This window comes from Triticum urartu, chromosome 6A, assembly GCF_056163025.1.
Source record: "Triticum urartu cultivar PI428250 chromosome 6A, HENAU_Tu73, whole genome shotgun sequence".
In the NCBI taxonomy this organism is placed as follows: Eukaryota; Viridiplantae; Streptophyta; class Magnoliopsida; order Poales; family Poaceae; genus Triticum; species Triticum urartu.
In genome coordinates, this window is record NC_141878.1 from 218,135,408 (window position 1) to 218,207,496 (window position 72,089).

At 46.1% G+C, this 72,089-nt stretch overlaps 3 protein-coding genes across 4 annotated transcripts; 2 read left to right on the plus strand and 1 right to left on the minus strand.

Annotated features, from left to right (window-relative positions):
* The first annotated feature begins 26,582 nt into the window (after positions 1-26,582).
* LOC125513375 (uncharacterized) lies at positions 26,583-33,863 on the plus strand. The gene is made up of 2 exons (XM_048678481.2): positions 26,583-27,183; positions 32,643-33,863. Exons 1-2 carry the CDS (start codon positions 26,823-26,825, stop codon positions 32,654-32,656), a joined length of 375 nt encoding a protein of 124 aa, XP_048534438.1. The 5' UTR covers positions 26,583-26,822; the 3' UTR covers positions 32,657-33,863.
* Positions 33,864-38,482: 4,619 nt separating this feature from the next.
* Positions 38,483-43,095, minus strand: LOC125513376 (uncharacterized). Of its 2 annotated transcripts, XM_048678482.2 has the most exons (11): positions 42,854-43,095; positions 41,890-41,931; positions 41,647-41,791; positions 40,936-41,165; positions 40,784-40,841; positions 40,180-40,257; positions 39,987-40,075; positions 39,380-39,461; positions 39,115-39,294; positions 38,913-39,046; positions 38,483-38,840 (listed from the first exon to the last, which is right to left on the minus strand). In XM_048678482.2, exons 1-11 carry the CDS (start codon positions 43,051-43,053, stop codon positions 38,675-38,677), a joined length of 1,404 nt encoding a protein of 467 aa, XP_048534439.1. In that variant the 5' UTR covers positions 43,054-43,095; the 3' UTR covers positions 38,483-38,674. The 2 variants fall into 2 exon arrangements, with proteins under 2 accessions (XP_048534439.1, XP_048534440.1); XM_048678483.2 differs by having other exon boundaries at positions 38,483-39,046; positions 42,854-43,091.
* A 1,306-nt stretch (positions 43,096-44,401) lies between these two features.
* Positions 44,402-44,959, plus strand: LOC147964823 (uncharacterized). The gene has a single exon (XM_087530171.1). The coding sequence runs from the start codon at positions 44,402-44,404 to the stop codon at positions 44,957-44,959; it is 558 nt and encodes a 185-aa protein (XP_087386297.1).
* The last annotated feature ends 27,130 nt before the right edge of the window (positions 44,960-72,089 follow it).

Consider the following 72,089-nt stretch of genomic DNA (forward strand, 5'->3'; position numbering starts at 1 on the left):
TCCCAATCTTCAGAGTTGCATTTAATTCTTTCCAATAAATCCCATTTGAATTCAATAGTCTTCATCATAAAAGAACCAGTACAAGAAGTATCGAGCATGGAGCGATTATCGAGAGAAAGCCGAGCATAAAAAATTTGAATAATAATTTCTCTTGAGAGCTCATGATTGGGGCATGAATATAACATTGACTTAAGCCTCCCCCAAGCTTGAGCGATGCTTTCTCCTTCGCGATGCCAAAAATTGTATATATAATTACGATCACGATGAACAAGATGCACAGGATAAAACTTCTGATGAAATTCCAATTTCAATCGGTTGTAGTTCCATGATCCCATATCATCACATAGCCTAAACCATGTCAATGCCTCTCCCTTCAAAGATAAAGGGAAGACCTTCTTCTTGATAACATCCTCAGGCATACATGCAAGCTTAAATAATCCACAAACTTCATCCACATAGATTAGGTGCAAATCGGGATGTAATGTTCCATCACCTGTAAAAGGATTAGCTAGCAGTTTCTCTATCATACCTGAAGGAATTTCAAACTAAATATTTTCAGTAGGTTTAGTAGGTTGAGGAGCAACTCTTTGCTTTACTGGTCGGCGTGAAGATACCCCGAACAAGCCCCTCAAAGGATTATGTTCCATAGTAACAAGTGATAGTAAATTTCACCACACTATATAAATTTTTCCATACCAAATTCCACCTACCAAAGGCGCTTAACTCCCCGGCAACGGCGCCAGAAAAGAGTCTTGATGACCCACAAGTTTAGGGGATCTATCGTAGACTTTTCGATAAGAGTGTCGAACCCAATGAGGAGCAGAAGGAAATGATAAGCAGTTTTCAGCAAGGTACTCTCTGCAAGCACTGAAATTATCGGTAATAGATAGTTTTGTGATAAGGTAATTTGTAACAGGTAACAAGTAATAAAAGTAAACAAGGTGCAGCAAGATGGCCCAATCCTTGTTGTAGCAAAGGACAAGCCTATACAAACTCTTATATAAAGGAAAGAGCTCCCGAGGACACATGGGAATTATCGTCAAGCTAGTTTTCATCACGTTCATATGATTCGCGTTCAGTACTTTCATAATTTGATATGTTGGTGGACCGGTGCTTGGGTACTGACCTTACTTGGACAAGCATCCCACTTATGATTAACCCCTATTGCAAGCATCTGCAACTACAATATAAGTATTAAGGTAAACCTAACTATAGCATGAAACATATGGATCCAAATCGGCCCCTTACGAAGCAACTCATAAACTAGGGTTTAAGCTTATGTCACTCTAGCAACCCATCATCTACTTATTACTTCCCAATGCCTCCCTCTAGGCCCAAACAATGGTGAAGTGTCATGTAGTCGACGTTCACATGACACCACTAGAGGAATGACAACATACATCTCATCAAAATATCGAACAAATACCAAATTCACATGACTACTTATAGCAAGACTTCTCCCATGTCCTCAGGAACAAACGTAACTACTCACAAATCATATTCATGTTCATAATCAGAGGGGTATTAAAATGAATAATGGATCTGAACATATGATCTTCCACCAAATAAACCAACTAGCATCAACTACAAGGAGTAATCAACGGTACTAGCAACCCACAAGTACCAATCTGAGGCTTTGGGACAAAGATTGGATACAAGATATGAACTAGGGTTTGAGATGAGATGGTGATGGGGAAGATGTTGATGGAGATTGACCCCCTCCCGATGAGAGGATCATTGGTGATGACGATGGTGATGATTTCCCCCTCCCGGAGGGAGGTTTCCCCGGCAGAACAGCTCCGTCGGAGCCCTAGATTGGTTCCGCCAAGGTTCCGCCTCGTGGCGGCGGAGTGACGTCCCGAAAGCTTGCTTATGATTTTTTTCCTCGATGAAAGACTCCATATAGCCAAAGATGGGCATCAGAGGGCCACCAGGGGGCCCACGAGGCAGGGGGCGCACCCAGGGGGTAGGGCGCGCCCCCCACCCTCATGGACGGTGGGTGGCCCCCCTCTGGTACTTCTTTCGCCCAATATTTTATATATATTCTAAAACGTGCACCCGTGAAGTTTCAGGACTTTTGGAGTTGTTCAAAATAGGTCTCTAATATTTGCTCCTTTTCTAGCCCAAAATTCCAGCTGCCGGCATTCCCTCTCTTCATGTAAACCTAGTAAAATAAGAGAGAATAGGCATAAGTATTGTGATATAATGTGTAATAACAGCCCATAATGCAATAAATATTGATACAGAAGCATGATGCAAAATGGACGTATCAGCGGCATATGGCTTTGATTGGCAAAGAGATGGCAACCTACATAGCGTTGTACAAGGGCCTGTGCATCTGCTCGGGCCGTGGGCTAGAAGAAGTGTGACGCCCCCGATTTGACCATACACTAATCATACACGCAAATGTGTACGATCAAGATCAGGGACTCACGGGAAGATATCACAACACAACTCTAGACACAAATTAAAATAATGCAAGCTTTATATTACAATCCAGGGGCCACGAAGGCTCGAATACAAATGCTCGATCATAGATGAGTTAGCGGAAGCAACAATACCTGAGTACAGACATAAGTTAAACAAGTTTGCCTTAAGAAGGCTAGCACAAACTGGGATACAGATCGAAGAGGCGCAGGCCTGCTACCTGGGATCCTCCCAAACTACTCCTGGTCGTTGTCAGTGGCCTGCACGTAGTAGTAGGCACCTCCAGTGTAGTAGGAGTCATCATCGACGGTGGCGTTTGGCTCCTGGGCTCCCTCGTCTGGTCGCAGCAATCGGGTATAGGAAGGGGGGAAAGGGGGAGCAAAGCAACCGTGAGTACTCATCCAAAGTACTCGCAAGCAAGGAGCTACACTACATATGTATGCATTGGTATCAAATGGAAAAGGGGTATCATATGTGGACTGAACTGCAGAATGCCAGAATAAGAGGGGGATAGCTAGTCCTCTCGAATACTATGCTTCTGGTAACCTCCATCTTGCAGCAGAAGAAGAGAGTAGATGGTAAGTTCACCAAGTAACATCGCATAGCATAATCCTAACCGATGATCCTCCCCTCGTTGCCCTGTGAGAGAGCGATCACCGGTTGTATCGGGCACTTGGAAGGGTGTGTTTTATGAAGTATCCGGTTCTAGTTGTCATAAGGTCAAGGTACAACTCCAAGTCGTCCTGTTACCGAAAATCACGGCTATTCGAATAGATTAACTTCCCTGCAGGGGTGCACCACATTTCCCAACAAGCTCGATCCCCTTTGTCCGGACACACTTGTCTGGGTCATGCCCGGCCTCAGAAGATCAACACGTCGCAGCCCTACCTAGGCACAACAGAGAGGTCAGCACGCCGGTCTAAATCCTATGCGCGCAGGGGTTTGGGCCCATCGCCCATTGCACACCTGCACATTGTGTGGGCGGCCGGAGAGCAGACCTAGCAACCTCCATTACAAAGGAAGTTACGTTACGCGGTCCAACCCGACGCGCGCCGCTCATTCCCTGACATCACGAAGGCTTCGGCTGATACCATGACGTCGAGTGCCCATAACTATTCCCGCGTAGTTGGTTAGTGCGTATAGGCCAGTAGCCAGACTCACATCAAATACCCAGATCTCGTTAAGTGTGTTATTTTGGAGTAACCGCGAATGTCGACCAGGGCCAGGCCCACCTCTCACCTGGGTGGTCTCAACCTGCCTTGTCGCTCCACCACAAAGTAACAGTCGGGGGCCGTCGGGAACCCAGGCCCACCACTACCTGGATGGAACCACCTGCCCCTTCAGCCCCCCACATCGGAATCACTTGCGGGTACTCAACGAGCCGGCCCGACTTTAGTCACCACCTGTATAGCATGTATATATGTATGTATATACCCGTGACCACCTCCTGAGTGAACACGGCCCGATAGTATAGCATGGCAGACGGACAAGAATGTAGGGCCACTGATGAAGTACTAGCAACCTATACTAGGCATGTAGGATTATAGGTAAGGTATCAACAGTTGTAGCAACAGTGACAGGCTATGCATCAGGATAGGATTAACAAAAGGCAGTAACAAGCTACACTACTCTAATGCAAGCAGTATAGAGAAGAGTAGACAATATCTGGTGATCAAGGGGGGGCTTGCCTGGTTGCTCTGGCAAGAGAGAGGGGTCGTCAACACCGTAGTCGAACTGGGGGGTTGCCGGCAGTCTCGGGGTCTACCGAAAAGAAGTAACGGAGGGGGAATACAATAAATAATAGAGCAATCAAAGTAACACAAAACGTAATTTGGCAATGCGCGGTGCTAGAGGTGACCTAACACAGTACTAGGTGATACCGGCGAAGGGGGTAACATCCGGGGAAGTATTCCCGGTGTTTCGCGTTTTCGGACAAATAAACCGGAGGGGGAAAGTTGCGTGTTCGCTATGCTAGGGATGTGTGGCGGACGAACGGGCTGCGGATCTGGATTCATCTCGTCGTTCTGAGCAACTTTCATGTACAAAGTTTTTCCATCCGAGCTACGGTTTATTTTATATTAATTTTAAAAGATTTAAATCATTTTTAGGATTTATTTAATTATTTTAAATCAACTTTATCCAGAACAGTGCACGCTGACGTCAGCATGACGTCAGCAGTCAACGTTGACCGTTGACCTGGTCAACCTGACAGGTGGGTCCCACCTGTCAGCGACACATTTTAATTAACCTAACCAGGATTAATTAGAGGTGGGCCCACTAGTAAGTGACTACTTAATTAGTTAATTAGCTAATTAGGTTCATTAGGTAACTAATGTTTAATTTGTTTAATTAAACAGGATTAATTAAGTTAATTAATTAATTAATTGTTTTTATTATTATACATTTTTTATATATTTTTCTTCTTTTTTTAAAATCGTTCCAGGGCGTGGGGCCCCCTTGTCATAGGCCCTGGGGGGCATAGCGGTTTTGGGCGCGGTGTAGGCACGCGCCCGTCAGGGCGACCTCGGGTGAGCGGGCGACGGTTACGGGCGTGCGGGTGCGCGCCCGAGTCTACCCGGGAAGGGGACTCCGGCCAGGGTGGGGGCGCGACCGCGGCGGCGGGCGCCGGCTGTGACGGAATGGCGCGGGGCCGGCGAGGCGAAGGAGGCGCGCGGCGGCACGCACGAGTTGCAGCGGTGGAGGTAGTGGCGGGGTCGCACGGGCGAAGCGGGGCAAAAGCGCTGGCGGGATGGGCGCTGGTAGCACGCGGGCAGAGCGGCGCGTGCAGCGCGCGGCCAGGCCGAGCAGGAGGGGGGTGGCGGAGCTGAGGCAACAAGGCGGCAGCACAGGCCATGGCGGGGCAGGGAGGGGCAGAGCCGGAGCGGGGGTTCACGGGCGCACGGGCCGACGAGGTGACAACAGCGTCGACGAGTTGGAACAACGCGCGTGGGCGAGCAGCGGGGCCGCGAGCGGGGCGCCGGTCCAGGCTCGGCGCGGGGAGGAGGAGAGAAGTGGTCGGGGGCCTCACCGACGGTCGTGGGTCAAGGCAGTGGGCTCGGGGAGGAGGACGGCGAAGGGGCGACGTCCGGGTCACCGGCGAGGCGACGGGGTCGAGGGCGCGGCGCAGGAACGGCGGCCTCGGCACGAGACGAGGAGGAGGCTGAGGCACGCGGGGCGATGGCGGCGTCGGCGGAGACGTCAGGCAGCGGTGGTCAGCGACGGGGAGGGCGGCGGTAGCCGGGGAGTGACGGTGTTGGGGGCGGCGGCGGCCGGGGAGTGACGGCGTTGGGGGCGGCGGCGACCGGGCGTTGGCCCGATCTCGATCCCGTTCGGGATGGGGAAAAGGGGATTGTGGGGAGTGGGTGTGAGTGTGTGGAGTAGTGGGCTAGGGTTAATGTGGTGGGGGGGTATAGGCAGGGGTGGGGGTGGTCGGTTGGGCCTTTGCCCAGTTGGGCCGGCTAGCTGGGCCATCTGGCCCAGTGAGGGGGGTCCTTTTCCTCTCTTCGGTTTCTTTTACTTTTTATTTATTTTTCTAATTTTGTTTTCTTTTAGTTCCCATTTATCTTAGTTTTAGTAAAATACCAAAGCGGCACCTAAGTAGATGCTACAAATTATGCCACTTTCATAATAGTTTAATACTTATAACAATTTAGTTTTGAAATTGTTTATTATTTTAAAAGCGTTTAAATAATTGTACTTGCTACCGTTTTATTTATTTTATAGAATTTAAACATTTTATAAAAGTGTGGTTTCTTCACCAGTATTATCCATGATTTATTTGTCACATTGAGAACATTTTAGTTTTGACTTTTGAAAACTTTAATTATTTGACTTGAATTCAAATTCAAGTTTGAATCGATTTTGAACTAACGCGAGATTAACAATAGTAACCATGGTGACAGGCATCATTAACATGTGATTACTGTAGTCTAATTATCCGGGCGTCACAATTCTCCTCCACTACAAGAAATCTCGTCCCGAGATTTAAGAGGTAGTGAAAGGGGGAAAGGTTTTGGTTACGAATCTTCGTGAAGAAGTTGATCCCTGTCGCTGATGTCTTCATTTTCCTACTTCAGGTCATCTTGATGAAGTCGCATCCTTTCTTCGGGGTGTGTCTCGTACTTACGAATAGGTAAGGGGCAGTTTGACAATGATAGAATGCTATAAGGGTTAACCATTGGGGGTTATCCCATGAATGGACATAGGGGTATCTCTCGAGTTGGTCAAATGAAACACATCGAGAGCCAAGCAATAAGTTATAGTAAGAAGTATCAAGCGGAAAAGGCAATCGTTCGATGCCCAATTATAAGGTGAAAGGGTTTCAGGGCATAAGAATAAGTATGCGTCTGATACCAGAATTGATGATTTCTCCGACGGTGGCTCATGAATCCCATATGAGGCCACACACGAGGAATAACTTTGGGAACAGGGGGTACAGGAGAGTCGGGTTTCGATCCTGTGGAACTATGGGTTATGGGCCCACCAGGTGGGTTCAAAGTAGAAAGGGGGCTGACATCTTGCAGGGTCATGATAGCAAGGCATGTCAGAGGGTAGCCTGTCAATTATGTTGGTAACAACATCGATACCAAGTGTGAGGGATGAAAAGAACCATTTTCCTGCTCATTGAACGAGGCAGACCAATAGGCAAAGTTCTCGTCCATCGGTGGTTACCGGAATGCTATCGACAAATGCAACAGGGTCTTACTAACACGGTTGTACACCAAGGTGTTTACATAAGTAGAAGAATATTACTGCTTAGATCATATGGATCACAAGGAAGGTTAAACAATTCAATGGAAAGGAAAATGTGATCATCGGATCAAATAGAACAATGGAAAGGAAAATGTGTTTGACACATATACCAGGGGTATACCCTTCCCAAGGACAAGCAGAGCATGATATTCATGGCAGGATATAAAGTAGAAATCCCTTTAGGAAAGGGGAGAGAAATTTCATGACATTACCCATACAATGGTCTTTGGATAATTTATCAAGAAACATTTAGCATTGTGCTACAAATATTCTTATTAAAAACCGGAGTACCACAGACATGCTTCGAGATAGCATTGACATGATCTCCAAGCAAAGGACGGACTTTGGATACACGAAGGATTTTGCAGGAACAAGTTGTAGAATAAATCTTACAGTTTCCTCATGGAAGAAAGGATAGCCTTGCTGAAAAGGAAACTATAACAATAGGTGCTCCGGCTAGGTGTGCTAGGCATGACATCATCTTGTCAGGTCAAAGACCAATGTTATAACTCTTGGGAATATGTTCCAACCATCATATATGTCTGAGATTCAGATCTGATTGGTGTCAGGATACCTCAGACTCAGGATGCCTGAGAAGAAAAGGTGCAACACAAATTGATGAGATGATATAGTAAGATTCTCAGGAAATGAACTGTGGAAGCAAGTTCCGAAACAAAAAGTTCATCATTAATCAAAGGAGAGGATGAGGAGGCGGTTGATGGATTCAGCAACATTTCATCGAGATTTTCAAAAGATGGATTTCCACAATTAGGTGAGCAAGGATATAACATTTGTCAGATCAAATGATATAATGAGGTATGCTCGAGGAAAACATACACATTTAAACATTGGTTGAAAGGTGCGCCCGAAATATGGGCATAGGTAGCCTGATCAATTGTTAGAATGGTGATTCAATAACCGATAGGCTAAGAATGAACTGCCGATCATTAACGTCAAAACAATAGGGTTGCTAGAAGTGCAGAATCCAAACAGCACCATTCACTTATTGGTATTCCAGTTAGAAACAACAAGAGGACCAAGAAAAGAATGGTGATGGCGAGAAGCATCACTATACCAAGAATTCTTAAGAGGTGGAGCAATCCTCACAACATTCTTGATATAGAAGACAGTAATACTACAAGGTAGAACATAACCTAAGCTAGATAGCAAGGAAATCAAGGTACAACACAAAAAAATGAACAAGTTTGTGTTGGGGGGAAGGCAAGAATGTTGCCGATGATAACACAAATCATCGAGGGGCAAGGATGGTATTCCTCATCATGAATTTGATTGATATTCTAGAAGAGCTCGGAAGGCTGATGATGATCTGACACATTAGTCGAGAGATTTCATGAAGATGTAACCGACCGGTGATGACATCAAGTCCCAGGAATGATGAAGCGAAAAGTTATTGGAACCAAGGTACGACACAAACTTGAAATCAAGCTTGTTGTTCAAGGCGAAATGATATGATGAGGAAAGCCGACATAAGCTTAGCTCATCGTCGAAAATTGTGCTTCGGAAAGAAGGACCAGATAGCACAGTTAAAAAGTTGCACGATAATGATATAGCCGATAAGGCTAGGAATGACTTGAAGGACTAAACTCATAAGCCACGAAAATTACTTTAAGAGTTATCATACTGGAATGCGGAATTGGTTCACATATCGGTGTTCTTGAGCGACTAACAACTCAGAACCCATGAAAAATTGGAATCGGTGAGAAATAATAGCTGATGAAGAACTCATAAGATGCAACACAGTTCTTAGATATTCTCGAGATACCAGAGGGTAATACTCGACAGTAGATCAAAGTAGAGGTTGGACTGGTGTATTGATTAGCAAAAGACAAGTGCTTTAACTTGTCCGAGAAATGGTATTAAGGAGAAAATATGGTCGGAACCATGATTGCGAAGGACCAAACATAGATACAGGATGAACTTATAACAAGGGGATCATTATCATTTACAATGAGCTTCGATGATAAGTTCCACATCGGGTCCATGGGCATGAACACAGGGGCTCAAGGTCGACTCCCACTTCTTCAATGCATAACCTTTAATTTTACTTTCCGCTTTTGATGAGGCTATAGTGTAGAAATTTTATCTGACGAAACAACAGAAGAGTATGAATCACGAAAACTTTCGGCTTCATACAGTTTGGGGAAGGCATAGGTTCAACCCATCGAGGCATCTTAGGAGCATATACCACAATTTCAGGAATAAATATCACAAGCTCGATAGTAGAGCATGCTGGAGAAAGCAGAGGATACAATTTACCAAAGGCATTATGTATCCGAGGAAAGGCTCACAAGCTTATAGAATATGAAGGACATTGTCGGATAAAATCCAACAAAGGATCTGGTGGTCCACAAGGGATCTGATGTGAGCATCGGTACTCAACCAAAGGAAGAAGGAATGCAAGGAGATCAGTTTATAGAAACAACTGACTAACTCAAAGTTCAAATGCCAAGGAATTATCAATTCCAAGACAATAGATCAGAAGCAATGCTCTGATTAGGGATGGACAAGTTGAATAGCCTTAGGGGTACAATCGATGGCAAAATTTAATTGGTCGAGATCCAGCTCATGTTTAGAATGACGTCTGAGCCAGAAGGAAAAAACGGAGGATCTGATTAAGGAATGCGAGCATTCGCAGCATATTGATTCGATAGACTCAAACTGATAATGACTAAGGATGTCAATAAGATTACCGGACTTATGAGCTTAATCATAATGCAAGCAAGCAAGAATTTCAAGAGCAGTAGGCTGTTGAGGATTTTCGGGGATCGAATAGTATTTCGAAGACTTTTGTGAAATACATGAATCAACCGGGGATGAGAGGATACTCGATAAGTGCAAGAAATTATCCATAAGGGTATGTCTGCAGCACAGAGCTGCAAAGCAGTGGGCACAAAGGATTCTCGAATTATAGAAGAAATTTTCAGGGTATCAAGCAGTAACAGGGGCAACTAGGAACAAAGGTAAGAACGACAAGTGTAAGCAGTTATCCATAATGATTTATCGGTGGTCGGGAATAGCAAAAGTGGTGGGCACAGGGTCTCGAGAGAATAACGGAGAGTATCTTCGGAATCTTCTGGTGGAGCAGGCCATCATCTGGAATGAAGGGGCTCTTCGGGAGAAAGTATTTACGAGAACCTAGAGTTAGAGTTAGCAAAATCATTTAACCCAAATAGAAGAGATATCAGAATCCCAGAGTATAGACGAGGAGTAAAACATCCTAATACCACCCAAATGGCAACGTGGTCTCGTAAGGCACACAGCCATGTTAGTAAAAGTTTTTCAGTGACTAGACTCAACTTCAGCCAAGGAGTTTGGAAGGGGGATTCCTACAGGCAGTCGGCTCTGATACCAACTTGTTATGCCCCCGATTTGACCGTACACTAATCATACACGCAAATGTGTACGATCAAGATCAGGGACTCATGGGAAGATATCACAACACAACTCTAGACACAAATTAAAATAATGCAAGCTTTATATTACAAGCCAGGGGCCTCGAAGGCTCGAATACAAATGCTCGATCATAGACAAGTCAGCGGAAGCAACATTACCTGAGTACAGACATAAGTTAAACAAGTTTGCCTTAAGAAGGCTAGCACAAACTGGGATACAGATCGAAGAGGCGCAGGCCTCCTGTCTGGGATCCTCCCAAACTACTCCTGGTCATCGTCAGCGGCATGCACGTAGTAGTAGGCACCTCTAGTGTAGTAGGAGTCGTCGTCGACGGTGGCGTCTGGCTCCTAGGCTCCCTCGTCTAGTCGCAGCAATCGGGTATAGGAAGGGGGAAAAGGGGGAGCAAAGCAACCGTGAGTACTCATCCAAAGTACTCGCAAGCAAGGAGCTACACTACATATGTATGCATTGGTATCAAATGGAAAAGGGCTATCATATGTGGACTGAACTGCAGAATGCCAGAATAAGAGGGGGATAGCTAGTCCTATCGAAGACTACGCTTCTGGTAACCTCCATCTTGCAGCAGAAGAAGAGAGTAGATGGTAAGTTCACCAAGTAACATCGCATAGCATAATCCTAACCAATGATCCTCCCCTCGTCGCCCAGTGAGAGAGCGATCGCCGGTTGTATCTGGCACTTGGAATGGTGTGTTTTATTAAGTATCCAGTTCTAGTTGTCATAAGGTCAAGGTACAACTCCAAGTCGTCATGTTACCAAAGATCACGTCTATTCGAATAGGTTAACTTCCCTGCAGGGGTGCACCACATTTCCCAACACGCTCGATCCCCTTTGTCCGGACACACTTGTCTGGGTCATGCCCGGCCTCGGAAGATCAACACGTCGCAGCCCTACCTAGGCACAACAGAGAGGTTAGCATGCCGGTCTAGATCCTATGCGCGCAGGGGTCTGGGCCCATCGCCCATTGCACACCTCCACGTTGCGTGGGCGGCCGGAGAGCAGACCTAGCAACCGCCATTACAAAGGAAGTTACATTACGCGGTCCAACCCGGCGCGCGCCGCTCAGTCGCTGACGTCACGAAGGCTTCGGGTGATACCACGACGTCGAGTGCCCATAACTATTCCCGCGTAGTTGGTTAGTGTGTATAGGCCAGTAGCCAGACTCAGATCAAATACCCAGATCTCGTTAAGCGTGTTATTTTGGAGTAACCGCGAACACCGACCAGGGCCAGGCCCACCTCTCACCTGGGTGGTCTCAACCTGCCCTGTCGCTCCGCCACAAAGTAACAGTCGGGGGCCGTCGGGAATCCAGACCCACCACTACCTGGATGGAACCACCTGCCCCTTCAGCCCCCACATCGGAATCACTTGCGGGTACTCAACGAGCTGACCCAACTTTAGTCACCACCTGTATAGCATGTATATATGTATGTATATACCCGTGACCACCTCCCGAGTGATCACGGCCCGATAGTATAGCATGGCAGATGGACAAGAATGTAGGGCCACTGATGAAGTACTAGCAACCTATACTAGGCATGTAGGATTGCAGGTAAGGTATCAACAGTTGTAGCAACAATGACAGGCTATGCATCAGGATAGGATTAACGGAAAGCAGTAACATGCTACACTACTCTAATGCAAGCAGTATAGAGAAGAGTAGGCGATATCTGGTGATCGAGGGGGGGCTTGCCTGGTTGCTCTGGCAAGAGAGAGGGGTCGCCAACACCGTAGTCGAACTGGGGGGTCGCCGGCAGTCTCGGGGTCTACCAGAAAGAAGTAACGGAGGGGGAATACAATAAATAACAGAGCAATCAAAGTAACACAAAACGCAATGTGGCAATGCGCGGTGCTAGAGGTGATCTAACACAGTACTAGGTGATACCGGCGAAGGGGGGAAACATCCGGGAAAGTATTCCCGGTGTTTCGCATTTTCGGACAGATGAACCGGAGGGGGAAAGTTGCGTGTTCGCTATGCTAGGGATGTGTGGCGGACGAACGAGCTGCGTATCCAGATTCGTCTCGTCGTTCTGAGCAACTTCCATGTACAAAGTTTTTCCATCTGAGATACGATTATTTTATATTAATTTTAAAAGATTTAAATCATTTTTAGGATTTATTTAATTATTTTAAATCAACATTATCCAGAACAGTGCACGCTGACGTCAGCATGACATCAGCAGTCAACGTTGACCGTTGACCCGGTCAACCTGACAGGTGGGTCCCACCTGTCAGCGACACATTTTAATTAACCTAACAAGGATTAATTAGGGGTGGGCCCCACTAGTAAGTGACTACTTAATTAGCTAATTAGGTTAATTAGGTAACTAATGTTTAATTAGTTTAATTAAACAGGATTGATTAAGTTAATTAATTAATTAACTAAATATTTTTATTAGTATACATTTTTTATTTTTTTTCTTTTTTTTAAATCGTTCCAGGGCGTGGGGGCCCCTTGTCATACACCCTGGGGGCATAGCGGTTTTGGGCGCGGGTGTAGGCACGCGCCCGTCAGGGCGACCCTGGGTGAGCGGGCGATGGTTACGGGCGTGCGGGTGCGCGCCCGAGTCTACCCGGGAAGGGGATTCCGGCCAGGGTGGGGGGCGCGACCGCGGCGGTGGGCGCCGGCTGTGGCGGAACGGCGCGGGGCCGGCGGGGCGAAGGAGGCGCGCGACGGCACGCACGAGCTGCATCGGTGGAGGTGGTGGCGGGGTCGCGCTGGCGAAGCGGGGCAAAGGCGCTGGCGGGATGGGCGCTGGTAGCACGCGGGCAGAGCGGCGCGCGCAGCGCGCGGCCAGGCCGAGCAGGAGGGGCGGCGGAGCTGAGGCAACAAGGCGGTAGCACAGGCCATGGCGGGGCAGGGAGGGGCAGAGCCGAGCGGGGGTTCATGGGCGCGCGGGCCGACGAGGTGACAGCAGCGTCGACGAGTCGAAACAACGCGCGTGGGCGAGCAGCGGGGCCGCGAGCGGGGCGCCGGTCCAGGCTCGGCGCGGGGAGGAGGATAGAAGTGGCCGGGGGCCTCACCGACGGTCGTGGATCAAGGCAGCGGGCTCGGGGAGGAGGACGACAAAGGGGCGACGTCCGGGTCGCCGGCGAGGCGACGGGGTCAAGGGCACGGCGCAAGAACGGCGGGCTCGGCACGGGACAAGGAGGAGGCCGAGGCACACGGGGTGATGGCGGCGTCGGCGGAGACGTCAGGCGGCGGTGGTCGGTGACGGGGAGGGCGGCGGCGACCGGGGAGTGACGGTGTTGGGGGTGGCGGCGACCGGGGAGTGATAGCATTGGGGGCGGCAGCGACCGGGCGTTGGCCCGATCTCGATCCCGTTCGGGATGGGGAAAAGGGGATCGTGGGGAGTGGGGTGCGAGTGGTGGAGTAATGGGCTAGGGTTAACGTGGTGGGGGTATAGGCAGGGGTGGGGTGGTCGGTTGGGCCTTTGCCTAGTTGGGCCGGCCAGCTGGGCCATCTGGCCCAGTGAGGGGGGTCATTTTCCTCTGTTCGGTTTCTTTTACTTTTTATTTATTTTTCTAATTTTGTTTTCTTTTAGTTTCCATTTATCTTAGTTTTAGTAAAATACCAAAGTGGCACCTAAGTAGATGCTACAAATTATGCCACTGCCAAAATAGTTTAATACTTATAACAATTTAGTTTTGAAATTATTTATTATTTTAAAAGCGTTTAAATAATTTTACTTGCTACCGTTTTATTCATTTTATAGAATTTAAACATTTTATAAAAGTGTGGTTTCTTCACCAGCATTATCCATGATTTATTTGTCACATTGAGAACATTTTAGTTTTGACTTTTGAAAACTTTAATTATTTGACTTGAATTCAAATTCGAGTTTGAATCGGTTTTGAACTAACGCGAGATTAACAATACTAACCGTGGTGACATGGCATCATTAACATGTGATTACTGTATCCTAATTATCCGGGCGTCACAAGAAACCTGTACGGAAGGCTTTGCTTACAAGGGACCGAGCTGCGGCGTGATGGCCACCGAGGACAGCATGTATTTCGGCAAGAGTTGCCGCCCCTCTTCTTCGGAGATACATCGTTGAAGAACTCATGTAGTGCTTTTCTTGTAGAGTTATCCTTCGTGAACTTTTTAGGCCTTGGAGCGTCGAACTATGCGACAGGCCTCGTTCTGATCATTAGGTAGCTCCTGCCTATTAAAGTAGGCCAAGAAGGGTTCGGTCCATGGAGCAATAACTGCCATGATAACATGAGCGGAAGGCGTTGGCTTAGTGCCTGAGCCCCCGATGATATCTGAATCATGTTCGGTATCTGGGGGTGTGATCGGCGCCGGACTGGTATTTCAGCTCTCGTCTTGCCATACCACAGATGGCTTGAAAAGCCTTTCCAAAAAGGTGTTAGGCGGGACGGGCTCGCGTTTAGCGCCCATTCGAGCAAGGATGTTTGTTGCTTGATTACTATCTCGAGCCACATGATGAAACTCGAGCCCCTCAAATCCAGCTGATATTTTAGTACGGCGTTGTGGTAGGCCGCCATCTTTGGATCCTTTGCGTCGAATTCACCATTTATTTGAGATATCGCGAGGTTCGAATCCCCACGCACCTCAAGGTGTTGTATACCCATAGAAACGACCATCCGGAGTCCATGCAGGAGGGCTTCATATTCAGCCATGTTATTGGAGTCCATATACATGATTTGTAATACATAACGGATTGTGTCCCTGTAGGGGATGTTAGGATGATGCCAGCTCCCAATCCGGCTAAAATTTTGGAGACGTCGAAGTACATCACCCAGTTGGAGTATGTGTTGTACTCTTTGGGGAGTTCGGCTTCTGTCCATTCGGCGACAGAGTCGGCCAACACCTGAGATTTAATAGCTTGGCGTGGCTTGTATGTTATTTCAAATGGTAGGAGCTCGATAGCCCACTTGACAATGCGGCCAGTGGCGTCTCGGTTGTTTATGATGTCATTAAGTGGTACTTCATAGGCCACCATGATCGAGCATTCTTGAAAGTAGTGCCGCAGATTTTGAGATGCCATGAAGACCGCATACGCTATCTTTTGATAATGCGGGTATTAGGATTTGCATGGTGTAAGGACCGCCGATACATAGTATACTGGTTTTTGGAGTGGGAATTTGTGTCCCTCTTCCTCTCGTTCGACAACGAGCACAGCGCTCACTACCTGGTGAGTTGCTGATATGTATAATAGCATAGGTTCGCCGATGTTTGATGCGGCAAGGATTGGGTTATTTGCTCATAGAGTTTTTTATTTCTTCCAACCCGGTCGTTGCCGCATCCATCCACCGAAGTGATCGGTACGTCGGAGCAGGCGATAAAGTGGTAGTACCTTTTCTCCCAATCTGGAGATAAAGCGGCTCAAGGCTGCCACACACCTAGCTAGTTTTTTGGACCTGCTTTAGGTCTATTGGCGTTGCCAATTGCGACAAAGCTCGGATTTTGGCTGGATTTGCTTCGATTCCTCTATTGGAGACAATGAAACCGAGCAGCTTTCCGGCCAAGACACTGAAAACGCATTTTTCCGGATTGAGCCGTATGTCGTATGTTCGGAGGTTAGCGAATGTGAGGCGCAAGTCGTCCACCAATGATTCGACATGTTTAATTTTGATGACTACATCATCTACATATGCCTCCACTATCTTGCCAATTTGTTTTTCCAGTCATGTTTGAATCATGCCTTGGTAGGTGGCGCTGGCGTTTTTGAGTCCGGAAGGCATAGTGTTGAAGCAGAAAGGCCCATACGGGGTGATGAATGCCGTTGCGGCTTGATCGGATCACCTCATCTTAATTTTATGGTATCCGGAGTATGCGTCGAGGAAGCACGGTGAATCATGTCCTGCAGTTGCATCAATGATTTGGTCAATGCGGGGCAGTGGGAAGGGGTCCTTAGGGCAAGCCTTGTTCAGGTCTTTGAAATCAACACAAAGGCGCCAGGATTTATCCTTCTTTGGCACCATGACCAGGTTTGCTAGCCAGTCCGGGTGTTTGATCTCTTTGATGAATCCGGCTTCAAGTGATTTGGCTAGCTCTTCCCCCATTGCTTGTCGCTTGGGTTCAGAAAATCACCGCAGCATTTGCTTGACTGGTTTAAAGCCTTTTATTATATTGAGGCTGTGTTCGGCCAATCTGCGTGGGATTCCTAGCATATCCGAACGATGCCAGGAAAAGATGTCCCAACTTTCGAGCAACAACGCTCTTAAGGCGGCGGCGGTCGTTGGATCCAGTTGTGCTCCAATGACTGCAGTTTTATTAGGATCCGTTGGGTGTACTTGAAATTTGACTATTTCGTCTGCTGGTTTAAAGGAAGTGGATTTGGGCCTCTTGTCGAGGATTACATCATCCTTGTCCACTGTAGAGCGCAGAGTAGTCAGTTCTTCGGCTGCCAGGGCCTCGGATAGCGCCTCGAGGGCTAGGGATGCGGTTTTGTTTTTGGTGCGGAGTGCTATATCCGGATCACTGGTGATAGTGATAACTCCGTTGGGCCCTGGCATTTTGAGCTTCATGTACCTGTAATGGGGTATATCTTGAAAGCGGATGAATGCTTCTCGCCTAATAGGGCGTGATATCCGTTGTGGAAAGGTGCCACGTGGAAGAGCAACTCTTCGGACCTATAGTTTCCGGCATGCTGAATACGACGTCGAGTTTGATCCTCCCCGAGCTTATTGCTTCTCGACTAGGGATGATGCCTCGGAAAGTGGTGCCGCTTTGCTCAATGCGACTTTTGTCCATCTGCATTTTTTGGAGTGTATCTTTGTAGATGAGGTTTAATCCGCTGCCACCATCCATGAGTACTTTTGTGAGCCAAAAGCCATCTACTATTGGGTTTAAGACCAAAGCAGCTGGTGCTCGGACTGATCTGGCCCTTGGCTCATCATCGGCGGTGAAGGTTATCGCCATGTCATTCCAAGGATTTACTGCGGCTACCTGGTTGACTTCGTCAAGGTCGCGCAGCGCCCTCTTGTGCCAGTTGTTGGAAGAAAAGGTCTCGAAGACCGTAAACACATTGAGATCGGCATTTTCCGAAGAGTGCCTCTCTAGAGGAATGCTGGTGAGGCTCGCCTCACCGCTCTTAGCCACCTGCCGGAGTACCCAGCATGCCCGAAGGCTATGTGTTGGCTCAGTATTCAGCGTTGTATGTATCTGACAAGGTTTATCGAGCAGGTCGTCGAGGACAATTTTTTGTCCCGTAAAGGGCTTCACTTTTTGTCCATGGGATGATAATCAGGTGCCCCGTAGGCATGCATCCTTTTTGTCCGTCCGGTGGGCTGCTTGAAGGACGGATGTTCCCACCGAGCTGTTTGTGCCTTCTAGGTGCTTTCCATCACACTGTACTTCTGTACGATGTGTGCCAAATCTGCAAAGAGCAGTGTGCGGCGGCGGTTGAGGGCGTTAAGGATTCCCTCGTCCGTGCAATTGCGGCGAAATATTGAAACCGCGTCGTCGTCACAGAAGTCCTTGGTCTTGTTTTTGACAAGGAGGAACCTGGCCCAAAAGTGGTGGACTGTTTCCTCAGGTTGCTGCCGCACGTACATTAGGTCGCATATGTTTGGAGGACCTGAATTGTTTGGGGAATATTACATGTAGTGGGTCAGTGGGCTAAAATCCAAATCCTGACCCATTATTGCATCCGGAATTTGAAGAACTTGCGAAGTCACCGATCCAGGGTCCGGAGCATCCTGGCAGTCTTCAGGCTCAATGCCCGGTTCTATGTTCGGAGGACATGTGGTCTCTTCCCGAAGATGGGTATCCGGCTCGTAGGACTCCGAAATTCGAACATAGCTTGTTCTTAACTTAGGGGGGAAGTATCATCGGCGTGTTCCTCCACGACCGCTACCATATGAGTGATCGGCGGGGACCTAATTTCCCTCTAATCGGGTTTAAGCCCAATCCGATCGTAGTCTGTTGCTACTCCCAGGGCGGCGATGCGATCAAGTAGTTCGTTTAAAGATGAAACATCTGCTAGATCCATCTTTTCGGGGTGTTCGTGGCCGACGCAAAGATGATGTTTAGCGATCTTGAGGGCTGCCCTTGACTTAAAGGTCGTACAAGCGCCCATGGTGAAACCGCCGAGGTGGAGGAGCTGTCCCGGAGCTAGGGTTTCTCCAGAGGTAATGTTGTCTTTAATGACAAGGCGAGCCATCGATCCCACCGCCGACGGCACAGTGGAACTCTCAATGAAAGCACCAATGTCGGTGTCAAAACCAGCCGATCTCGGGTAGGGGGTCTCGAACTGTGCGTCTGAGGATCGAAGGTTACAGGAAACAAGGGAGGCACGATGTTTACCCAGGTTCGGGCCCTCTTAATGGAGGTAAAACCCTACGTCCTGCTTGATTGTATTTGATGAGTATAGGGGTTACAAGTGTTGATCTACCTCAAGATCGTAATAACTAAACCCTAGATGTCTGGCCTATATGATTTATGTTAGCCTCTACGGACTAAACCCTCCGGTTTATATAGACACTAGGGGGCTTAGGGTTGTACAAAGTCGGTTTACAAAGAAAGGAAACTACTCATCTGGGCGTTTAAGCTTGCCATCCACGCAAAGTATAGTCCCACCCGGACATGGGGGAAGGTCTTCTATCTTGTATCTTCATGGACCATCAGTCCGGCCCAAGCTACACAGCTCGGACACCCGAGGCCCCCATAATCCAGGACTCCCTCAGTTGTTGCATCTTGTAGTTAACACGCCTTTCCATTTTTATTTAACAATAACCAATGTACTTAGACCGGCACAATACCAGTTTGAATGACTATGTTTGCTTGTTGTTAAATGTTAGGCCTGTTGCAGTTAACACACCTTTCCACTTGTTTTGCTTTACTAGCATGCTTAAACCTGCACACTGAAGCTATCTTTTGGAGATTATTTTGTCTTCCATGGATATTTTTGGTTGATGTTTAGCCTGTTGTGCTTAACATGTTTCTCGATGTACCTACACAGGACAATTTTGGGAACGAGTGTTGTTTTCCATCAAGGTTAGTTTCATCCCATGGCTTATATTTGCTCACTGTTCAGGATATCGGTAGCTGGTACCATATAGGTCGGGGGCTGATAAGGGACTAATCGGTGAATCGGACTTTTAACTGAATATATTTGCAACCCATTTATCTTAGGTTAACTAGGGCCATATGTAATATATCTGAGGCTACATAGCAACATGCACTATACTCAATGTCTAAATATGCAATCCTAGGCTACATAGCAACAAGGAAGAGTGTTACATTAATGTTCTAATTATGTCTAGATATACGTAGAAGAGCAGCAGCAACGGCAACAACAACAACACAGCCCTGTTTGGACACTCAACTTAGATAGAGGTTAGAGTTAGTTTCTAGGTCATGACTAACCCTGAACTAACTCCATCCAAAGAGTTGTTTGGATGGCAGGGTTAGATTGACAATAAATGCACTAGGAGAACTAGCTCCAATTAGCACCTCTTGGGTTGCAGAGTTTTTTTGGGTGGGTTATAGATGCAACTAGCTCAAACAAGCCCTCATGTTTAGATATACTTTAGGGCTATTTGAGCCCGAACTAGGTCAAACTAACTGTAACCCATGGATACAACAGCAATTAATCAGCCGATAATTTGTAAGAATGCACTAAACTCCTTCTGGCCCATAATATAATATGTTAATTCATCTAATATGTGAGTATATTCGATGTTATAAGATACTCCCTCCGTTCCTAAATATTTGTCTTTTTAGAGATTTCAAATGGACTACCACATACGGATGTATATAGACATATTTTAGAGTGCAGATTCACTCATTTTGCTCCGTATGTAGTCACTTGTTGAAATTGCTAGAAAGACAAATATTTAGGAACGGAGGGAGTATTATAAAAGAGTGTTGTACTACATCATTGTGCAATTGCTGTTTAGCTTCTAATATTGACTTGGTGCTTTTAGGTACATATGTCATTGGTAAAGATCCGCGCTTCGACCCTTTCTGCATATGGGGCAATGAGATATCAATGAACCAGCATCAAATGAGGAAGCTAATAAAGATTGTTAGTAAAATGGGTCCAAAGATGGCAATTAAACTATTTGTTTACACTTTATCCAAGACAACAGCGAACTGCAGGATGGTAAGTAAGAACTCTGCAGCCTTCTTTTTACTGCCCATAATGCGTTGTGTTAGATGACAATGTCTAAATCTTTTGCTTTGCAGTGGTTGCCAAAGCAGTTTACTCAAGATTACCTCTCAAACTACATGATTGGTGGGCATGCAAAGGTTAAAGTATTTCTACCAGAACACGATGATTATCTAGATGTTTTCATGAAGACCGTGAAGGATGGGCGGTCGGCCATCACAAGGGGTTGGACTAGAGTCGTGCGTGCCTTCTGCATGGAGGAGGGCACAATATGGGCATTCTGCTTCACCTTGTTCAGCAACCAGAATGTATTTCGCCTCTTTCTTTATCGTCTTTAATAATACAAGTATACAACCGTGGATCATCATTCTTTATTTGGTTCTTATGTAATTCTTGAACATATGCACCTATGAATCGAATAATGCATTGGTTGTTTGAACCTGATGAATATGAATAAAGCTGTAGCATACATTCAAATTCAAATTCAAATCCGGTACAATTTAAAATAGCAGCAATTAAATTACGGTGAAATTACGCTCTCCAGGTTGTTACGGCACACACGATTGGTAAAATACAAACGTTTGCGATATAAACCATAATCCAAGATGGTTCACAGAGAGGAAACGTGTGCAAGCATGCACACAGTTATCGTTTGCAAACGGTGCAGGCAAACTAAACATTTGTGTTAGTTGCCTTATCGTACACAATTCGTAACCATGAAGTGTTTCTGATGAAGTATGCATCATAAACGTTGCACCACATAATAGCGTGTGGGATAGTTGTCGTGTACGACGATGTTATGATGGTCCGATGTTTCGTAATCCTGTCCGACACTCGTATGACGATTAGCTAATCTTCTTAATAATGAACCGTTTGTGATGGGTTGCGCATCATACACGTTCTATAATAGTGAACCATTTGTGATGGGCCGCGCATCGTAAATGTAGCACCACAGAATACCGACTGTGATGGCAATGCGAGCAAAAACAAGTAGGAGTACTGTAGGGTCCCTATCCCCGACAGTTTCTCGGTCGTGTGGGAAGGACCCCCCCCCCTATCGCCGTCACTCGCTAGGAAACGGTTCCAAATGCCGTCGCGGGAAGGGGTTAAAAACCGTTTGCATAGCACCGACGCGTACTAGTGATCTGTCATTGATGGCTGATTGCACCTGTGAATGGAACACATTAAAATCACTAGTAGCATGAGAAAAATAATTATGCCATTTACAATAATCTCTTCTACCCAATTCTTCCTGAGATGGAATCACATGCCCTCCTTTTATTTTGATTAACTTCCCTTGCAACAACATATCAAAAATCTTGTCACACTTACTAATATCAAAAGTATATTTGATTTCCTCTCTTTTATCTGCCCTGGGTTTCAGGGCAGCACATCGAAAGGTTTGACTTAGGTGCTCAAACCCACTCGGCCATACATATATCAACATCGTCTTCACTAGTCGAATCACTATCATGCTCTATGACATTAACCGTAGATTTTCCTTGTCTCTATTCTTATTATCTCTAAACCGGTTGTATGGTTTAACTTCTTTAGCACGGTTTTCCTACGCCCAAACCTTTTGTAAAACTTGTTTAATATCTAAAATTGTTGCCATTCTAATTTATCTCTAATATGAGCAAGCAAACTAGAAAAAGCAAGATCAACTAAATCTTTATCGGCAATGGTCAAACTAAAGCACCAGTTTTTGACATCTCTAATTCTTTTAATATAATCATAAACAAATTCATTTTTCTTTTGCTTAATCATTATCAAATCTTAAACTCTAAGTTCAGTTTCACTACCATCAAAGTACTCAAGAAATTTCTACTTCAATTTGGCCCATGTTGCAATAGAATTAGGAGCAAGTGACGTAAACCAAGTAAATGCAGTACCATAAAAGACAAATGAAATAATTTCACTCTATAAATATGTGATGTGCCAACTTCACTGCATTGTGCTAAAAATTGTCCTACATGCTCAAAGGTAGACCCAGCATCTTCCTTAGTAAACTTAACAAAATCTGGAATTCTAAAACCATGAGGGTAAGGCGCTATGTCAAAGTGTATTCGGGTAGGGGTTTTGATATGCATGTGCTCTATCATAGGTTCCAAGCCAAATTCTCTAAGTATATTAGCAAGTTAACCCTTAAAAATTTCAGTAGGTTGCGGAGAACTAGCTTGTGGCATAGATGCACCATAGATACGTGGCGGTAACTCTAACAAAGAAGTTTGAGCATGGTACATTTGTTGTGGAGAACCATTAAAACATGCATCTGGCACCGGCATGTAAGGAACCATTAAAAATTGATTCGCAGAGCAGCATTGAACTTTCTTGGAGGTTAGCCGACTATTTTTCAGTGCAGAATAGCAAAGGTGAGCCAAACTCTATGGTTGCTAGGGCTGGGTAGAAAGCTACGATCTAGGTGCTGGAAAGAAAAGAATGTAGGAGAAAAAGTAACAGAAGGTTGTAAAAGGATCGGTTGGTTCCTTTTTCTAATGGGCCAAGTACCCCATATACATAAAGGCATGCATGGTCTTTGGCTGAATCAGAGTAGGGCTCCTTTTGCATGTATAGAAGGCAGCCCGTGTTTTGCTTCTTCTGCGAGCAGGTCAATATATAATATTTTCTAATCTCTAATTAGTTCGGCCAACACCCAAAACACATGGGACTGTAGCCCAACCCTATACTAGTACGTACTAGCTTATATTTGGGTTTGCTCCAGACAAACAACTACCTCATGCAGAACCTTCTCGATCTCAAATACTCTCCAGGCCATATTTCTTCCTCGCCCCTCTCATGTCTAAGAAAGAAATCCATCATGGAACCATGCCGCATTTATCCTCCGCACTGGACATATTTTTGATATGCACTTTGAGCTGAACTTCAATTCCAACATTTATTAAATTTTTAAAACTAACAAGCCAAATTACATCATCAACACATGCTTGATGTTATACCGCACTTCAAAATTAGCTATCTTGCAGCGGGTAGGAGTCTGTTTGATTTGCAAGAGCAGTCAATTGATACATATGGATGTGCAAGCATGTCAGCATCTAGACCATAAATTTCTACTAGGTCCTGAAGAGCATCACGTGTGCTACTTTCTGGCATAAACCTTGATCATAACGCTCATAAAAAATAAATAAAGACTATTTAGAGAAATGGATGCAGGTTATGAATTGTCTTTTCATTTAAGGCGGTCCCATCTCGCATCCCTCTCGCGTCGCCTCCCCTGCGGGCAGCTCGAGAGGGCTCAGCCGCCGCCTAGTAACTCTCGAGCGCCCTTCTCCCCCCTCCGCTGCTGCCGATGGTCGGCGCCGGGCAAAGCCCGTGCGTGCGACGGCAGCGGCGGAGGGTCTCTCCTCCTTCTCTCGGATCCGCGACAGTGGGGCGTCCTTATTCGCAGGGTGCGGTCCTCCCGTCGGTGTGGCGGATCCCGAAGGCGGCGGGCTCGCGGCGGTGCACGGGCGCCCAGATCCATGGGTGTGGGACTCCCTGCAGCGTGCGGGCTCCCGGCGGCGGCGGGATCGGTCGACGGCGGGCTTGGGAGATGGTGCCGGATCTCCTCGCTCGTGGCGGATCTCGCCACTCCGGCCATCATGGAGGAACCTGGACCTGGGGCGGCGGCCCCGTTAGGCTTGGCGACGGCGCCCTTGGCTGGCGACGTTCGCGGGGGGTGGATGGACAACGTCTTGATCGCGTGGGCGGTGAGTTGCCGGTGGATCTCCTCCACGCTGCAGGCTCTCTCCCGCTGCACTTGGTGGCTTACGATCGCGGTCATCGGCCTCGGTGCGTTCGCGGGGGCTAGTAGAGGTGCCATCGGACCGAAGGAAACTCTGGATGACTCGTTCATCCCGACGGTGGCGACGACTAGGGTCACCGTTCTCCTCCTTGCAGGCGCCGTCGAGGTCCATGCCCTCCACCCCGACCCCATGCCCGGGTGAAAACCCAAAATCTCCTCAGATTGGGCAGCGGCGGCACTGCGTTTGTCGTACCCTTCTTGGAGGCGCCGCCTGGGGCATTTGGGTGCTCGGTTAGAGGAACTACAGGCGGAGGGGATGCGACCAGTGGCAACTGGTGGTGTTCGCGACGAAGGAGCGGCGTGGCATCTGGCACGTCGACAATGGCAGGTCTCAGCAGCATGGAGTAGCAGGGTCTCGCCGGTGGGCGTGTGATGATGGACGAGCGCAGGATGGTCTGGCGTCGCGGTGGTGTCGACGACAGCCAGACCAGGCAAGGTAGATCCAGCAGTACAACACTGGATATGGATTGGTGGCAGGTAGCAGGTGGCTACGGCGGGCTCATACCCGGCAGGTGTCCTGGTTGAGGAGTGCGCCGGACTGGTGGGTGCCCCATACCTGGCAGAAGTCCTGATTGGGACCTCAAGTCTTAGGTGTTATGTTTGGCTGCGAGGTCTGTTTGGTATTAGGCCCGGGCTATCAACATTCCTTAGTCAATTGGATAGGAGTAGCGACAGATGTTGCCTAGACGGTGACTTTACTCTTACTATTGTATGACTTTGTAAAGTCTTGTGTGAATTATTAATAAAGTGGCTGCAGGCATCATTCAGATGCAGAGGCCGGGGGTCCTTCTCTTTTTCTATTTTTTTTAGAGAAATGGATATATCAAACGGTACAAAAATATAGTTTGTATAGAAATAGTGGATGTTGGAATTACCATAACAATGCAAAACATGAGAGGGGGGGGGAGAGGGATAGGGAGAGAGAGGGGAGGAGGGGGGAGAGATGCATCATCTATAAAGGTGATAAGTTTGGATTCAGAAGTAAAAACACCTGATACTCATGAGAACTCTAAAGCTACTATATGTTAAATATGATTGGTGTTGAACAAATAGAGTATGTATGGTCCCCGAGCACTTACCTAGTGAATTTCAAATTTTGTAATTTTCCAAATATATTCACAGATTTTAAAAACATTCATGAATTTAAACAATGTTTATAAATTTAAAAATTCTTCATGAATATGAAAAAATATTCATGAATTCTAAAACTTAAACAGTGTTTATAAATTTATAATTGTTCATGAGTTTTTAAAAACGGTCATAAATTTTGAAAAGTTCATTATTTTTTCTTTGTAATTCAAAAAATTGTTCAAAATATGAAATAAATATATGTATTTTAAAAATGTTCACAATTTTGAAGAAAACATTTTTGAATTTTAAAAAATGTTCAAGAATTTAAATTATGTTCCTGAATTTAATAATATTCATGAATTTGGAAAAGAAAATCATGAAATAAAAGATAAAAATAAAGAAAACATAAAACCTGTTAGAGAAAAAAAAACTATCAAATGAAACCTTCCCAAAATTGGAAGGACTAGCCTACATGGCCAACCCAAGAGCGCCCGCAGGTGTCCGCGTTTGCTCAATCTCGATCGCCTCAGCGGTATGCATGGAATTTAATTACCAGAAAGCAAAATATAATTAATTCCAAAACCAAAGAACGACGTGGCAAAGCTGGCTTCATCTTCTAGTATAGATATAGATCGATGTACTCCCAAGACGGCCTTCAACGCAGCCAGTTCAATACCAATTGTGCTGCTAGGCGTATATCTTGAAAGCTTTGAGATTTCCCATCTTACTCCCCGTATCCGGCTATCCCACAATTATCCGTGTGCAGAGTTGAAACTAGAAGACTTGACACCTATTGTCTCTCACAAGTCATCACAACAGTAACATGACTGCATGACCAATCATGTTGTTAGAGATACGACAGGCAAATTATCAGCGATCAAGAGCATAGTGAAGAACATGTGACACGGGAGACGGAGGTTCAGACTACGACCAGGCCCCGACGCAAGCCTCAGCGGCCCACTAGGCTTGCTGGGCCTGAATGGGCTACATAACTATAACGAGTACTTAAGCAAGTGGGTGTGCGTGAGTAAGGGTAGGCTGGCAGGACGGCTAGAGGCCGGGGGCACGGCTTGTGCGTGTATCTTCAGAGACTCTCGATCCCCAAATTATAGCTCGAATTACTTATAATCGGCCATGATTGATGAATAGCGAGGTGTAGTGTTAACAATCTGGCATCAGAGCCGTTTGATCCGTCGGCCCTTCCGACTCACCACCGGCACACGAGGTTCGCCAATCGGCAGCGTGCGACGGCGATGGACCGCATCCCGCCGGAGACCAAGGCCATCTATGACCTTCTGCGCGCCGACTTCGACAAGGTCGACCGCGAGCGCGATGATTCCACAACCCAGGCCATCGCGCGGCTTAACGCCAAGCTCGACCTCCTTTCCGGTCGCCTGGATGAGGTTAAGGTTTCGATCGGAGTCGACCTCGACGAACTGCGGCAAGGGCTTGACAAGCCGGCTCCACCGACGCCACCAATCGCTGATCCCTGCGGTGCGCCTGAAACGCTGACCTGGGTGCAGGGCAACAATTCATCGGGTCCTGAGGGGCATTGCCTCGACTCTAAAAATCGGGGGTCAGCCCAGCGGGTGTACGTACCGCCACCAATCAGAGGTATGCATCTCGAACAAGCGCTACAACGTGCTCCTTTTGCTCCCGTGGATTCGACGCAAAATGCTACTGATGTGTACGACGTTGGTCCTTGAATTGAGATGCCGCATTTCGATGGATCCAACCCGAAACTGTGGCAGACCCATTGTGAGGACTATTTCAGGTTTTGAGGCACACCGCAGGGTCAGTGGATTTCTCTGGCTACTTCGTTGTTTGAATCATCAGCTGTGAGATGGCTTGCGTCAGTTCGCCGTAGGGCACCGAACGCCACCTGGGATGAACTCTGCAGACTGCTTCACAACAGGTTTGGTCGTAACTTGCATTAGACTGTCCTACGAATTTTTTTCCACATCTCTCAGACCGGAACAGTGGAAGATTATGTTGAACAGTTTTCTGAGTTGTTTCATCAGTTATCTGCTTATGAGAGTGCCCCAAATACAGTGCATATGTGACTTTTTTATGGAAGGATTGAAACGTGCAATCAGGTTGGCTGTCGGCATTCAGCAACCAGCCGATTTGGACACAGCTTATCACTTAGCTATTTTGCACGAAGAGTTGGGCTCAAGTTCAGTCAGCCCTTCCCTTGCTAGCATCGGTCGTAGAGCTTCAGCATTACCTTTACCATCCCCACCTCAGGTCTTATCTACCAACACAGTCTCTGCTCGTTTGACTGATGATAAGAAAACAACTGAAACATTCAGAAGAGCTGCTACGGATGATAGGTGGAGTGCCTTGCATGCTTACATGAGAGCCAAGGGATTATGTTACGTCTGTGGTGAGCGATGGAGCAAGGACCATGTATGTAAACAAGAGGTACAACTTCATGTGGTACAGGAGATGTGGGATTATGTGCATCATCTCCCAGCTGATTTTGCAGACTATCCTGAGACTGATATTGCTTCTGAAGCAAATGCCATGTTCCTGTCTGCAGCTGCACTAGGTGACATTCCTGAAGCTCCAGTTATGACAATGAAAATGAAGATTCAATTACAAGGCAGAACTTTAATGTTTTTGGTGGATTCTGGCAGTATTAACACTTTTCTGAACTGTACTGTGGCTGAGTTACTATCTGGAGTATCTAACATGCCTGTTTCTATGGTCAGGGTCGCAAATGGTAAACTGATTCCATGCTCTCAGCAGATTTTACAGGGTAAATGGTCCTGTGGTGGCCACAAATTTGTTAGTAATTTCAGGATTTTTCCACTGGGCTCATATGATGGAATTTTTGGCATTGACTGGTTAGCTACCCATAGCCCTATGCAGGTGGATTGGTCTGCCCACTGGCTTGCCTTTCAGCATGAAGGTGCTTTGGCTACATTGCTAGGAGAAAATGCTACTCCTCCTGTTTGTACTTTGTTGAGTATACATGCAGTAATTACACCTGCAGATGGCACACCATCTAATGTCCCTCCTGAGATTCAAGCTCTGTTGGAAAAGTTTGCCTCAGTCTTTGTAGCTCCAACTGGCTTACCTCCTCGAAGGCAGTATGATCACACTATTCCCCTGGTCTCACATGTTGCTCGGGTATCCTTGAGGCCATATAGAATTGCTCCTGCATTGAAAAATGAAATGGAAAGACAGACACAAGAGATGTTGGACAATGGAATTATCAGACACAGCAGCAGTCCTTTCTCATCACCAATGTTAATGGTGCAAAAGAAGCACACCACTTGGAGACCAGTGATTGACTATAGACATTTGAATGCTATCACGGCTAAGAGCAAGTACCCTATACCAGTTATAGATGAACTTTTGGATGAGTTAGAAGGATCTCACTGGTTTTCTAAGCTAGACCTTAGAGCTGGCTACCACCAGATCATAATGGCACCAAGAGAAGAGTATAAGACTGCCTTCCAAACACACATGGGTCATTATGAATTCCTGGTTATGTCTTATGACCTCACTGGAGCTCCAAATACCTTCCAGTTTGCTATGAACAGTGACTTAAAACCAGTTCTTCAACGTCATAAAGGAAAGAAATTTGTCATTGTCTTCTCTGATGATATTCTGGTTTTTAGTGTTACATGTGCTCAACATTTGCAACATCTGGAAGAGGTATTGCAACTTCTCAAACAACAACAGTGGCAAGTCAAGTTGTCTAAATGTGCATTTTCCCAGCGGCAAATTGGTTACTTGGGGCATGTTATCAGTGGGCAAGGAGTTGCTACAGATCCTTCTAAAATTGAGACCATTCAGAACTGGCCTGCCCCTATTTCTGCCAAGGAAGTCAGAGGATTTCTTGGGTTGGCCGGATATTACCGAAAGTTAATCAGACTCTTTGGAGTGATCAGCAGGCCTCTTACCAATCTTCTTAAAAAGGGCGTGCCTTTTCATTGGACAGATATTGAACAACAATCCTTTGTAGCACTCAAGCAGGCCCTTGTGTCTGCACCTGTCCTAGCTCTTTCAGATTTTTCTAAGAAGTTTGTCATTGAAACAGATGTGTGTGATGTGGGAATTGGAGCAGTTCTCATGCAAGATGGACATCCACTAGCCTATGTGAGCAAGGCTTTGGGCCCCAGAAACCAAGCCTTGTCTGTTTATGAGAAGGGGTATTTGGCTATTTTGCTGGCTGTTGACCACTGGTGTCAGTATCTACAACTGTCTGAATTTATTATCAAAATAGACCAGTGTAGTTTGTCTAGTCTAAGTGAACAAAGACTTCACACTGTATGGCAGCAAAAAGCACTTACCAAGCTTTTGGGGCTCAGTTACACTATCAGTTACAAGAAAGGTAATGATAATGGTGCTGTTGATTCCTTATTACGAAGGCCACACACTGCTTCAGAAGCCCTGCCTGAAATCCTAGTTGTATCTTCAGCTCAACCACTTTGGCTTGAGGAGATTTTACACAGTTACTCGGACGACCCCTTTTGCATTGGGTTGTTGCAACGCTTGGCCACTGACTCTGATGCTGACAAGAATTTTTTGTTAAAAGATGGGTTGCTTCGTCTGGATAACTGTATCTGGGTTGGCAGTGCCTTCCATGACAGCCCGGTTGGTGGCCATTCGGGTTTCCCAGTCACTTACAGAAGAGTTCGTTAGCTTTTCCGTTGGGCAGGCATGCGAGGATTCATTAAACAGTTTGTGCGCCACTGTGTAACTTGCCAGCGGGCTAAACCTGAACGCATTTCCTACCCGGGCTTCTTCAACCATTACCTATTCCCAACATGCCGCGGGAGATGGTCACTATGGACTTTGTTGAAGGAATGCCTACCTCGGGAAGGTATAATTGCCTTTTGGTGGTCATTGATAAGCTGTCAAAGTATGGTCACTTTATCCCTCTGCATCATCCCTTCACTGCTCAGACTGTGGCTAAAGCCTTCCTCAATTCAGTTTATAAACTTCATGGTATGCCACTGTCTATTGTCTCCGATTGCGATCGCATCTTTACCAGCCTTTTCTGGAAGGTGCTCTTTCGTAAATCGGGTATTTTGCTTCGCATGAGCTCTGCTCGCCATCCCCAATCATACGAACAAACAGAGCGTGTTAACCAGCAAGTGGGATGCTTTCTTCGCTATTTTGTCAGCGCTCACCCCTCTCGGTGGGCTCAATGGATACCACTATGTGAGTTTTGGTACAATACTAATTGGCATTCAGCTACAAGTGCTGCTCCTTTTGAAATCATATATGGCCATCCTCCACGCCACTTTGGTCTGACAACTGATGACACGATCCAGTCTCAAGATCTTCAGCAATGACTCTCCCAACGCCAAGTTGTCATTGATTCAGTCCGTCAGCATTTGTCGCGTGCTCAGCAGCGCATGAAGGATCAAGCAGACAAGCATCGCATAGAGCACACGTTTGTTGTTGGTGAGTCTGTGTTCTTGAAACTACAGCCCTACCTCCAGTCGTCAGTGGCTCCCCGCGCTAATCACAAATTGGCCTTCAAGTATTATGGCCCCTTCAAGATTGTTGCTCGAGTGGGTGAGGTCGCTTATCAGTTGGACTTGCCTATATCCAGCCGTGTGCACCCAGTATTTCACGTGTCCCTCTTGAAGCGAGTACTAGCACCAGACTGTCAGGTTCGTCCTCACTTGCTCCCCCTTGACACTCATCTCCAGGTCCCTGAACAGGTGTTGCGACAGCGGGTGGTCCGCAAAGGCAATGATTCTGTCGTCCAAGTCTTGATCCGATGGAGTGATTCAACTGATGAATTAGCTACTTGGGAAGACAAAGATACCCTCAAGCAGTTGTTTCCTCGTGCATCGGCTTGGGGACAAGCCGTCTCTAAGGGAGGAGGGGTTGTCAGCGATCAAGAGCATATTGAAGAACATGTGACACGGGAGACGGAGGTTCAAATTACGACCAGGCCCCGACGCAAGCCTCAGCGGCCCGCTAGGCTTGCTAGGCCTGAATGGGCTACATAACTATAATGAGTATTTAATCAAGTGGGTGTGCGTGAGTAAGGGTAGGCTGGCAGGACAGCTAGAGGCCGGGGGCACAGCTTGTGTGTGTATCTTCAGAGACTCTCGATCCCCTTCCTCGATCCCCAAATTGTAGCTCGAATTGCTTGTAATCGGCCATGATTGATGAACAGCAAGGTGTAGTGTTGACACAAATCAACACGATGAAGAATGAAAACAAGCAAGGGACATGAGATTTTAACGTAAAAAACCCCTTCAACACGAACGAAAAAACCAAGTCAAAATCTTGCACGGCTTAACCTGCTAATTAAGGGATTTAGCTAGTTCGTTCAGGGGCGGCGCCAGCGTGGGGTCGTGTAGGGGCGGCCGCCCCGGGTAAATTTTGGGGCCTAGGGTAGCTCCTCTACTAGTACTTTGGTAGTGTCCCCCACGGAAGATGAGACAAGTTCCCTGTAACCTGTGTGTTCGGTCGTGGGATCAGCCGAGGAGGAAGACAAGCAGAGAAATAACGATTCGCTTTTGAGATGGGCCAGCTAGTACGTCTTATAAGTTGGTAGTAAAGGCCCAATTAAGCAGGAGCCCATTTTTATGTACAGCTTTAAGCGTGGACGCTCCCTAATTTCTCTAACTTCCCATCACGATCAACTGAGTAAACAAATCTGGGCATTAGGCCATCACGTCTTCCGCCGCCGGCTCGCTGCCTCACCGTGGTGCTGCCCAAGCCCGATAGATGGTGCTTAATGGAGATCTGAGAGCCGGGTCGCTGCCTCGCCGTTCCCAATTTCTGGCGACATCACTTGAATAGCCATGTGCCGCGCATACAAGTACTTTCTCCGTTTAAAAAAATTGTCCCTCAAATGAATGTATCTAGCACCAATAAGTTAGTGCTAGATACATACATTTGATAAACAAATTTGGGACAAGTTTTTTCAGATGGAGGGAGTACAAGCAAGCAGCCATGGAGGAAACAAGCAGCATGTTCTTCTGCTCTCCCCAATCTTCTTTTCTTATCTTTTCTTGGAATAAGTGTCATATTATGCTAAGATTTATATTTTATTTTTTGTGCATTTTTTTAACAATCTGTGCATGTTTTAGGTACCTGGACTTGAAGATTGGACATTTTGGGATGAAGAATGAAAGATTCAATCAGCGGGGGCCCAAGTTAGGCCTTATAATTGTTTTGGTTGTTTTTAATGCTTTTTTACCTAGTTCTTGAGATTGAAACTACTTTGAACAATTGTTTGTGTTGATTGTCTTATCTGTATGCATACTACTTGCTAAATTTAGTGTGTTGGTTGTCTTGGTTGATAACATCATGGATTCAGATTTTGTTTATTTTAAAAGTCCATCCCGAGTAACTTCAAATCCTAGATCCGCCACTGAGTTCGTCTATACGACTTCAGTGACACGCGGCTCTACAGCCAGCCCCATGCTGCTATCATAGCTATCCACCATCATTCAGCAGTACTATACGTCCCAAAGAAGAAAGGATAGGTGCAGTGAGAACACGGTATGGGAGATGTCCATGGAAACAAAAGAAATAAGGTGACAAGCTGCACTTTGGCATATATTCCATGAGAAAGGGAAGGAGACGTTAGCAATCGACCGAGAGATCTTCCCAATAGCCTGCCGCACTCAGTATTCTAGTGCTCTCTCGTGCATGTGCTGTTTGTTTTATGTTGGACAAAGTGCCAGCGCAGCGGCGATCTACTCATGCCGTCATGCGTGATCAAGGAAGGTGTCTGTACGCGCGCACTTGCCGTGTCAGACCTGGGGCGCCTTCAACTCTACGCACGCTTCATCGTATCATTTCTTCGGGGGAAAAACACTGAACATTCGTGTTTGTTTCCTTCTCGAAATCAAGCAAACGAAGAAGTTTCAACAAGTGAAGCTCAATAATACTTGCGGCTCCCCACACTTCACTAACAGGTGGCGTGCAAGATTGAGGCCTCTTTTGGTTCATAGGATAGAATTATCATAGGAATATGAATCTTGTAGAAAATGAGATGACATGTATCTCAAATCCTATGAGTAGGAATAGGAAACAAGATGTCATTTGGTTGATACCAAAGGAATTTTTCCATTGAGTCTAGGCTTTTTTTTAATTTTCCTATGAAATGTGAAGGATAGGAATCAATCCTATGTAGAAATAGGAATCCATTCCTATAAACCAAAGGGCTCTAAAGGAAAAAAAATCCTATAAAAATTCTATCCTCTAGAATTTCTATGAAATTCCTCTAAACCAAAGGAGAGCATGTACCTACTACTACAAAGAAGCCTCGTCTAGCTTTGCTGAAGGGAGCGGACAACTCGTTTATGGACCACATATTCCATGAATGATATAACAATGATGCTGTTGATTCTGTTGATTTCTAGGAAAACTGCTCAAAAATGGAGTTCTGGCGTTTGTGAATGAGGGAATATCATCAGGAGTTATAAAACTTGCGTTCGATGTTCAGTTTAATGTTAAACTTTGAAAAATACAAATTTATGATCATCCAACTTGTGTTCTAATGTAAATATAGTCACTTCGCTTGTATATAGCCATATGGCCTGCTCACATGGCATGCCAACATGGGGCGGCCCACCAATCAATGGGTGGGAGTGCAGAAGGTGTTGGATGACACCAGCATGCTGTTTTTTTTTTGCAGAAAACTCCATCGCAATTTATTTAACTATGCACAAAAACCCTCAAATATAATTAAAAATAGCTGGGGCAGATGGGGTTCCAACACATGACCTGTTATTAATTAATTAAATACTCAGATGTATATCAATTTCACCAGTGCCGGTTCACGCTGAACATGCACAACTAAAATTTATTGAATGTGTTTAGGACGCATCTAGATGTACTCTAGTTTTAGTTACACACAAAAGCCTGTCCCGGTCAATCAGTGGGATACTAACAATGAATTAGGCTAACCAGGTAATTACGCTGATCTACACATGGCCCACCAGGTTATTCATGCTCATTTAAAAAAATGGTCTCAGCACTGTAACAATGAATTAAACTTGCAACCTTCTACAAATTCGTATTTTGAAAGTTTTACTACTAAACTCTTTTATAGCACTTACAAATCTTAGAGCATTTACAACTGGACTCATCAAAGGTCCAATCGGACAGCCTGATGACTGTCCCAGACAGGAAAGGGAAGAAAAGTCATCCAACCGGAACCTCTTATTTTGTCTTCATATGACCAGGATATTCGCAAATCCCCATATCCATACTAAATATCGGAAGCATAAAGGGATGTCCAGGCAACTGCCTCCACGTAGGATGTGGCCCACCCTAGACTATTTTCTCTCTTTCTTTTCTTTTCTCTCTCCATCTCCATCAATCACACACATTTGACCGGACAATTTGAGAAGGATGTAGAGGGCATGATTGCGTGCATAAACAAATAGAGGCTCAAAACTGACATCGCACATTCGCAGACGTCTAGGGATCAAAATTAGCCAATCCTGATTGTATACGCTCCTATAGACTTTGGCGACTGAATAGTTATCAAAGGGAATGGAAACATTTCGTCTTATATACCATCACTGACCACAATAATGCTTCCTTTGATAAGGAAAAAAACTTGTTGTACTGCCATGATTCCACCCCTCACACTTTCAGTAGTAATCCTACACTTCAACTAAACCTCGAAAGCAAAGTCTATACGCTGGTTCATTCCACTTAAGTGATAATCGTGTGAGTAGCTTGGGACACCGATAAAATAGTCATTTGCTTTTAACCTTTGACATGGGAACAACCGCCCTCCTAGACTCCTACTCCCTCCGAATGTATTTAGATGTATTTTAGTTTTAGAATATTCATTTCTGTGACGAGTAATTTGGAACGGAGGAAGTAGTTGTTTGGTTCCATTGATAGCAGTGCAGCAGAAAAAGCGAACACCTAACAAAAGCACTATACCGAACCCCAGACAGAGTCGTCCTATTTAACCATTCATCCAGACCAGCTAAGATGCAGTAGATATCTTTGCTGACCAACTATGATCATTTAACTAAAGTACGTAGTGATTTCGCAGCCACTCTGGGGGTACCTTTTTGGCCTTTTCACTAGAGCAATATGGAGCACTCCATAGATTGATAGATACAATTATTAACAATAAATATGCATATTAGGTGTATTTGGTGCTCTCGTAATGTGGATCCACACCCAACAAAACCCAAAATGTATCGTGGACCTGGCATGCGCGTGGACCAGCACAAAGCAAACCTAGGGCCTGTTCGGAGTCCTTCCGCTCAGCCGGAGCTGCAGTTAAAAACAGCGGAGCGAGGAAATAGGTACTCCATGGATTTGGGGATTTTCGGAGCTGATGGGTTGCCGAACAGCTCCCTAGTATAATCAACCGCGGATCACAGAGGGGCTCAAATCCAACACAGTTACTCACAAGATTCAAAGTGCAAGTGCAAGGCTAATCATATGAGGCAGAACACCGTAGCGCTCACCCAGTAAACAACCTCATACGTAGAACCATCCTTTTCTTTGTGTGATATTACCTTCGTCCCAAAATTTTGGGACAGAGGGCGTACTATATTTCAGACAATCAAGGCAGGAAAATCGAGCGTCAGCATCAAGTTAGAAAATAATACCTTGTTAGTGTGTAAGTAGGTTTGAGCTATGAAAAAGCATGCTGCAAGAGTACATATAACTGTGGCCCAGGCCCTTTTTGCCAAACTTCAGGCTCTATCAGATCACCTCTAGTTACCAATAAATTTAGCTCATACTTGCTTCTCCGGCAACAGAATTCAACCCCCACTAACAGTGACGAAACAAGATGCCCCGCTGATGGCTCTGGATAAGAATATCTCATGCAACTGCACTCCTCTTGCAAGCAACTTGAATAGCATTATATCCCTTCCAAGTTCCAACCGTCCATCCTCTTTACTTTAGGCAACTCTCATCCCCAGGAAATCATTGTGCAGTTCCACAAACCAGCCTCTTACCTCACTGGTAGAAACAGAAGAATAGAAAATATGAGCAGCCAATTCTTGGCATTTCCAGCATACAACCCTCGGACAAGGATACCGAGCACCATGTGTATGCCAATTATTACTGGAAACGCCCTGCACACCATCCGGGATACTGGTTCGTGGTTGACATAACAGAGTTGGTGGCAAGATGATCACCGTGATGTGTACTGCCCCAATACAACCAATTCAAGCTTCGGCTTCTTCCAAATATAGCCAACCGGCCGGTATCGGAGTCCAGAAAATGCCACAGATCCATACCCAGGTAACCTGCACGCCGATCTCCATGCAAGATTTCTCATTGCTGTCATTATGGTTGTTCGGCCCTGCGGCTCATCCACATGCTCGTTTATCTCCCTGCGACACACTGCAACTATTCAGTCAGTACAAGGAACAACTTAGCTCCAGAAAGGACAACACAATTAACTGCTAGTATTACTGAGCAATGGGCATCCAGCAAAGACATCTAATATAGTGGCATCCAGATATTTGCTGAGGTGAAGTGTAGATCTCTGGGACCATGCCTTGATAGAGAACAGCTGAGACAGCAAACACTCTTTTGCTCAGATTTTCGCTCATAACTCCAGTAATAACTTGCACCCACCAATCGGATCTGATTTATAGAAAATATTATGCAGCAATGCATCCAAAACTGCACCCTAAACCACCCACTGTGTTGTTATTGTACAATAAGTACTGGAGCTGTCCTGAACTCAGGTCGCTCTAAGGTCAGAATATATAGTATAACAGATCTGGTAGATGTGCAATCGGCACTCTTTTTTCCCCATTGTTGCATACTCTTGTAGGTGCATGAAAGTCCTTCAATAGGCATGACAATATCGATGTCTGGTGGACAGTTTTCGGCTACTGCCACAATGGACAACCATTCCTACTTTGGCACAACATAAATAGGACAGATACCAGGGCCAAAATAAGGTCAATAATAATTAATACAAAGGACCCTCAAACATAGGTGATGACAAAATACATGGGCACAAACTTTTTATCATCGATAACCCATGTGGATTTTCTTCCTGAGCTCAATATATAGAGGAAGGACCCATCAGTGATATTCAAGAATTTTTCCCTTCTCTTGATCCCAGTCATGCATAGGTTGCAGCCACAAACAGTCAGCTCAGCTTGCTGAGAAGAAGCACCAGACTTCCCAGTCTTATCAGAGGAAATGCCAATCTTCTCATTGTTTTGGTTTACAAATGAGTTTATAACTGCTATTTGCCGTTTGACAGAGTTCTATAGCATATACCTCATAATTCCATAAGTTATAATAATCGGCATGCCATAACCGCTCAAAACAAGAGATACATGATTCTGGCATTAACATAATCAATAAAATACAGCATCCAACTGAAAACCCTGACATGACAAATAGCATAATCTTATGAATAAAGAAGCCTATCAAACATTTTCACAAAGGACGGTAATTTCTTAATGGCATGCCAACTAGTGGCATAGATACCACTGAGCACATGCAGGTGTGCAATGCTCCCTGATGGAACATAATCTATGCTCATCTCATTTGCCTTAGCAGCATGTCCACGGTTCTACTGGGTGCACAGCTTCTGTGCATACCGTCCTATGAGGCCCATGACCAGCTTATTAGTTCTGTACTTGAGCATAAAAAACACACCTTTCGGTTGTATTATGCAGTAATGAAAACAATAGCGACACTTCACATACAGAGCAATGCATACAAAGATAAAATTAATCATATATTATGAAAAAAAAATCTTCATACAGATATACACATTTGGCCTTAAGTAACCTCTAATAGCACATAAAGTAGGCATCAAGGCAAAAGTCGTTATAAGATGCAATGGACTGCATAGGGGGGTAATGGAGTTTTCCTTAAACTGAAAATTGTAGGTGGTAAATGGAGTAAATATTGTAATATATCTAGTCCAAATAAAAGACGACCTGCCAAGTGCTGAACAATTCCAGACTGAATGAAGTGTATTATCTTGGACTAAAAGAACACTCAGCATTTTAAGTTTGGGGTACATATTCATATCCAGATCTAGCCGAGGTCATCAAACTCCAGATTCTATGCTACATGGAAATATTTTCAAGTAGCAATGAAATAATCTGACAGGTACAATATGTGATGCAGGAGCACAGATGCATAAAAATGACTACGAAACATATCGAGCTACGTATCCAAAAAGTAGAGGGTACCATGCGAAAACTACATACAACAATTTGTTCCAAACTGAATGGATGCTATGATTAGGTAAAAAGGAAATACAGAACGTTGACCGCCAAAGTATCTCCCTTCTTTTCATTCTTCTTGGTCCCATCCTGTGAAAGTTAGTATGACTAAGTTTTTCTGCAAGAAGATGATGTGTTAAGAGCACACTTCAGAGTTCCTACATTGATAGCCAGGTTGAAATTGCCAGCAATATGCCCATAGTTCCCAGACCATACATCACAACAACATCAGAATTTTTGTCTTCCAGCTGCTCTAGCAGGACCTCTGTCCATCCATGGGACATTAATTGTGCCTCCTGGATGTTGCAATTCACAAAGTATTAGTCTCTCAAATAAATGAAATGCAAAACTTACTAAAACTCACATTCATCTCTTCTATGTTCGATCTTCTTGCACTAGCCTCATTCTGTGACATGACATGATCAAGTATATTATTTCCTGCAGAAAGGGGGAGTTCCGCGTCATGTGCAGCTAGAAAGCCTGTGTAGGCTGAATCAGTGTGGATAGTCTTCATGACTGATCCAAAGAAATTTGTCACTGGGACCTGGTCAAGGACAGGATAAAAGGAAAAGAAGGCTTAGTCGTGGACAACATAGCAGCCATTAGAAATAGATATATCTTTCCATTACCTCGTTTAATGCACGCTTGTAAAGATCCATTCGATAATATGCAGTAGACAGCAGCATAGAAGGGTCGTATGAGTTGAAAAGACTGGAACATAAAAGGCAAGGTTGTAACCACCCAGGTACATTGTGTGTAGAAACATAAGATTGAATCTAGTTGAGTGCTATTGTGCGTAATTAAGAATAGAGGACACAACTGACTCCTAATTCTTGTGAATACAGAAAACAGTCTGAATTAATTTTTTAAGTTCACTGCAATCTGATTAGCCTGCAGTTATTTCAATTATTTTATGTGAGTTCGAAAGAAAGCACATTAATACAGAAAGCACCCAAATGATGCAGACCATCTTTTCACATCGTATTACATAGAAATATGAAAACTGAACAAGAACATCAACTATATCTTAATATAGAAACAGTGAAGCAAATTGTACATCACAGTTAGATCATCATCTGGCATAACACAAAGTTTAACACCAAACAAAGAAAAGTAAATGACTATTTTTCAGGAGTTACACATCGCAGTAAGACCAGCACCTTCTCATATAGATAGTTGATGAACTTTCAACCGAGATACATAATTCAAGAGAAGAGCATGTAAAGTATAATTTACCTGTTCAATGAAGCATTGCTATACATGTTCAGCTTCTCAAAGAAAGCAAGTGTATGGAAGGTAAATCTATCCACAACAGAAACACCAATCTGCCACCAGAAATGTATAACATTAACCAGTTTCATGACAAAGTAATAAGGTAAAATAAGTTTGCAAATACTATCTGAAATAACTGTATAGGGCATGTTCTCACGTCTGAGTCAAGATGGTGAGAGTAAGAGTTTTCCCCCTTCATGCTGCTACCAATCGCCAAAACACCAGGTGATTGAAGCTGTGGATACTAAATATATCAGGTACAGCCTTTAGATAGAGCTTTCAGATATACAAAAAGTCGAAAGGGTGAAGTCCACTCTAGCAGCGCAGATCATCGGCTGATTCTATAATTATGTGAACTATTATTCAAATCATGAAACACAAGTGGTTAGCATACCATATAGCACAAACACCATATGCAGCATTTGCCACTCCCACATGCCAAACAGCTATTTCATACTAAAAAGTGATGTACAGCAACAACGAATGTTACATAAGTGTATACTATGATATGGTCATATGAAAAATAAATTCAGAATGATGAACCCAGAGCTAACTGTGCCCAAAACAAAACAAAAAATGTGAAGAAAATTCATAGATGTACAACATGCTATAGTTTGCGCACTTGCTAACAATATAAGAACATTTGTGAAGGATACCCAAAATGTAAAAGACATTTTGAGCGATTACAAAATGAAATGGATAATATGTATAACAGTAATTCGGTATATGTCAAGACGAACTTGTAGCAACTTGAAACGAACCTGTGAAAAAAGAGTAGCAGCCTGGCAGGTATCTACCATTATCAACAACTCTTTAAATCTGAAAGGAAGGCCAAGGTGAAAGGTCAGTACACGAACCCAGAAACAAAGAGGCACAAGCCAACATCCAAATGTTGATGATTAAAAAATTCAACCTATGCTTCTCCTTCATTTGCTTTACTGCATCTGCTAAATCATGGCTCTGAAGTTCTTCGTTATCTTGGAACTTCAAAAATTCATCCCCGCCATGTCCAGTCATGTACAAAAGAATATGGCTTCCTTCATCACTTAAGAGACGCTTTGATCTTGGTACAGCGCTCTCATGTCTTCCAGTCAAAACTCGCAAAAAGTTTTCAACTGTAACCTCATAACCTCGGTAATCAACCTGTCATTAGAAAACCAAAAGAGTAATCAGCATAGCAAGATAAGATATTAGTTTTTAATAAGACTAGATTGCATAGCATTATGAGTGGACAACTTTAAGGATTGCCAGCTGCCACCTTTCATAAATCACCTAACTGACCATATTGAACTGTGTCGAGTGTCTTAAGTATCCATCACTTTGCAAAATTTGACCATCTTTTAGGAGGCGTTGTTTCATAATATTTTCAGTGGGAAAATCAGGATTGTAGGTATTGCAATATAACAAGGTGTCTACTTGTTGTAAAAGAGGTTAAGAACCGTAGAGGGTCATTTACAATGGGTATGCATGCTTTAATATCATAAACTATTTCGTAGATTTGGTACCTCGTTGGTATCAATGATACATGCACATCATGGGCTAGGGAAAATATTGCCAACCTGAGGGATTATCAAACTACAATGTTATGATTCAGCAACAATATTTTCAGAGTAAAGAGATTCACCTCAACATTGTCACCATAAAGATTAAGCTGGTGGTTCTCATTGTTGAACACTTGGGCAGGATAATTGTTCCGAGGATTACAAGCCATATCATCAGCCAACATAAGTATTATCCTCTCGTCAGGTATTCCCAATCTCTTAACAGTCCTGGAAAAAAAGGGTATATTTACTAATAAGGAATAACCTTTACATAGGACATAGATTCATATTTGCATATAACGGCATAACTATAATTAGTATACTACCTGTACAAAGACAGCGTGTTGGCCATATGTCTATAATTAAACCTGCATAACATTTGGATAATAGATCAGATTTAAGTGACAACAGGGATAAGCAGCGGGACCCAACATCAACCAGATAATATAAAAGCATAAGGACATATTCAAATGCTATTGGTAGATGGGAACAAAACTTCCGTATCAAAAGGAAAACTTCTAAAAAAATTAGCTGGCATTAACACAACTACAATTGTGTGCATATGTGCCTTCTTGGCGTTCTTCTTCTGTGTATTCAAGGAAAAACTACAATTGTGCAAGTGTTCATACCAAAATGTTTGTCAAAAGACACTTGTGCTCGCTGAACTTACATCACGGCTTAAATATTTTAAGTCATCATTATTATTAGTATCACATACCAGCCGAGAAAATGATAGAGCCACCCCTGCCGACCCTGGGAGGCTGCCCAGGTTCAGCCTGGATCCTCTGTTGAAGTCATTACAGGGAGGGAGAATTCGATAGAGAGCTTCATGGGCAAATGTTTCCCAGTGCGGTCACCATTAGACCTTGCTCAGGCTCTACGAACAGGCTGGCTCCACCATGATGACAACATTAAGCTATGTCGCAATCAGAAGAGTAAAGGTACTACAAAATGGATTCCAACCAGTGAGAAAAAATTAAATCACTCCATACACTGACATCGATAGAGTATACTACTTCGCAAACAGGGGATGGACAAACTCGTTGATACACAGACAAATTAATAAGCTGATTCATACAGCAATTGGATCCAGATACTTCTATCAATCGTGCGTACTTTTCAGCACTTACATCAAAACCCTAGCTTCTTTAGACCTCTCACTGCTACATTTAGCACAGTGAACCTGAACCCACTACAATTGCGTTGATCCACAGCAAATTTATGATGCGACAAGTAGGCAGCAACGAGCGGCGAGGCGGTAAGGCGCAGGCATGATAGATGATGGCTCACCAGAAGCGAGAGGTACAGACGAGCACGGCCCAGTTGTTGTTGTGCACGGCGGAGGGTGACGCCGCCGCCGGGGGCGCCGCGGCGGAGGAGAAGGTGAGGAGCACGAGCAGCGGTAGCATCTTGAGGAGGGAGATGACAGCGGGGTCCCGTCCGGCGAACGCCATGCTCGCCGCCGGAGCAGCGCTCGGGATCAGGGACATGCCGGTTGGGAATCTGGGGAAGAAATAAGGCCACCTCCACCGCGCGACCCTATCTTGTCCGGTGCGTCCGTTTGGGGTAAAACAGACAAATAGCACGGCCCAACGCGCCGACTCAAACGGACAAATGTCTGGATTCCGTCCGTTTTCGACCTATCCCCGGTCCAAACTTGCGCTCGGTTTGGGGTGAAACGGACGCGCGCGGACGGCCTCAACGCACGGCTTTGTCCCCCCGTGGCCCGCCTGTCGGGGACACTAGCTTCCACCATCTCTCCCCGCCCTGCCATGCCGCCGGCACCGCCGCTATTCTCCGGACGCCTCCTCACCGCGCAGCCCCCCGGCCGTCCATACCAAACCACGTCTCAACATGACCACCACCACATCCGCGCTTTCGCCGTAGTTTTGGTCGTCGATCGGAGGAGGTTTGGTCGTCGTCGTCTTTGCCGGTAGCAGAGGGGGCACGACCGCCAGCGACGTACCACGGCGGCCGCGGCAGATTCCGACGAGAGCTCCAGAGTGGCCAGTAGCCGGCCGGCAACCATCCCTGCTGCGTCGAGGTGATCATCGCGGCCTCTTCGTTACCACGACCGCAAGGTGTTCGACATTTTGCCAACAAAGGTATGGACAGTGGAGACGAGTTTTTCTTCCATCACTTCCTTTGTTCATCGGACGATTCGTCGTCGGATGATGACGATCTTGTGGTGGCTGCACTGGTCGTTCACGACCATATTCAGCGGCAGCTTCCTCGGTACAGGGGGTCAGTCCCTGGCCGTGCTCCCAACCTGAACCGCAACAGGGAGAGAGGCCACGCCCTGCTCTATGCCGATTACTTTTCCAACACCCCGCTCTTTAAGCCGGATAAATTCCGTCGCCGTTTTCGAATGGCAAGGCATGTGTTCAATCGTATCCGAGAGGGAGTGGTTGCTCATGACCCATACTTCGAATGCAAGACGGATGCCCTTGGCAAGCTTGGATTCTCCTATTACCAGAAATGCACCGCGGCCATCCGCATGCTTGCATATGGAATTCCAGGCGATCTAGTGGATGAGTATGTGCGTATGAGTGAGACAACATGTCTGATGTTAATTACAAGTTTTGCCAGGTTGTGATCGAGGTGTTTGGCTCAGAGTACTTGAGGCAGCCAATTGTAGCTGATACAGAGAGATTGTTGGCGACTAACGCAGTTAGAGGCTTTCCAGGCATGCTTGGCAGTATAGATTGTATGCACTGGGAGTGGAAGAGCTGTCCATTTGTTTGGCAGGGCCAGTACAAGGGGCATGTCAACGCGTGCACTGTCATATTAGAAGCGGTGGCTTCACGGGATCTTTGGATATGACATTCTTTCTTCGGCATGGCAGGTTCTCACAATGATATCAACGTGCTGCAGCGTTCCCCAGTCTTCGCAAGGCTTGCAGAAGGCCACTCCCCACCTGTCAACTTTGAGATCAACGACCACCAGTACAACAAGGGATACTATCTAGCTGATGGTATATATCCTCAATGGTCAACTTTTGTGAAGACAATCTCGAAACCCCAAGGTGAGAAGAGAAAGAGATTTTCCCAAATGCAAGAGAGTGTTAGAAAGGATGTGGAACGTGCTTTTGGTGTGCTTCAATCCCGGTGGGGTATCGTTCGAAACCTTGCACTGTCATGGGATGAAAGGAAGCTTTGGGAGGTGATGACTGCTTGTGTGATCATGCACAACATGATCGTCGAGGACGAGCGTGATGAGAGTATCTTCGACCAAGGATTTGATTATCAAGGTGAAAATATTGAGCCCCTGCACCAAGACCCGGCCACATTTGAACAATTTGTGCAATTCCACCGTGAGATGCGTGATTGGCACAGTCATTTGAATCTTCAAAATGACTTGGTTGAGCACATGTGGGATCACATTGGCAACCAATAGACGTATTGGTTCATTTTATGTTCAGTCAAGACAATTTCGATTTGGTTGTAAAACTTTTTTATTAAGGACAATTTCAATTGGGTTGTAAAACTATTTTAATTTTCAGACAAATATTTGCACGTGCAAATTAGTTTTGATGAGAATATGGGCATTTTTGGCCCTGACGGACAGGATGGGGCAAATGGATGCGGCCGCGCGCTGGGTGCACGGCCACCGCATCCCAGGACACGCTTGGACACGGCATCAAATCGCTACCCAAACGGACAGAATCCGGACAAAACAGACGTCCGTTTGGAGTCGCGCGGTGGAGTTGACCTAAGAGGCTCGTCTCACGGACCCACCACCATCGTCGCACGAAATGGTGTTTCTTAGACTAGTAGTAACATAGACTAGTAACATGCATATGTTAATAGCTTTATAGTGGGAAATAACATGTGTAATAACATGCAACACTTCATTTATTAGGCTATAAACTCATCTTGCCTTGATATGTGTGATGTTACTCAGACTAGTCACAGTGGGTAGTAACTTAGAGTAGTAACATGCATATGTTACTAGTCTATATTACAACCTCCACAGTGGGTAGTAACATATGTGTTGTGTCATGCATCACTTCATTTATTAGGTTATAGACTCATCTTTTCTTGACACGTGTGATGTTACAGTAACTAGCTATGTTATCACATACCTCTTTTTCTTTATTAATTACATGCTACATCATCTATTTTGCCTAGATAAGTGTGATGTTACCACCTATATTACTCCCACAGTGGGTAGTCTCATACTACTAGTAACTAGCTATGTTACCACTTTCCTCTCTTTCTTCATTTATTGTTTGCCACATCATCTATTTTGTCTAGATATGTGTGATGCTACTATCTATGTTACTCCCACTGTGGATAGTCTTATGGCGGGTGCTACAAATCATCCAATTGATTTGTTACAAATATAGACGCCCCCAGAGCCGTTCGATCACACGCTCCCCAGCCCAGTCGCAGGATCAACCAACACACCACACATCAGTCCATGGCAGCAGCCCATGGCACTGCCGCGCAGCACTTACAGTGGCCGGCGGGGGCGCTTCAATGCAATCCGGCGATGTTTCAAAGGCCACCCTGCGGCGCTTCATAGCAGGCACCCGAAGTCGTTGGTGATGTTTCACTACAGCTCGCGTCGACGCGACGAGCTCCATAGCAGCACACGACACCGTCGGTGATGATTCACTGCAGCGACGCAACGAGCGTCACAGCAGCATCCGATCCCGTCAGTGATGTTTCATTGCAGCCCGCACTGACATGGTGAGCTCCATCATAGCAACCCGTAGACACCGCGAGATACCATAGAACCCTGTTAATCTTCAATCAACCATAGTACCAGACATGATTAAAACATGAGCAATGCTACATCTACGGGCTGGTTGTTACATATCCTACGTAATGGATGACATGGCAATGTTTAATTGAATATTAATTGGGGGCGTTTAGTTAGGTGGAAGAAAGATTACGTAGCATACGTAACAGAGTTACGTAGGTGTATCATTTTTGTTAAAACATCTACGAAAATTTCTGACTTATAGTTCACGATAATAGGGCGTGCCAGGTAAAAGAAAATGACATGGCCGCATGAGCAATAGTGGCTGAGTGGGGCATGTATGGTGACGTGAATAACTGCATGTTTAGATAAATAATTAATGATGATGGATCTCTTAGGTTCTTAGGTACTCCCTCTGGTCACTTATATAAGATGTTTAAGCTTGTTACAGTGCTCTAAACAGTTCGAAACCAGTTGTCTAAATTGCTTTATAGTCTATTTCTGACTTTCTGCGATTCGTTTTGTGATCTTTCTCTGCTATACTTGTTTCAATTTGGGCACAAAGTGATAATGTGATGGCCTCTGCAGTGATAGTGTGATGGCCTCTGCCGATTGCCATTGTCGGCTTGCGCTCGCCTGTACCAACGTCTGGTCGAGTGCACCCATTAAGAGCATCTATAGCTGGATTTAGCAAATTCGGCCCCTTAAACGCCCGCGAACGTGTCCTGGCGCATCCTCGGGCACTGACCAGGCACCCCTCATATTTATCACTCTGCATCCGTGTATCTCATATCCAACACTTTATATCCATATTACACATGCAAATGTTAATCTATCTTACGTGATCAAACGACGGGCACCAAAAATCGGCTGCAAAGGAACACAAGATCAGCTGCAAACGAACATTAACATACTTCACCACATCCAAAAGATCGTAGTTCGTCCCCGAACAAGTTCTTAAACGTCTACAACTAAAAACGATATAAACATTGAGGAGGAGGGAGGCCGGAATCACCACTTCCTCGTCGGGCCTTTGCCCTTCCGGTCGCCGGCGCAGCTGTAGGCGTCCGCGGCTGGTGGAGGGTCTTGGTCGTCCGACGAGGAGGTGCAGCTGTCGCCGTCGTCGGAGAGGACGATGAGCCCCTTCATCCGACGGACCATCCTGTCCTGCTCCGGCTTCAACCTTGCCACCCGAGCCTTCTATACCGCTGCCTCCTTCGCCTCGCACTCTAACTGCTCAATAGCAAGCCGGAGCCCCTTGGCATTCTTCCATTGGAGGCGGCGAGCGTCTGTCTCCACCGTCGTGAGGGAGTGGCGGTAGACCCATGCGAGGAGACACGTGTCCTCGTCGGCGTCGCATCCGTCCCGTGGTGGTGGCGCGCGGACTGCTCCGCCATGTCCCTCTCCCATGCACACTGCCTCTCGCAGCGCGTGGCGCGCACCTCCGGCTCCGGAGTGCATGTGCGGGCCGGCAGCGCAGGCACAAGCACCCAGCGATGGCCGCATGGAGGAGCGGCGGGCGCGGACTGTGCTCTCCTTGTGTCGCTACGCGTGGGCAGGAAGGGTCCAGCTCCGGGGTCCGCGCTGCGGTGACGCGGGAGCTGCGGCGACGCTCCAGATCCGGAGTTGCCGCCGGTCTCCACCTTGGACCGCTCCAGCACAATGCGGAGGGCCATCTCCTCCTCGTAGTTGAGCTTCGAACCGGAGTTGCTCATCTTGGTGGATGAGATCGAAACCGGAGAGAGAGAGGAGTGGACAGAGCGAGCGAGAGAGAGAGAGAGGGAGAGAGTGAACTAGGGTTTGAGCTCACCGCCCGGATTGGAGTTTTTTGTGGGGTCATTGGTGGGCCGGGCCTATCAGGCGAACGCGCCAGGGTGTGCCCAGGCCGTCCCATATCCGCCCTATATTTGAGCTAGATATGAGGGATGCCGGTCAACCCGGGCGTTTGTCCGCGGTTTAAGAGGTCCGGTTGGGTCAAACTTTTTGACCGATCAGTGACCGGATGACATGTCCGAGCGTTTGAGATGGGTATGAGAGGCCCGGCTATAGATGCTCTACCAGATCAATTTCTCAAGGTATATGTACTCCTAATCTCTATTACGTCATGTGCTCAGGTCTAATGACTTAGTAATAGTAGTTATATGTTTGTAATTATATGTTCATGATTAGACGTAGAGATCTAATTTATCTTTTTGTGTGAAATATGCTTCTCTAGTTTAATATAAAGAACGACAATTGATTTTTCTGAACCTGATTCAATATCTAGGCCAACTCTAGTGAGAGAATATTAATCCATACATAACTTCTAGATAATCATATGGCTAAATTAGACCCATAATTTTCAAACATACATTTATCCTTGTGCTTATGTCTTACACAAATATTAGCGTTGTTGCAAAAATGTGGTGATGTTACATGAGCGTTGATATATACGGTCTTTGAAGATTGTCATATTTGCTCTCCCTGTCTTCAAATCCTGGCTCTGCCTTCTACTTTAAGGAGGCTTTGGGCATTTCCCTCAACGCCACCGGCACCCATGCCGTTCCTCTGAGTCGGCTTCAGCCTCTCGAGCTTGTCATTACTTTTGGTGCAGTATTTTTCTACCTTTGTTTTGGAGATTGTTGACAGAAACAGATATGGACTGATTTGTTTGCTAGTGCATACAGAGAGAAAAGGTCCATACAAAATCGAAGAGAATGCTATCTCCGGTGCCAACTTCAAGGAACTTCACCGAAGTACATCTGCGCTGTAGAGAAGAACGAGCTATATTTGTTGAATTCATATAGACGAGAAGATTGATGTGAAGGAATTAACCCCTCGAAAGTTTACTGCTGAAGCGAAGCATATGTTTCGGTATGGCCGTCCGAAGAAATTGACTGCAACGAATGGAAGTCGAAGATAAATTGAAGATGTCGTATTCTTTTCATCTTTCTTCTTCTATTCATTTGAGTCATAGGACCTCCGTACTATTAAGAGGGGTATAGGTTCTCGAAGCTTAGATCCGTTGTGATGCTTAGCCAAAACCTATCAAAGTTGTGAGACAAATCTCTTTGTGTTTCGAGCAAATACTTGCCAGCAAGAGACTGTGATCTTCTTCGCTGTGAGATATTTGTCTCAGACCGAGGAGTTAGCATTACTTGCTCCGCAGGCAATGTTACCGTTGTGCTCAAATCCGACCGTTGGACTCGTGTCGTTCGGCCATTGGCTTCTCTCGATGTCTAATTTGCTCATTTCCCATCAGGGAAGGCTGCGGCTATAAATAGCCACCCACTTTGACATTGTTTGTTGGCTGCTTCGCTTGAGATTTCTGAGAAGATTGATTAATTTGAGCAACCCCTCTCCGAGTGATTTGAGTTTAAGATCCATCGAGAGAAAAATCAAGAGCCCAAACTTAGACAGTGGTTTAGCATCACAGTAGTTCTGAGTGAGAGTTCTTGTACCTATTACTCTTGAGAGCTACGCACTCTCTAGACGGATAGGTTACGGCTCGAATGTTGAAGAGTTGTTATCTTCACCGAGCTAGATCTTCAGCAACCAAGAGTGATTGTGGTTCACAAAGGTCGATTGAAGGTTTGGAGATCGCCGTCGGATTTCGGGTTCCGGCAAAACCCTTGAGGTTCGAACACTGGGGTGCGCACAAAGATCTCTCCTCCTCTCTAGCTCGCACTCCGTATGATCTCACGGCCTAGCTCGACGAACCCAAGGAATACGAGACACAAGAGTTTATACTGGTTCGGGTGCTACCTCTTGAGCACTGCGTTGGTTTTCCCTTGAAGAGGAAAGGGTGGTGCAGTAAAGCAGCGTAAGTATTTCCCTCAGTTTTTGAGAACCAAGGTATCAATCTAGTAGGAGACCACGCGCGAGTCACTTCATACCTACACAAACAAATAAGAACCTCGCAACCAACGCGATAAAGGGGTTGTCAATCCCTTCACGGCCACTTGCAAGAGTGAGATCTGATAGAGATGATAATAATAAGATAAATATTTTTGGTATTTTTATGATATAGATTGAAAGTAAAATATAGCAAAATAAAGTAGATTGGAAACTTGTATGATGGAAAATAGACCCGGGGGCCATAGGTTTCACTAGTGGCTTCTCTCAAGATAGCATAAGTATTACGGTGGGTGAACAAATTACTGTCGAGCAATTGATAGAAAAGCGAATAATTATGAAAATATCTAGGAATGATCATGTATATAGGCATCACGTCTGAGACAAGTAGACCGAAACGATTCTACATCTACTACTATTACTCCACACATCGACCGTTATCCATCATGCATCTAGAGTATTAAGTTCATAAGAACAGAGTAACGCCTTAAGCAAGATGACATGATGTAGAGGGATAAACTCATGCAATATGATATAAACTCCGTCTTTTTATCCTCGATGGCAACAATACAATACAATACGTGTCATTTCCCTTTCTGTCACTAGGATCGAGCACCGCAAGATTGAACCCAAAACTAAGCACTTCTCCCATTGCAAGAAAGATCAATCTAGTAGGCCAAACCAAACTGATAATTCGAAGAGACTTGCAAAGATAAACCAACCATACATAAAAGAATTCAGAGAAGATTCAAATATTGTTCATAGATAAACTTGATCATAAACCCACAATTCATCGGATCTCGACAAACACACCGTAAAAGAAGATTACATCGAATAGATCTCCAAGAGAATCGAGAAGAACTTTGTATTGAGATCCAAAGAGAGAGAAGAAGCCATCTAGCTACTAGCTATGGACCCGAAGGTCTGAGGTAAACTACTCACACATCATCGGAGGGGCCATGGAGTTGATGTAGAGGCCCTCCGTGATCAATGCCCCCTCCGGCGGAGCTCCGAAAAAGGCCCCAAGATGGGATCTCTTGGGTACAGAAGGTTGCAGCGGTGGAATTAGGTTTTCGTGGTGCTCCTGGATGTTTGCGGGGTACATGGATATATATAGTAGGAAGAAGTAAGTCGGTGGAGCAACGAGGGGCCCACGAGGGTGGAGGGCGCGCCCAGGGGGGTGGGTGCGCCCCCTACCTCGTGGCCTCCTCGATTGATTCTTGACGTCCACTCCAAGTCTCCTGGATCACGTTTGTTCCAAAAATAACGCTCCCGAAGGTTTCATTCCATTTGGACTCCGTTTGATATTCCTTTTCGGGAAACTCTAAAATAGGCAAAAAAAACAACAACTTGAGCCGGGCCTTTGGTTAATAGGTTAGTCCCAAAAATAATATAAAAGTGTAAAAATAAGCCCATTAACATCCAAAATAGATGATATAATAGCATGAAATAATAAAAAATTATAGATACGTTGGAGACGTATGAAGCATCCCCAAGCTTAATTCATGCTCGTCCTCGAGTAGGTAAATGATAAAAACAGAATTTTTGATGTGGAATGCTTCCTAACATATTTCTCAATATAATTTTTCTTTATTGTGGCATGAATGTTCGGATCCGAAAGATTCAAGATAAAAGTTTAATATTGACATAGAAATAATAATACTTCAAGTATACTAACTAAGCAATCATGTCTTCTCAAAATAACATGGCGGCCAAAGAAAGTTATCCCTACAAAATCATATAGTCTGGCTATGCTCTATCTTCATCACACAAAGTATTAAATCATGCACAGCCCCGATGACAAGCCAAGCAATTGTTTCATACTTTTGATGTTCTCAAACTTTTTTAATCTTCACGCAATATATGAGCGTGAGTCATGGATATAGCACTATGGTGGAATAGAATGGTGGTTGTGGAGAATACAAAAAAGGGAGAACATAGTCTCACATCAACTAGGCGTATCAACGGGCTATGGAGATGCCCATTAATAGATATCAATGTGAGTGAGTAGGGATTGCCATGCAACGGATGCACTAGAGCTATAAGTATATGAAAGCTCAACAAAAGAAACTAAGTGGGTGTGCATCTAACTTGCTTGCTCACGAAGACCTAGGGCAATTTGAGGAAGCCCATCATTGGAATATACAAGCCAAGTTCTATAATGTAAAATTCCCACTAGTTTATGAAAGTGACAACATAAGAGACTCTCTTTCATGAAGATCATGGTGCTACTTTGAAGCACAAGTGTGGAAAAAGGATAGTAACATTGTCCCTTCTCTGTTTTTCTCTTATTTCATTTTTAGTTGGGACTTCGTCTTCTTCTCTTTTTTTGGCCTCTTTTCTTTCTTTCTTTTTATTTTTCGTACGGAGTCTCATACCGACTTGTGGGGGAATCATAGTCTCCATCATCCTTTCCTCACTGGGACAATGCTCTAATAATGATGATCATCACACTTATTTTTACTTACAACTCAATACTTAGAACAACATATGACTCTATGTGAATGCCTCAGCGGTGTACCGGGATATGCAATGAATCAAGAGTGACATGTATGAAAAAAATTATGAACGGTGGCTTTGCCACAAATACGATGTCAACTACATGATCATGCAAAGCAATATGACAATGATGAAGCGTGTCATAGCAAACGGAACGGTGGAAAGTTGCATGGCAATATATCTCGGAATGGCTATGGAAATGCCATAATAGGTAGGTATGGTGGCTATTTTGAGGAAGGTATATGGTGGGTTTATGGTACTGACGAAAGTTGCGCGGTACTAGAGAGGCTAGCGGTTGTGGAAGGGTGAGGGTGCGTATAATCCATGGACTCAACATTAGTCATAAAGAACTCACATACTTATTGCAAAAATCTATTAGTTATCGAAACAAAGTACTACGCGCATGCTCCTAGGGGGATAGATTGGTAGGAAAAGACCATCGCTTGTCCCCGACCGCCACTCATAAGGAATGCAAGAAATAAATAAATCATGCTCCGACTTCATCACATAACGGTTCACCATACGTGCATGCTACGGGAATCACAAACTTCAACACAAGTATTTCTCAAATTCACAACTACTCAACTAGCATGACCCTAATATCACCATCTCCATATCTCAAAACAATCATCAAGTATCAAACTTCTCTTAGTATTCAATGCACTTATATGAAAGTTTTTATTATGCCTAAAAGCAAATTGCCATATTGTTCTAAAGGACTCTCAAAATAATATAAGTGAAGCATGAGAGATCAATTATTTTTATAAAATAGAACCACCGCCGTGCTCTAAAAGATATAAGTGAAGCACTAGAGCAAAAACTATATAACTCAAAAGATATAAGTGAAGCACATAGAGTATTCTAATAAATTCTAATTCATGTGTGTCTCTCTCAAAAGGTGTGTACAGCAAGGATGATTGTGGTAAACTAGAAAGCAAAGACTCAAATCATACAAGATGCTCCAAGCAAAACACATATCATGTGGCGAATAAAAATATAGGTCCAAGTAAAGTTACCGATGAACGAAGACAAAAGAGGGGATGCCTTCCGGGGCATCCCCAAGCTTAGGCTTTTTGGTGTCCTTGTATTTTACCTTGGGGTGCCATGGGCATCCCCAAGCTTAGGCTCTTGCCACTCCTTGTTCCATAATCCATCAAATCTTTACCTAAAACTTGAAAACTTCACAACACAAAACTTAACAAGAGAATCTCGTGAGCTCCGTTAGCGAAAGAAAAGAAAACACCACTTCAAGGTACTGTAATGAACTCATTATTTATTTATATTGGTGTTAAAAATACTGTATTCCAACTTCTTTATGGTTTATAAACTCTTTTAGTAGCCATAGATTCATCAAAATAAGCAAACAACACACGAAAAACAGAATCCGTCAAAAACAGAAGAGTCTGTAGTAATCTGTAACTAACGCAAACTTCTGGAACCCCAAAAATTCTAAAATAAATTTCTGGACGTGAGGAATTTATCTATTAATCATCTGCAAAAAGAATTAACTAAATATCACTCTCCAATAAAAAATGGCAGCAATTCTCGTGAGCGCTAAAGTTTCTGTTTTTTACAGCAAGATCAAAAAGACTTTCCCCAAGTCTTCCCAACGGTTCTACTTGGCACAAACACTAATTAAACACAAAAAACACAACCAAAACAGAGGCTAGATAAATTTTTCATTACAAAACATAAGCAAAAATCAAGAAATAAAAATAATATTGGGTTGCCTCCCAACGAGCGCTACCGTTTAACGCCCTTAGCTAGGCATAAAAGCAAGGATAGATCTAGGTATTGCCATCTTTGGTAGGCAATCCATAAGTGGCTCTCATAATAGATTCATATGGTAATTTAACTTTATTTCTAGGTAAGTGTTCCATGCCTTTCCTTAATGGAAATTGGAATTTAATATTCCCTTCCTTCATATCAATAGTTGCACCAATCGTTCTAAGGAAAGGTCTACCAAGAATAACATGACATAAAGGATTGTAATCTATATCAAGAACAATGAAATCTATGGGCACATAATTCCTATTTGCAACAATAAGAACATCATTAATCTTTCCCATAGGTTTCTTAATGGTGGAATCCGCAAGGTGCAAGTTTAGAGAACAATCATCAAATTCACGGAAACTTAGCAAATCACACAAAGTTTTTGGAATCGTGGAAACACTAGCAGCCAAATCACACAAAGCATAGCATTCATGATCTTTAATTTTTATTTTCATAGTAGGTTCCCACTCACAATAAAGTTTTCTAGGGATAGAAACTTCCAACTCAAGTTTTTCTTCATAAGATTGCATCAAAGCATCAATGATATGTTTAGTAAAAGCTTTATTTTGACTATAATCATGAGAATTTAGCACGGATTGCAACAAGGAAATACACTCTATCAAAGAGCAATTATAATAATTAAATTCCTTGAAATCAAAGATAGTGGGTTCGTTGCTATTTAAAGTTTTGACCTCTTCAATCCCACTTTTAATAATTTTTGCATCAAGATCTAAAAACTCCGAATTTTTGGGACGCCTTCTAACTAAAGTTGACTCATCTCCAGTCCCATCATTATCAAGATTCATATTGCAAAACAAAGATTTAATAGGGGACACATCAATAACTTTTAGATCTTCATCTTTATTATCTAACTCTTCTAGTTTAGCGGCCATCTTATTAACTAAAGTGACCTGCTTATCAGAAATTTGGGCAATTAATTTTTCAAGATGAGCAAACTGAGATTTCAAACCATAAAATTACTTAGACATATCATCGAGCTCTTTATTCATGAAACCGATAAAACCTTTTTGTTCTTTAAGCTCGTTTCTAAAGAAATTATTATGCTCAAATTGCAAGGACATAAAACTTCTGACGTTGTTTTCGATTTCTTCCAACCTTCTAAGGTGAGGATCAACACCTTTTGGTAAAGCCATAAGGGTAACAAGAAACAGGAGGCAAGAGAAAAAGAGGCAAACGGAAAGAGAGGGCGAAAGGAAAAGAGGGCGAATAAAACGGCAAGGGTGAAGTGGGGGAGTGGAAAACGAGAGGCAAATGGCAAATAATGTAATGCGAAGGATAAGAGTTGTGATGGGTACTTGGTATGTCTTGACTTGGCGTAGATCTCCCCGGCAACGGTGCCAGAAATCCTTCTTGCTACCTCTTGAGCACTGCGTTGGTTTTCCCTTGAAGAGGAAAGGGTGGTGCAGTAAAGCAGTGTAAGTATTTCCCTCAGTTTTTGAGAACCAAGGTATCAATCCAGTAGGAGACCACGCGCGAGTCACCTCGTACCTACACAAACAAATAAGAACCTCGCAACCAACACGATAAAGGGGTTGTCAATCCCTTCACGGCCACTTGCAAGAGTGAGATGTGATAGAGATGATAATAATAAGATAAATATTTTTGGTATTTTTATGATATAGATTGAAAGTAAAAGATAGCAAAATAAAGTAGATTGGAAACTTGTATGATGGAAAATAGACCCGAGGGCCATAGGTTTCACTAGTGGATTCTCTCAAGATAGCATAAGTATTATGGTGGGTGAACAAATTACTGTCGAGCAATTGATAGAAAAGTGAATAATTATGAGAATATCTAGGCATGATCATGTATATAGGCATCACGTCCGAGACAAATAGACCGAAACGATTCTGCATCTACTACTATTACTCCACACATCGACCGCTATCCAACATGCGTCTAGAGTATTAAATTCATAAGAACAGAGTAACGCCTTAAGCAAGATGAGATGTAGAGGGATAAACTCATGAAATATGATATAAACCCCATCTTTTTATCCTCGATGGCAACAATACAATATGTGTTGTTTCCTTTCTGTCACTGGGATCGAGCACCGCAAGATTGAACCCAAAACTAAGCACTTCTCCCATTGCAAGAAAAATCAGTCTAGTAGGCAAAACAAAACTGATAATTCGAAGAGACTTGCAAAGATAAACCAATCATACATAAAAGAATTCAGAGAAGATTCAAATATTGTTCATAGATAAACTTGATCATAAACCCACAATTCATCGGATCTCGACAAACACACCGCAAAAGAAGATTACATCGAATAGATCTCCAAGAGAATCGAGGAGAACTTTGTATTGAGATCCAAAGAGAGAGAAGAAGCCATCTAGCTACTAGCTATGGACCAGAAGGTCTGAAGTAAACTACTCACACATCATCGGAGGGGCCATGGAGTTGATGTAGAGGCCCTCCGTGATCAATGCCCCCTCCGGTGGAGCTCCGGAAAAGGCCCCAAGATGGGATTTCTTGGATACAGAAGGTTGCGGTGGTGGAATTAGGTTTTCATGGTGCTCCTGTATGTTTGCGGGGTACATGGATATATATAGGAGGAAGAAGTAGGTCGGTGGAGCAACGAGGGGCCCACGAGGGTGGAGGGCGCGCCTAGGGGGTGGGCGCGCCCCCTGCCTCGTGGCCTCCTCGATTGATTCTTGACGTCCACTCCAAGTCTCCGGGATCACGTTTGTTTCAAAAATAACGCTCCCGAAGGTTTCATTCCGTTTGGACTCCGTTTGATATTCCTTTTCGGTGAAACTCTAAAATAGGCAAAAAAAACAACAATTTGGGCTGGGCCTCCGGTTAATAGGTTAGTCCCAAAAATAATATAAAAGTGTAAAAATAAGCCCATTAACATCCAAAATAGATAATATAATAGCGTGGAACAATCAAAAATTATAGATACGTTGGAGACGTATCATCGGGCCACCGTTGTGGTGTAATACCCTACTCCAGTGTGGTGTGGTGGATTGCCTTTTAGGCTGAGGATGAACAGTTAGAAGGGAAGAACAGCCTCCTGAGGTGAGGTGTTCTTGTGCTTGGTGACTCGATGCTGTCTCGGATCAGAATCAGATGCCTCCCTATGGTGGTGGCTAGTCCTATATATAGAGGCCCGGGTCCTCTTCCCAAATATTGGGCGGGAAGGGATCCCACAACCGCCAAATTCAAAGGGAGACAACTAGTACAAGCTATCCTGACAAAAATAGTCTTCGTCTGCCAAAGGCTCTGGAGATGACGCCGTCTTGGGCTCCACGGTGACCTCCGTCCTACTGTCCTGCTGGTCTTGGTCTTGTTGCACCGATATGGAAACATTTGCCTGATGCCTCGGGACTCCTCGCCCGTGCCTGCTCCTTTAGCACCAAAGAGGAAACGAGGACACTGCGCGCGCTGGCGCCCGCCTGGCTCCAGTCGTCATGGCTTGCGTCACACAAACCTCGCGAGGTGTCCCTTGCCTTGATCTCTTCGCCTCTCGCGAGCCAGCCTGGTGATGAGGCCGCCCCTGAGGAGGTCTTGCGTCATCTGCCTCGCGAGGCTTGGCCCCTGGCGAGGGTCTTGAGTGTTTGCTGGTGAAGATGTGTCGTACAGGGCCGCTGGTGGAGCCACGCCTGCGGGCCGCAGGCAGGCAAGTCTGGGGACCCCCGTTCCCAGAACACCGATAGTAGCCCCCGGGCCCAAGGTGCGCTCGGGCTTGGCTTCGAGGTGAAGCCGAAGGGCAAGTGCGGAGCATCGCATGCCCCAACAGCCTACGGCCCCGCCTGATGCGTGGCGATTGATTGGACGTGAGCATCCCCACTTCCCCATGCAGCCTTGATATCCGCCTGGCTAGGCGGCCACGATGTCCTACACAGTTATTCCCCCCTTGCTGGCAACGCACTCCCCGACTCCTCCGCTTCTTCGAACCTCAGCCTCTTCTGCATCTGACCTGAGCTCAGTCCTCTCCATCACCATGGCGCCGAACCGGACAGAGAAAGGGAAGAAGCCCCTGTCCTCAGCCAGCCCGTCTTTGGCCGTCGAGCCCGCCGTCGGCCAATCGTGGGTGCTCAATGAGGAGGCCATGGACAAGGTCCGCCTTGCGCTTGCCACCAGCTTCAACGAATGGGGAGGGACGGCGGCCTGGCCTGCGTACCGAGCTTCTGTCGATAAAACAACCACTGTGGTCCAGTTCTTCGTCGACGCCCTGTGGGCCGGCCTGGTCCCCCCTTCTCTGCCTTCTTCAACGCCGTGCTTTCCCATTACCAGATTCATCTGCTGCACCTAGATCCCCAATCTGTCACTCTTCTTGCCGTCTTTGCCTTTGTCTACGAGGCCATGGTGGGCATCGCCCCCTCCATGGCACTTCTGCGCCATTTCTTCTCGCTGCACCTGAACGACCCCCGGCAATGCTCAGGGTGCCTAAGCTTCCAGGATGTGGTGGCGACGGCCGGCTCGGGGATTGACTTTGAGCTCCCACCGTCCGCGAGTGGGTTCCAGACGCGGTGGGTGTATGTGGATGTCGAAGTGCTCAGTCCTTTGCTCTTGCCTCCTTCTGCGCCTGCAATTCCCAGCTCCGGCTGGGCTCACGAGAAGCTTACGAGCCCCCGCATTGCCTTCCTTTGGCTCCGACTGAGGAGGTTGAAAGACCTTGGCTTGACCGCGCCCATGGTGATGAAGGAGTTCCTCCGACGCCACGTTGCCACACTCCAGCGCCATTCCCAGCCGATGTGGGCCCTATCTATCGGCCCGAACCGCATGATGCTCCAGGAGTCAGAGCTTCCACTTGAGGCACGAAGAACGGTGCTCGAGGTCCTGGTGGGCAACCCCTCGCCAGCCGATATGCCACCGGTGGGCTGTCTCTTGTATGGTTGCTCGAACAGGGTGGAGTTCGCGGGGCAGATGCCCCCTTTGACAAATGGGGGCTGCGTCCGGTTGGCCTTGAGGGGTCCCGCGAGAACCCCATCACCGTGGTTCCCCTCCTTGTCGCCGGCGCCGAACTTGCCCCAAGAGTGGACGCAGGAGGGTAAGCACCACCAAAGGCCGGAGGCGCGGGAGCCCAGGTGTCGAAGCCTCCCGCAGTTCCTGAGGCGTCATCTTCGGGAGCCCGTAACTCTCACGCTGAGGTGGCAGTTGAGGGGGCAACGCAACCCGCTGCCCCCGAAGCCAAAGCTCCCGAGGCCTGTAGAGGCCATCACGAGGCGGTACTTGATGGCTCTCCCCAGCTTGGCGCTCTTGAGGTCACCTCCTCGGGCGCTTCACCAGCCGCGCCCTGCGTTGGTCGCCACGCCCAACGCTTCGGTCGGCGCCATGTAGACTTCGATGTGCTCCGCAAGAGGAAGTGGTCCCCAAGCTGCAGCGGCGGTGCTTCCCGGCCGTTGAAACAGAGGAAGTACATCGCCATAGATGAGTAAGTACCTTATCTTTGTAATTCCTTGAGTGATGCTTCCCTTCCTGACGGTGGATCTTCAGGATCCCATCTGCTAAGGCTACGAAGCCCCTCAGGAAGCAACCTCCTCCTGCCTTGGATCTCCCACTGGCCTTGAGCGTCCCAGGCCAGCATGATGCCCCCATCGCGAGGTCGGCTGGTGAGGCAGACGTGCTAGCTTGGCGCCTTGAGCCCGCGCTCCTACCGTCTCTTCTTCGTGGCCTCGTCAGGGGTGTGACGAGCGTGCCGAGGGCTCCTCCTCTGGTTATAGAAGGCGGCTGGATGGCTTCGGTCTTGGTTCCTTCTTCGAGCGGCGAGCCTCAACCCAACCGGGCTCCTGCCAAATCCCAGTCGGCGACCGGAGGGGTGCCAGCCCCTAGCCCCCTGCGGGAAGGGGGAGAGCCGCTTCGGATCCCGTCGACGGCCTCTGCTGTGGAGGACGGAGTCGGCCGCACGCTCAAGGTTGCGCACGAACAGAGCGTCGTCCGCCACGAGCTCTTCCGGGAGGCGATGGGCGCGACGAGCCGGCTTGGCAGGGAGCTCGCGGATGTAGACGCGCGCCTCGAGGCCGAGTGTCTTCGGCTGGTGGAAGAGTGGCATAAACTGAAGGTGGCCATCAACCTCGGGCGCCACCAATGCAAGCTTGATAATGCGAAGGCCGAGGCGTCTCTCGTGACCTCGCGCGAAGCTTGCGCCCGAGCCTTGGACGAAGCCCAGGAAGGTGATCGACGCCACGAGATCGCAGAGAAACGCGCGTGGGAGCTCCAAGCATGGAGTGCCTCCCTAGAGCAGCAAGTGGAGGCGCGCAAGGCCGCCCTAGTGTCGATGAAGGGGACCCCTGCCGAGGAGGAGGAGATCCTGAGGCACGAGGAAGCGCTGGCGCTGGAAGCCACGGAGCGCAGCCTTGAGCTTGAGCGGTTGGAGACGAGGGAGCGCCAGGTTGCCCAAGCTAAGGATGTTGTCGACGCGCGCGAGGCCAAGGCCCGGGAGGAAGTCAACCGCCGGGTGGCCGAGGTTCGCGCGGATCTTGTGAGCAGGTACGACCTGAAGTTGAAGCTTGTGGAAGCCGAGGCTGAGGGCAGGACTAATGCCCTCAGGTCAGGGTTGGATGGGGCGGAACATCGTGAGAAAGCCGCCACAGTCGTTCTGACCTTAGTGCAAGCTGAGCTGGCTTCCGCTCGTGTCGAGCTGCTTTCCCTTCAGCAGCGGGTCGCCGGCGCCGAGTCCTCCACGCAGCAGAGCAGGGAGGAAGCGCTCCGGCGGCGGATGCTGGAGCACGAGCATGCCCCCATGCTCCAAAGCCTCAGAGTCAGAGCCAACACAGCGATGGGCGCCATCTGCGATGAAGATGCACCTCATCCCCACTCGAATGACTATGCCAGCCATCTCCTTTTCTTCACCGACATGGTGACACGCCTGGAGAATCGATCCGAGAGGGCTCGCGTGCTTGTTGAGGAGAGAAGCCGCTGCCTGCTCAAGCGCGCGTTCTCCCGTGTCTTCAGCCACCTTTAGAACACCTACCCCAACTTTGACTTCGATGCCGCCATTGCCCCTATGCCCGAGGCCATCTGGGGCGACCCAGCACGCTGGGTAGAGGACAATGTGGATGCTCTAGTCAGGGCCTTCACCTCCGAGGATGACGCGGTGGTAGTCGCTGCGGATGAAGGCGGCGTGGTCGACGTTGGTGCGGGCGACGCCAGCAATGGTGATGGTGATGCCGGCGATGAGGACGGTGATGCCGGCGATGGTAACGACGACGCCAACGACGCGTCTGAGGGCGACCCGAAGGACGCGGTGAGCGATATGTCCGATTGAGCCCGTGCTTCCTTGTTGCTGACCCTGCAAGTAAAAACTTGGGCACGGCCCTGAAAATTGTAAGAGCATTTTGGGAGGGAGAGCCCCTCATGTAAACAGATTACTGCCTCTATTCCTTAGGCCAAGCTGAAGATGTGTTTTTATGAGCCCGTGAGCCCGACGCGAGCTTACTGCTGCAGTTTACCTTAGTCAGGGCCGGTTCCCGACCGGCTCGTGAGGTCATGAGCTTCTGAGGGGCCTCCCGATCCGCCCGAGAGGGCCTCGCGAGGAGCAAGCGCCAGCCACGGAAGGTCGTGTGCGCCACGTGCATGCGCCGCGCTCAGCCCCCGCTCGCGAGGATCTCGTGAGGGGGGAGGCAGCTGGTGTGAACTCCGAATCAGGGCAAGGAACCAGATTGCAAGAAATCGCACGACTTGAGAAAAGACACCCCCCGCGCATACCAATGAAAATTCAACTTCAACTTAAATCCAAAGCCAGAAACAAGGCTACAGAAAAGAGGTTAAGAGCAAATGGCCGCGTCCGGCACCTAGTCTAGTCTTCTTGTCTTCTCACCAGCGCGGAGCTAAGTGCTATCACTAGGCGTGGGAGGGAGCCCCCGAGGCCCGAGGGCGGCGCTCCTGAGACTCTGAGGCGTGTATAGCCCCACTCATTATTACGTGAGAGTGTCACGAGCGGAGATCTTAACAAGCGTGAGCCTTACTTCATATCGCCAGGCGAGGGCCCCGCCTTGCGCCGCCCTCGACCACCGTTGGTTCGACCAGAAACCAGGACGAAGCCAAGGGGCAAAGGGGACACCCGCGGCGCCCTCGGCGACCACGGGTCCTCTATCGGGGGAAGGCTCACCAGCACCTCCCCGACAGAGGGCCTACCTCCAGGGGGTGCCTTGCTCCGCGCGATGCAGGGAGGGACCTGGCTCCCGGCCCCTCCCCTGCAGCTCTCGGTGCGCTCCTCCTAGTGGGAGGGAGGCCGTTGAGCTGGGACCGCCGTCCGCCGTTGTGACCTGATCCTCCTGTGACCCATGGTTAGCATAAGATTGCTCCTGAGAGATTAGTGGTACCCTGTATCTGTCGTCGTCGGCATGGTTGGTGAGGCTCATGGCGCGCTCGGGGAGCTCCTAGAAGGCCTCAACTTCCAGCGCCTCCTCCTCCCACCCCGGCTTGAGGAATGAGCCAGGGTCGTCTTCCAGCGCATACTCCTGGTCTATCATGCGCGGCACGTAGGCCTCCGAGGCCGCTGCCCCGAAGACCTCGCTGAAGTGCCCCACGCTCCATGTTGCGCCGCCCTGAGGATGGTAGGGCGGCACTCCGCAGGTGGCAACGCTCATGCCGGTGCCCATCGGAGGTGGCGCGAGCACGAGTGGGCGTCCGGTGCTTCTGGTCATGCCAGTGTCAATGAAGCCTCCTGGCGCACCTGGGGGTGCGCGGGAGCGGCGAGGCCTGCCATGCGATCTGGCCATGGCCTGAGGCGTAAGAAGGGAGCAGAAGGGTGGTGCTCCCGTGTCCGCGGCGTCTAGTAGCTCGGCGACGCGCTCTAGCAATGCATCCCGGCCGCTCTCCATCAGTCGGCATCACAGTAGCTCCCGAGCCACCATGAGTGCGGCCCTCATGTTTGCTTGTTCCCGTCGGGTGTGCGGCGCAGTGGCCGCAGCGTGGCTTGAGGCCCTTACGGCCGCCCGCACTTGTCGTGGAGTGAGGGTGGACGGCGTTTGACCGCGCCGCCCGTGCCCCACGGCGCTTGGCAGCGCGTGTGCCGCTTGGGGCGCTGGGTTGAGGTCTTCTTGGGCGGACGACGCTGCCCGGGCCAGCCAAACTGCCCAGCGGTCAGCATTGGTTCTTGGGTCGCCGGACATCGGAACCACGGAGCGTCGGCAGATCAACCGGGGGAAGAGAAGCTCCGACGCACCCATACCTGGTGCGCCAAATGTTGGATTTCAGGTTCCGGCAAAACCCTTGAGGTTCGAACACTGGGGTGCGTACAAAGATCTCTCCCCCTCTCTAGCTTGCGCTCAGTATGATCTCACGGCCTAGCTCGACGAACCCAAAGAACATGAGACACAAGAGTTTATACTGGTTCGGGCCACCATTGTGGTGTAATACCCTACTCCAGTGTGGTGTGGTGGATTGCCTCTTGGGCTGAGGATGAATAGTTACAAGGGAAGAACAACCTCCTGAGGTGAGGTGTTCTTGTGCTTGGTGAGTCGATGTTGTGTTGGATCAGAATCAGATGCCTCCCTATGGTGGTGGCTAGTCCTATATATAGAGGCCCGAGTCCTCTTCCTAAATATTGAGCGGGAAGGGATCCCACAACGGACAAATTCGAAGGGAGACAACTAGTACAAGCTATCCTGACAAAACTAGTCTTCGCCCGCCAAAGGCTCTGGAGATGATGCCGTCTTTGGCTCCACGGTGACCTCCGTCCTGCTGTCCTGCTGGTCTTGGTCTTGTTGCACTGATATGGAAACCTTTGCCTGATGCCTCGGGACTCCTCGCCTGCGCTTGCTCCTTTAGCACCAAAGAGGAAACGAGGACACTGCGCACGCTGGCGCTCGCCTGGCTCCAGTTTTCATGGCTTGCATCACACAAACCTCGTGAGGTGTCCCTTGCCTTGATCTCTCCGCCCCTCGCGAGCCAGCCTGGTGAGGCCGCCCCTGAGGAGGTCTTGTGTCGTTTGCCTCGCGAGGCTTGGCCCCTCGCGAGGGTCTTGAGTGTTTGCTGGTGAAGATGGGCCGTACAGGGCCGCTGGTGGAGCCACGCCTGCGGGCCGCAGGCAGGCAAGTCTGGGGACCCCCGTTCCCAGAACACCGACAATCGCCGACAAGTATCTACCATGAGTGAAATCAACCTGGGTCTGATTAGCTCTCCGTCGAAGCAGAATAGGGTGAAGAGAGTTTATCTTCCATGTTAAGTCACAAGTCACAACCCCTCCAACCAGACGTAGCCCTTTGGCAGAATGGTGAACTAGTCTACCAAATCTGACTGTCGCCATAGAGCACCACTGGTTCATTCCACTCCACTGTAATTCCTTTAGCAGTTTACATTGATGCTCTATGTCGATACTTTACCTAATCATTATCACCTATTGTGTTTCCCTCACGCATTGTTTTATTCTATTGTCAACCTCATATATCATTGTGTTCACTTTTGTTTCATTCTCATCACTTGTTTTCATTCGTCTTCGTCATATTCCTCGGTTCATCTCTGCTATCTTATTGTAGTATCATTTCTCTATGCGCATCCTGTTGTGTCTCATTCTACTGCATCTGTTTGCATGTTGCATTACTCTCATCGTAGTTAAACATGTTATTTCCCAAGCTCATATTGTTACCACTTCCTTCATCGAGGAGTATGCTTCTGAACATGAAGATTGATTTAGTTCATTTACCTCTTTCATTAATTCAACTGCTATGATTGGGATCAGTTTTAGAACATTTGAAAGAATTTTTGAATCTCCCATTCACCCCCTCTGGTCGATATACTCTCGGTCCTAACAATTTGTATTAGAGCAGATACTCCCTGTCTTTGTTTATTAAAGGTCTAACATCCTTGGAGTTTTGAGTATGTTGCATGCAGGTAGATCCTTGCACTCTTAAAGATTTCCTATCTTTGATGGAAATGACTATCTCTACTCGAAGGAACGAATGAGAATCAGAATTCAAGCGATCAACTATGATATGTGGTAGATTGTGGAAAATGGATATACTATTCAACAACTGAATGATCCCAATTCAGATGACAAAGCCAATCTGCAGTTGGATGCTCAAGTGAAAGATATCATATATATAGCAGTCTCTCGAAAGGCATTTTCTTTCGGTTCCAAATGCTCGACACTGCAAAGCAACTATGGGATGCCATAAAAAATGCTCATGAAGAATTCATCGCCAGAATGGATCCCCACACTTAAATGATTTGTGCCATGTTTGCTGGTTTCGGAAGTTTGCGTAAGGAAAGTGCTATGGAACTCACTAATCGATTGACAAAAATTGTCGAAAGACTTCATCAACAAGGAGTAACTGATATCATCGATAAAGATGTGGTCGATAAGCTACTGAGTGCTCTTGATCCATCCTTCAATTCCATCATAGAAGAAATCAAGCAAAAACCTGACTGTGAAGAGCTTCACTATGTAGATGTCTCGACGTTGTTATCAATTCATGAAGAAAAGATGGAACTAGAAAATACAAACCAAGAATCTTCCTCGGAAGGTGAAGGAGAAATTCTCTCACACTATGGCAGTTCAGAAGAAGAAGAAGAGTTGAGAATCAACACACCATCACCAGAGAACTAGAAATGCAAATAGACATGCTAAGTGATCTCATAAGACAAAATATATGCCTCACAAATGATGGCGAACTTGACTTGTGTGAATCATCAAGAAGGTTACCTCCGAAAGAAATGAAGCGCTTCAAGTGCAAACAGTTCGGTCATCTCATTGCAGACTGTCCTTGCCGGGAAGGAAAACCTAGCAACAGATGGAAATATCTTCATTGCAGTGGATTCACACAAATGGATCGTCATACTAAGCTCTCGAAGGAAAATGAATCTTCCTCATCTTCTTCGACGAGACCAATCACTAACGTGAAAGGAGAGCAACCATCGAGTCAAATATGAAGAGGATGTCACAGCTGAATAGAGCATGTGCTGATCTGACTTTGGACTCTGAAGAGGAGGCAACATACACCGAATCAGATGTTGAAGAATTTCACAAAAGGATTGGAAGAAGCAATGCCTTCATTGCCTATGAATTATCAGAAAATTCACTAATCAGACTCCGATGATGACGCATCAAGTGATGATAAACCAATCACCTTCTGTCTCATGGCAAAATCATGTAAGGGTCGGGTATCAGCAAAACATCAAAAATCCATGAGTGGATATTCTCCTGAATACATTGCCTATGCTAAACTAGTTAAGATTTCTAAATCTCAACATGATGAACTTGAAATGCTTGAGAAAAATCTTAGGAAAACCGAATGATTACTCGTCGAAGAGATGGAGAAAAATCAAAAGTTGATGGAAAAGCATGTTGCTTTTTCTTCGACTATTGATGATCTTTCCAACAAATATGATTCTATTTTAGTCAACATTGAGATTTTATCTGATGAATTCCTTTATATGAATCAAGAACTCAAGTCTCTAAAAGAATCTCATAATAAGCTTGCGAAAGAAAAAGCTTCTCTCTTCACCGAGCAATCTTCTCGACTTCCTGATGATTTTGTGCCCCCTTGCTTAAAATGCCTAGAACGTAGCAATGCTGAAACTTCTACTGCTAACATCTCGAACATTGCAATCACTATGAATGATATGTCTAACCCCTCTTCTGAGGAATTTGCTGCTGTTACTAAAGAAAATTGCAGGCTAAAGGACTTACTTGAGACAGGAATGCTAAGGAGCCTGAAAGGGCATCAAACCCTCTGTGATGTGCTGAGAAGTCAATACTGCACAAAAATCCTCGAAAGGAAGGATTGAGTTTCGAGAGAAAACTCAGTGTTGATGGAACCTACTGGACTCCCGAGCAATATCCTCGGATGAGTTGGGTTCTTGCTAAAAGCAAAATAATCGAACCTGCAATTCTGTCAGAATGTGATACTTCCACTTATGTTGTTTCTGATGAGTCTGATGACTCAAACTACAAACTATTTAAACAATAGAATGGTAAAGCTTTTGCTCGTTATGTTGGAACTAACTGCAGGTCTGGTTCACCCAAGAAGCAAATCTGGGTAAGAAATGCATTATTGAAAATCTATCTGTCACTACTAACGTGAACTTGCAGAGTAATTTTCTTTGAGACAATAGTTATCATTCAAAGAATGATGCAGGAAAATACTCGAATGAGTATCGGTCAACCTTCGATAGAAGGAGTACATGCGTACTTCCTCGAATCATTATACTCATATCTCTGGAAATAACTTCAATGCTTACTCTTATGATTATTCACGAAACGCACATGTGTCTTACAGATCTCACCGAAAGAATGCGCCTGCTCAGACGAAGAAAAGGAGATCCTCGTTGCCCATGCAAGTGCGGGTTGTGAAAAAGAACTAACCCCTTCTTGTAGATACTATCTCGGGAAATTCTCTTGTTTATCCTTCATCCTGAGACTGATTGTTAGTGCTAGTTCCTTGTGTTTTTCATTCGATTTTGTTGTTTTCCGTCATGTTTGTGTTCTGTCTGTATGTCAAATCACTCAAAGATCGTTGGTTTTGTGTTTTCTCTAGTAACCTTAGTGCTTTGATTCAGACTTTGTTTTCACTCGTTTCTTTTTCATCCAATCTTTGTTGTTCGTCATAAACATGCAATTTGATCTGAAGAAGATTTCAATCCGGTGTCCTTTATCGCGAACGAAATCAACTTTGAACTTTAATTTATTTTGGCGCTTGCCCTTCCTCAAACCTTTTGGCCTTCTGTTCAGTTTCTGAGAATTTCGTGGGAAACGATTGACATGTGCCCGCGATCTCACAATCATGATCTCATCTGTTGAATGTGGAACCTCAAGTGCTTTTCGGTCATAGATCTTGGAGGAAGCAGTTTCGCCTACGAGCTATATAAATACCCCCTCCAGTCGTCTCCTTCCTCTGCTCTTCTTCAGTTCGTCCACAAACCCTATCTCGCTCTCCTCCCGAGCCCGAGCTCGAAGCAACGCCGATGACGCGCTTCACCGTGCAACTCCGATGAAGCCTCGCCATCGTTGATCACGCCAGTGCAGTACTTCCTCTTCTCCGCATTGCCGTAGTTGATCTTTGCTGCTAAGTTAGGGCGCATAGATCTGGAGCTAGCCATGTCTTTCCTCTATTCTAGGGTTGTTCTTACCGACGTGATTTCTCTCTGTTTATTTTGCTTGCGGTAGATCTTTAGGCTTCCCTAAGTTGTGACTTGTACAGTTTGTAGTTTTTCCTCGTACCAGTCAGTTTGGATCTAGGGTTCATATGTGCTCTGATGGAAGATTAGATAGGTGTTACTCTGTCTGTATGGCATATAACATTCCCGTCGATGATATCTTCCTAAGTGTTCACCATGGACTCCTTCGTTGCTTCTGAAAAACCTTCTGTTTATGTCAAAAATGTTTCTGTGCATGTTTATGACCTTGTCCTGTTTTCCCTCGCATTGTGTTGTTTTTCACTCAGGATTGGTCATGGCTCATAGTTCGGAAGAGCAGTCTGGGTCAAAAGAAGAAATGCCTCAGCAACTGCCTATGGCTGAACGAGTCAAGATGACTAGTGGTGGAAAACCATTGAAGCCACCCAAGGTTCTGAAGAAGAAATCCAAGTCAGAATCTGAGGAAGAAGAATATGATATTCCATCGGCTCACAGTCAACTAGAGGATGAACAGATCACCGATTCAAAAACCTTGTTTTCTGATGGAAATCCCAAGAAGGGAGGTCGTGGAAGAGAAAGGAACACTGCTGCTGAGATGTCAGACCCTGAAGGATATAAAACTCCACCTGGAGTTGAAATCGCAACCGAATGAAATAACAGGCTTAGGAGGATTCGCCGTCATTGGGCGAAGAAGTGGTTCAATTACGAAAATATCCGAAGAAAATATCAAATCTTGTTCGCATTCACTCCACCCTGGGATGATTGCATCGCCAAATGTTACCTCGGTCCAGATGATGTAAAATCCAGGCCTCCTCCTAAAGATGCCAATACCGATTCACTGAAAACAATTACTGATTTTCCCGAAGAAGTGGAAAAGAGAGCAAAGACCAAGTCCAAGTGCGAAGCCAAGGCCGCGAAGAAAAATGAAGTGGAACAGTGAAATGTTGAGTTGACCCAACAAGACGTTCAAGAGAAAAAGGAACGGGCCTCTGCCTGAAAAGAAAGAAAGGCAAGGAAGTCAATTTCCCCTCGGCTTCCAGAAACAAATCAGTTGCTAGAAAATCCAAGAAGGCAGCTTCTGCCTCTGAGTCCTCTGATGAAGATGCTCCCGAAGAAATACCGTTGTATCATCAACGATCTCTTCTTGAGAAGCCATATAAAACTCCCTCACCAGTGAAAGGTTTCACCTCTATTGAGAATGTCACCAAGGCTTGCTCCCACTCAAATCTCAGATAAACCTTCGGGTTCTGCTGCCCCTTCTCGGGAGAGAAAGCTATTGCCTGAAGAGAAATCTGTTGTTGCTACCAAGAAGGCCAAAACCATTGTTCCTGCTTCCATAGAGGAACAAAAGTATGACTTCTGTCTGATGATTGATCTTATTGAATGTGCTGCCTATGATGCAATATCAGCTGATTTGAGCAGTTTGGGTCTTCGGGCAAATGAGGAATAATGCCAGTAACGAATCTGGAAGAAAGACCATGAACAAGGAAATTCTAGAGCTCACTAAATCTCTCACTATTATGAGGAACAACAAGATTGAGTGGCACGCACGGCTGAAGATGGAAGTTTCTCAGTTGTGTGACCGAAGAAATGATGAGATTGCACGTCAAGCAGAACTTGCTCGACGAAGGGAACGGGAAGAAAGGCATCAGTAAGAAAAAGCAAGAGCCAGCAAACCAAAGGCTATCAAAGATCGCCGCATCCAGAATGTTGCTACTGATGCTCCCATTGATTCAAGTGCTTCTCTGCAGCAGATACTTCTGTCCCCTCGTCACGAGGATGATCTCATGCAACAAGGTGAACCTACGGTAGTTATCATTCCTACCACAGTTGCTCAACAATCTGACGTGATGGATGTCTTTATGAATAATCCAGATGAAGGAAATGTACAACCCGGGCAACATGCCTTTGAAGAGAAAATTGATGATGAGATTGAGGTCGAGAAGGTTGTTCCGTCGCCACCGAAGGATATGCAAGTTGATCCCTCACGATCCAACAAGGAGGATGACAAGATTGAGGGGGAGCAAAATGCGTCCCGAGGAAATACCACCCCGATCACCTCATCTAGTGCCCCTACCCAGATGGAGGTTGATCTTGCTCCTGCTTCTATTGCTTCATAGCCAGAACAGGAAGAAAAGAAATCAGAAGAGCCCATGGCTCGCGAACAAATCGTACCGCCTGTTGTGCCCCAGGAGACTGAAAGACAAGCTGATGTGACCAAAGTGTCCACGGAAGTTGTTGTACCACCATCCGATAAAAGTGCACCGAAAGAAAAGGCCATAGTGCCTGAAAGTCAAAATAACGCTAAAGGAGTTCCAACAAAGGAAAATGAAGGTCAGACTAGTGTCCCAATGCCATCTGTGCCTCCATAGATGAAAAGGCCCCTTGCTCCACTTAAGCCAATCGATGAAAATGTGCCAGCACCTGATGACATTCGGCCCATGGAGCTAAGCGATGATGAAAATCCAAAAAAACCAAGAAAACACTTCCCTTGCTCCCTGCTAGATATGGCTCACATGGTCCTGCATTTTGATACGTCTCCAACGTATCTATAATTTTTGATTGTTCCATGCTGTTATATTATCATTCTAGGATGTTTTATAATCATTTTATATCATTTTTGGTACTAATCTATTGACATAGTGCCAAGTGCCAGTTGTTGTTGTTTGCTTGTTTTTTACATCGCAAAAAATCAACACCAAATGGAGTCCAAACGCAGCGAAACTTTCTGTGGATTTTTTATTGACCAGAAGACACCCAATGGTCCAAAGAAGCACCTAGGGGGGTGCCCCGAGGGGTGCACAACCCACCAGGGCGCGTCTGGGCCCCCAGGCGCGCCCAGGTGGGTTGTGCCCACCTCAGTGGCCTCCTGTACCGCCTCTTTGTTTTATAAATACCCCAATATTCCAAAAACCCTATGGGAGTCGACGAAAATCAATTCCAGCCGTCGCAAGTTCCAGAAACACCAGATCCAATCTCGACACCATCACGAAGGGGTTCATCATCCTCATTGGTGCCTCTCCGATGATGCGTGAGTAGACTTTTGTAGACCTTCGGGTCCGTAGTTAGTAGCTAGATGGATTCCTCTCTCTCTTTTGATTCTCAATACAATGGTCTCTTGGAGATCCATATGATGTAACTCTTTTTGCGGTGTGTTTGTTGGGATCCGATGAACTTTGAGTTTATGATCAGATCTATGTTTTTATCCATGAAAGTTATTTGAGTCTTTTGATCTCTTATATGCATGATTGCTTATATCCTCATATTTATTCTCCAATATTTGGGTTTTTGTTTGGAAAACTTGATCTATTTATCTTGCAATGGGAAGAGGTGCTTTGTGATGGGTTTGATCTTACGGTGCTTCATCCTAGTGACAGAAGGGGAACCGATACGTATGTATCGTTGCTATTAAGAATAACAAGATGGGGTCTATTTCTACATAAATAGATCGTGTCTACATCATGTCATCGTTCTTATTGCATTACTCCATTTCTCCATGAACTTGATACACTAGATGCATGCTGGATAGCGGTCGATGTGTGGATTAATAGTAGTAGATGCAGGCAGGAGTCGGTCTACTAATCTTGGACGTGATGCCTACATAATGATCATTGCCTGGATATCGTCATGATTATTTGAAGTTCTATCAATTGCCCAATAGGAA

Excerpts from the sequence above, each read along its gene's own strand:
- LOC125513375 (XM_048678481.2), top strand. The coding sequence starts at position 26,823 with ATGGACCGCATCCCGCCGGAGACCAAGGCCATCTATGACCTTCTGCGC.
- LOC125513376 (XM_048678482.2), bottom strand. The coding sequence starts at position 43,053 with ATGTCCCTGATCCCGAGCGCTGCTCCGGCGGCGAGCATGGCGTTCGCC. Across the intron at positions 41,166-41,646 it reads TTTATGGTGACAATGTTGAG|GTTGATTACCGAGGTTATGA; the intron begins GTGAATCTCTTT and ends TTCTAATGACAG. Across the intron at positions 40,258-40,783 it reads CTGCTACTCTTTTTTCACAG|CTTCAATCACCTGGTGTTTT; the intron begins GTTCGTTTCAAG and ends TAGTATCCACAG.
- LOC147964823 (XM_087530171.1), top strand. The coding sequence starts at position 44,402 with ATGGCAGGTTCTCACAATGATATCAACGTGCTGCAGCGTTCCCCAGTC.